This window comes from Scyliorhinus canicula, chromosome 4 (assembly GCF_902713615.1).
Source record: "Scyliorhinus canicula chromosome 4, sScyCan1.1, whole genome shotgun sequence".
NCBI lineage: Eukaryota > Metazoa > Chordata > Chondrichthyes > Carcharhiniformes > Scyliorhinidae > Scyliorhinus > Scyliorhinus canicula.
The window spans coordinates 221,763,198-221,824,145 of NC_052149.1; the positions used below are offsets into that span (position 1 = coordinate 221,763,198).

The following is a 60,948-nucleotide window of genomic DNA, read 5'->3' on the forward strand; positions in this document are numbered from 1 at the left end:
TTTAAATGCTCAGAAGGCCTCTGATCATCTGGGAACCCACCCAGGCCATCCCTCTGGACACCCTCATACTCCAGCTGTATCAAGGGCCAAGATCATTCTGGAGGTCACCAGATGTTGGCACTCCTCACAAGCGCTGCCCCAATTCACAGGAAGCAGTGGATCAGCAGAATTCACCGCAACCAGAACTTTTGCAACCCGCCCTGGTTCTCTCCCCCTCTCAGGGCAGAGGACTCACCAGTGACTCTCACCACCGAATCAGCAGCTGTCTCCTGGTGAGACTTACAATGCTGTCTGTCTCTGCCACCACCTCCCAGGCAGTGTTCAGGAGGGCTGGCTTGAGTCTGTGGCCCATCCTGGGGAAGAGGGTGTCCCTCTGCTCGTCACTGGCATGGAGCTGTGGGTCCACCTTGGGAGACAGGTCTTCTCTGGCTCATCTTGGTCACCATGGCGCTGTTTAGTACTGGTCCACACAAACCTGGACGAGGTGTAATGACACCTGGGGGTCACCCAGGTCAACGGAGACCCCTGGGTGGTCAGACTATGGCCTTACATGGCACTCCCACTGCCACCCGGGAAGCTTGTCGCTGCTAGCTGGACACCCTGGCAGTGACACCTGGGCAATCTGCAGTGCCAAAGTGCCAGGTTGGCACTGCCAGGGATTGTGCCCCGGGGTGCCCTGACCCTATGAGGTGGAGTGAGGGATGGGGGGTACTCGAGGTCACTAACAGATGTGTTGGAGGGGTCCGCAGACCATGGCTCTAAAAACACAGAAGAAGCTCAACACCATATAGAACAAAGCAGTTCACAGGGGCAGCACGGTAGCATGGTGGTTAGCATAAATGCTTCACAGCTCCAGGGTCCCAGGTTCGATTCCCGGCTGGGTCACTGTCTGTGCGGAGTCTGCACGTCCTCCCCGTGTGTGCGTGGGTTTCCTCCGGGTGCTCCGGTTTCCTCCCACTGTCCAAAGATGTGCGGGTTAGGTAGATTGGCCATGCTAAATTGCCCGTAATGTCCTAAAAAAGTAAGTTTAGAGGGGGGGTTGTTGGGTTACGGGTATAGGGTGGACACGTGGGTTTGAGTAGGGTGATCATTGCTCGGCACAACATCGAGGGCCGAAGGGCCTGTTCTGTGCTGTACTGTTCTATGTTCTATGATTGGTACCCCTTCCACAAACATTCAAACCCCCACCACTGAGGAATAGAAGCAGGAGTATCATCTACAAGATGCACTGCAGGAACTCACAAATCCAGCACCTTACAAACCCATGACCACTATCATCTAGAAAGACAAGGGAAGCAGATACCTCGGAACACTAAAGGCTGGAGGCTCCCCTCCAAGCCAGTCACAATCCTTACTTGGAACCCTATCGCCGTTCCTTCACTGTCACTGGCTTAAATTCCTTGAACTCTCTCTGTAACGACATTGTCGGTCTACCTACACCTCAGAGTTTGCAGCGGTTCAAGGTGACAGTTCAACACCACCTTCCCAAGGGCAACTAGCGATGGGCAATAAATGCTGTCCTCACCGATGATGCTCACATCCATTCAATGAATTAAAACAGCACAATCAGGCTGAAACAAACTACAAGTTATGAGCAAAACAAAAAATGGGACGGGATTCCCTGGTCTCCGACATCAAAATCGTGTTCGCCGATCGGCCGGAGAATCCATGTTGGCGCGGAAATCGGGGGCGGCACCGCTTTTGCGCTGCTCTGTCCCCCCCAAAATGGCGTAGTCTAGGAGTCCAGCACACGCCGTGAGGACGGCCTCAGGACATTACCTGAGGTCCTCCTGCTGATGCTCCGACCCTGACGGGCCGGGTTCCCCACGGCGTGGGTCTCTCATGCTATTTTTTGTCGGGAACTCTGCGTGGCAGCTGCGGACTGAGTCCAGCGCCGCCAGAGTCAGGGGAGAGCCGATCTACGGGTGGGGGGGAGCGGCTTTGGCAGGGACTGGTGGGGGGTGGTCAGGGGGTTACAAGCCTGGCCAAAGGGCCCGTGTCCGGCCGGCAACATTTTGCATGGCGCGGCCGTTGCAGGACGCCGCCGTGCACATGCGTAGCCACGAACCCGGCAATTCTCCGGCCGTATCAGCACTTGGAGCCAGGTGCTGTACGCTGCCTGCTTGCTAGTCCCCCACCAGACGGGGGATCGGTGGCCGTTTTGCGACGTTTTTCGGTCGTAAAATACCACCATTCCCATGCTGGCGTCAGCACTTTAGTCTCAGAATCGGAGAATCCAGCCCATGATGTTTTCACCCTAGCCCTCACAAAGCCTTCAGACTAACATCACAATGATATGGCTGAAAACACTTACAATCCCCAAAACGGCTGGTCTGAAACAAGGTTACCAGTCTTGCTTCTTCTTCCGACTGCAGCATTGATACTCATATGTGATCTTCTTTTAGAATCCAACCATCACACTCTATTGCAGCCCAAGCAGCGCTCCAGTGCAGACCCAAAACCTCAACAGTCATCACAATGGGTGGGATTTGAACCTACATCCAGAGCATCAGCCTAGGCTTCCTGATTACTAGTTCAATGCATTACCAATATGCTAGCATCTTCCCAATCATCTTCAGTAAGAAGTCTTTCAACACCAGGTTAAAGTCCAACAGGTGTGTTTCAAATCACTAGCTTTTGGTGCACTGCTCCTTCCTCAGGTGAATGAAGAGGTAGGTGCCAGAAGCATATACATAGACAAAGTCAAAGATGCAAGTCGATCCTTTGAATGCGAGCATTTGCAGATAATGAAGTCTTTACAGATCCAGAGAGAGGGGTAATCGCAGGTTAAAGAGGTGTGAATTGTCTCAAGCCAGGACATTGGTAGGATTTCGCAAGCCCAGGCCAGATGGTGGGAAGTGGATGTAATGCGACATGAATCCAAGATCCCGGATGAGGCCGCACTCATGTGTGCGGAACTTGGCTATAAGTTTCTGTTCGTGATTCCACGTTGTCGCGCGTCCTGAAGGCCGCCTTGGAGAACACTTACCTGGAGATCAGAGGCTGAATGTCCTTGACTGCTGAAGTGTTCCCCGACTGGAAGGGAACATTCCTGCCTGCCGATTATCGCACGATGCCCGTTCATCCGTTATCGCAGCATCTGCATAGTCTCGCCAATGTACCACGCTTCGGGATATCCTTTCCTGCAGTGTATGAGGTAAACAACGTTGGCTGAGTCGCATGAGTATGTACCGCGTACCTGGTGGGTGGTGCTCTCACGTGTGATGATGGTACCCATGTCGCTGATCAGGCACGTCTTGCAGAGATTGCCATGGCATGGTTGTGTGGTGTCGTGGTCGCTGTTTTGAAGGCTGGGTAGTTTGCTGTAAACAATGGTTTGATGGAGGTTGTTCGGTTGTTTGAAAGCAAGTAGTGGGGTTGTGGGGATGACCTTGGCAGGATGTTCGTCTTCATCAATGACGTGTTGAAGGCTGCGAAGAAGATGTCATAGTTTCTCTGCTCCGGGGAAATACTGGACGATGAAGGCTACTCTGTCGGATGTGTCCCGTGTTTGTCTTCTGAGGAGGTTGGTGCGGTTTTTTTCTGTGGCGAGTTGGAACTGTCGATCGATGAATCTGGGCCATATCCCTTTCGTACCGGATATGGTGTTCGATCACTTCAGCAGTCAGGGGCATTCAGCCTTTGATCTCCGGGTAAGCGTTCTCCAAGGCAGCCTTCAGGACGTGCGACAACGCAGAATCGCCGAGCAGAAATGTACAGCCAAGTTGCGCACACATGAGTACAGCCTCAACTGGGACCTTGGATTCAAGTCGCATTACATTCACCCCCACGATCTGGCCTGGGCTTGCGAAATCCTACCAACTGTCCTGGCTTGAGACAATTCATACCTCTTTAACCTGGGGTTACCCCTCTCTCTGGATCTGTAAAGACTTAATTACCTGCAAATGCTCGCATTCAAAGGATTGTCTTGCATCTTTGACCTTATATATGTTTCTGGAACATACCTCTTCATTCACCTGAGGAAGGAGCAGTGCTCTAAAAGCTAGTGATTTGAAACAAACCTGTTGGACTTTAACCTGGTGTTGTAGGACTTCTTACTGTGCTCACCCCAGTCCAACGCCGGCATCTCCACATCATCATCTTCAGTGACCAAGAGAACATAAGGGTTAAATTAAACATTAATTTCTCCCTGAAGGCTAGTCTTTCTTTAATTTAGAAATTAACTAAAAGATTCTCTTTGGGTTGTAAGAAGGTGAGTTTTAGATTTGACTTTAAAACAGGGTTGATACAGGCCCTGCTGTTCCTGCAACAAGTTAATTAGATAACTGGCTTAAATAGGTTTCCAGAGGCTAGTTTCACTTGAGTATAAAAGTAGGCATTCTTAAAGTCCAGCTTGGTCTGCAATGGAGTGTAATAGGTTGGGGTTCACTGGCAGAGGGAGTTTGGTGAGGAGGGAGCCAGGTTATCCTTTCCTTTCCTTTCCTTTTCTACCTTTCCTCAGAAAGAAGAGAAGCAGGGGTTGGTAAGTAGGACCTGGTGAGTATTTCTACTGTCCTGAATATACTTTAAACTGGAAGAAGTAAAAGAGCAATTTAAGGGTAAGACGTGGCAGGGTAGTTCAGCCATGTGGAATGCTCTTTTTTGTGTGGTGTTGGAAGTCAGGGACACTTCCTATGTCCAAGGTGACCACATGTGCAGGAATTATCTCCAGCTGCAGCTACTTGAAGTCCGTGTTTTGGAACTGCGCTGTGACTGGAGTCACTGTGGAGTATCCGCAAGGATGAGATCTTTGTTTTCTTCAAGCGTTACATTGACATAAATGAACTGTTGGCCTGTGATTCATTGTGTTCTTCCAGCGGCATAACATAAACTTATCTTGATTTCAAATGTGCAGGGAGTGGAGAGTTCCTTCTAAGTGATCTAAAAGGATCAAAATTCGGAACTAGACTGGAAAAGACCTGGGGCGGAATTCTCCGACCCCCCACAGGATCGGGGAATCGCCCAGGGCTGGCGTAAATCCCACCCCCGCCGTGGCCGGAATTCTCTGCCAAATGGGAATCGGCGGGAGCGGGAATCACGCCCCGCCAATCGGCATGCCCCCTGTGCCGATCGGCATGTGCCCGTGGCGATTCTCCGGCTTACAATGGGCCGAAGTCCTGCCGCTGACAGGCCAATCCCGTCGACGTGGTTTAAACCACCTCTGGTGCCGGCGGGATTGGCGACATGAGCGGGTCCCTGGGGGGGGGGGGGGGGCGCGGGGCGATCGGACCCCGTGGGGTGCCCCCATGGTGGCCTGGCCCATAATTGGGGCCCATCGATCGGCAGGCGGGCCAGTGTCATGGGGGCACTCTTTTCTTCCGCCGCCACCACAGCCTCCACCATGGCGGAGGCGGAAGAGACCCCCCTTACCGCGCATGCGCCGGTGGTGACGTCAGCAACCGCTGACGTCACCACCGGCACATGCGCGGACAGGCGAAGGCCTTTCGGCCAGCCCCAACGCCGGCCGGTGTAGCGCCAAAGACTGGTGGCGCCAGTTTTGGCGCCAGCCAGCGGAGCGGAAACCACTCCGGCGCGGGCCCAGACCCTAAAGGTGCAAATAATTCCGCACCTTTGGGGAGGCCCGACACCGGAGTGGGTGGCGCCACTCCACTACGCCGGGGGACCCCACCCCGCCGGGCAAGGGAGAATCCCGGCCTGTTGAGGGGAAACGCTGAAAGATTATTTCTACTGCTGAGTGAATAAGTAACAAAGACCTTAGGGGGCAGAGGTTAGAAGAACCTTTTTCAGTTAATGGGAATACAGCGTCTGGCCACAAGTGAACATGGAAATTAAATTAAATATTTGGCAGAAAAATAGATGGAACAAATGATGAATAAAAATACTAATGGACATGCGGAAAGAGCCAACTCCATAGTGGACTTAGCACCTGCACAATGGGCTGAATGGTCTCCTCGGCACTAAAATATCGAGAACTCTATTAAGCATTATTCATTGTGAGGACCACAAGGAGAAGCTGAGATGTAATTTCAATCCATTTTATTTCACAGTACAGAATTGTGAAATTGGCGACCAGGCTAACCTAGCTATGGAAATAGAAATGAGTGCGTGCCGTGTCTGTCTCAGACCACCACAATTGAGAAAAGAGGAAAGAAGTATTATAAAATAAACTCTGCTATTTTTATTTTGTAACTGTTTTAGGCTGAAGTAGCTCTATACAAGAAGGCCCTGTTTTGGTGGAGAATTCCTTGCTTTGATCCATCGTTCTGCACATTCGAAATATGCCAATCGTCGAACTCAGCATGTCGTATCAGCAGCGTAAGTTTGATCTTTCTGATTACGTGGTGCAAGTACCATGCTCTTCATTTATTGAGATCTCCACATTTAAATATCATTCATGCCAGCCTGGGCCAGAGTACAGGCTGCTCGAATGAACTCGTTCTTGGAATATGAAATAAAAACAGAAAATGATGGCAATAATCAGCAGATCTGACAACATTACTGGAGAGAGAAACAGAATTAACGTTTCAGGCCAATGAACAATCAGCAGAATTGTTACTGTTCTATAAAATACATCTGCATAGTTTTTACAACTAAATACATCACAAATGCAAATTTCGGGTTGTTATGGGCCAGGGTTTAGAGAACCCCAAAGTGTATCATGGAGTTCACCTGATCCACAACTTTTAATAGATTGTGGTATGGGGAGCACACAGCCCACTCTACAGGTGAGGTACAGCAGAAATGGAAAAGTATTTTTTAAAGCAAAACAATGTTTATTCTATGAACTCAAGTTAACCTTGTTAAAACATACAGTGAACATCTTTGCAACCATTAATTCAAATACAACCCCCAAAGACTACAACACTAAGTAATCCTTTAAGCTTTCCTGTCAACATCCATACGACTTAAAACCTCTTTTACCAGAAGCACATCAGGTTAAAGTCACTTCTGTTATTAGTTTTAAATCACCAGGATCAATTTACAGTCTTTAGATTGCAGAGAGAGATTCATACACCTTCTGGCTGTGACTGCAGCTAGCCAGCTCTGTCTGGCTTCAGCTCCAACACTGAAAACAAAACTAAAACACACACTGCAGCAAACAGCCTAAAACAAAAGTAAAAAGCTGACAGACAGCCCAGCTCCACCCACTCTCTGACATCACTGCAGTAGTAAACACCCATTTCTTAAAGGTACTCTGACTACAGATATTTATATACACACCCATTTATAAACACCCATTTCTTAAAGGTACTCTGACTACAGATATTTATATACACACCCACTTATAAACATCCATTTCTTAAAGGTACTCTGACTACAGATATTTATATACACACCCATTTATAAACACCCATTTCTTAAAGGTACTCTGACTACAGGTATTTATATACACACCCACTTATAAACACCCATTTCTTAAAGGTACTCTCACTACAGGTATTTATATACACACCCATTTATAAACACCCATTTCTTAAAGGTACTCTCACAAGGTGGATGAAATGAATCCTGTGGTAAACAAAAAAAACTGACTTGCCAGTCCACACGTTCATGAACTTCTAATAATCACATTCTGATGACTAATTCTCCAGTGGCTGTTGGGCTGGTTTATACAGTGTAAACATTGCATCTCATACAGCAGTCCCAGTCTTCATGGTGTAACTGATAGCCCGAACCAACTATTTTCCTCCACTCTTGTGAGCAACGGCAGGTCCAAACCACAACCTCCACCAGAAGGTTGGCACAAATCTGGCCTACATCGGCCTTCTAGTCGACTGAGCCAGCCAGCCCTTCAAGGAACCTGAGCTGCTGTGGCAACGTTCACTTTTACATGCATGCTGTAGTCTGGAACTATGAATAGTGATGGTCAAGGCTCCAATGTTCTTTCTATCAAGTGGCTGTCCGGAAATCTCTTCCACTCTTACTGCTCACCACTGGCATGTGTGTTGGAAGGATTTTCAAGTTGTTACTCAACCAGCTTGACCTTGTTGTGAATGCATCTTCCTTGGTTATCAATTCTGGCTCAGGGGCTCTGCTCTCTAACAGTTGAAATAGCTGCTGAACACATTGAATGTAATCTTTTCAATGTGTTGCTTTCAAATAGGTTCAGAAAAATTGTTCTCGACTAATTTACCAACAGACTGCATCTAGTAAAAATAGAATCCATGCAATTTTTTTTAAAATGACTATGTTTAAGGAATTATATAAATGCGAGTTAAGGTTGTTTTTTATCAACTCTGATTTTTTTTCTCAATACAGTAGCTGTAATTCTAATAAAACATAATTGCAACAGAATTGCAATGCAAAACTCTGTATCTGAATGCACGTAGTATTTTAGACAAAACAGATGAACTGAGGGCGTGCATAGAAATGAATAAGGACAATTTGAGAGCCATTACAGAGACATGGCTGCAGAATGATATGGATTGCGCATTAATATTGTAGGCTACAGGATATTTAGGAAGGTTGGCAAGATGTATCAAGTGGTGTGCCACAGGGCCAGTGTTGGGACCTCAACTGTTTACAATTTACATAAATCACTTGGATGTAGGGACTGAAAGGATGGTTGCCAAATTTGCTGATGACACAAAGATAGGTAGAATAGTAAATTGTGAAGATGACATAAAAAGCTACAAAAAGATAGACAGGTTAAATGAGTGGGCAAAGATCTAGCAAATGGAGTATAATGTGGGAAAATGTGAAATGGTCCGTTTTGGCAGAAAGAATAAAAAGTACCAGCACGGTATCATTGTGGACAGCACAATCGCTTCACAGCCCCAGGGTCCCAGGTTCGATTCCGGCTTGGGTCACTGTCTGTGTGGAGTCTGCACATCCTCCCCGTGTGTGCGTGGGTTTCCTCCGGGTGCTCCGGTTTCCTCCCACAGTCCAAAGATGTGCAGGTTAGGTGGATTGGCCATGATAAATTCCCCTTAGTGTCCAAGATTGCCCTTAGTGTTGGGTAGGGTTATTGGGTTATGGGGATAGGGTGGAGGTGTTAACCTTGGGTAGGGTGCTTTTTCCAGGAGCCGGTGCAGACTCGATGGGCCGAATGGCCTCCTTCTGCACTGCAAATTCTATGTAATAAAATTCTCTAAATCTGAGATGCAGAGAACTCTTGAGTGTCCGAATGCATGAATCACAAAATGGGAAAGCTAATGGAATGTTATTGTTAATTGCGAGGGGAATTGAATACAAAAGTAGGGAGGTTACATTTGGAGCTCTTTGTATAGAATTGGTCACCTTCTTTAAGGAAGGATGTAAACACAGTGAAAGTCGTACAGAGAAGGGTTACCAGAATAATACTTGGAATGGGTGGGTTGCCTGATGAGGAAAGGTTGGCCAGGCTAGACTGGTATACATTGGAGTATAGAAGAGTAAAAGGTGTCTTGATTGAAACATGTAAGATCCTGAGGGGGTCTTGACAGAGTGGATGTGGAGAATCTAGAACTAGGAGTCCCTGTTTAAAAATGAAAATCACCATAGTCCTGAGGACCATGTGCTGGTCTCCCCTTTGAGAGTGAGCTGACTGGTGGTGATTTAACCTGAGGATCCCATCACCTCAGGCAAGGGACAGGGTTGAGAAGGCAGGGCCTTCATGGATAACCTCAGCCGGCACGGGAATTGAACCCACGCTGTTAACGTCTCACTGCATCACAAAACAGCTGTCCAGTCAACTGAGCCAACTGTTTAAAACTAAGGGGTCGCACATTGTGAAATGGAGATGAAGAGAAATGTTTCACTCAGAGGTCCATGGGTCTTTGGAATTCTCTTCCTGAAAAGGTGGTAGAAGCTGAGTTTTTGAACATTTTTAAGGCAAGGCTCGATAGATTCATGGTAAGCAAGGGGATGATAGGTTATTGGCGGAAGGCAGGGTGCAGATTTAAGGTTAATATCAGATTAACCAGGTTCTTATTAAATGGTGGAGCAGATTCAAGGGGCCAAATGGCTCCTGTTCCTTGTTCATAATGTTTGGTGAAAAGGACCACACATATTTAAATGATTAATGAAAAATGAAATGATCTGAGGCAAATTCTACAGCACTAAAAACTGCTATTGCTTAATGTCTTATTCACGTGCGGTAAAGAGGTGAAGGTTACCACCTGAAAGTCACAAAATATGGCAGTCAATTCACCAGCAGCATCACAGACTTCATTCTAATATAGTGTGCAATTAAAACAGTACGAAACAATCCCAAATTAATTGCCAGACTAGGTACAGAATGTCAATTGACAATACAAGGCAAGACTTATTGGGTCTTCCATTCCAGGCCAATAGATGGCATGTGCGTCAATGGAATGACTTAATTCCCAGATATTTCTTTATGTCACTTTAGGTTTGCAATCACTAATGATCATGCAGTAAAAGACACTTTTAAATATTGGCTAGCAATCCACTGTGGTTCTGCGAATACTCACGCCGTGGTTAGCACTGTTGCTTCACAGCAGCAGGGTCCCGGGTACGATTCCCACTTGGGTCACTGTCTGTGCGGAGTCTGCACGCTCTCCCTAAGTCTGCGTGGGTTTCCTCCGGGTGCTTCGGTTTCCTCCCACAAGTCCTGAAAGACGTGCTTTTTGGTGAATTGGACATTCTGAATTCTCCGTCAGTATATTCGAACAGGCGCTGCAGTATGGCGACTAGGGGATTTTCACAGTAACTTCATTGCAGTGTTCACGTAAGCCCAAGATTATTATTAGAGGATGAGTAGAAACCTTAAAAATGGGCCCAAGTACTGCCTGAAAATTCCAGAATCAGTGATTGAGCTGGTGCTGTGCAGTGAAACCTGCACCACCCAACTCTCCACCACCCCACCACCACCAAAGCTGTGGGCTTGAAATGGATTTGGGTAGTGCTAACTCCAGTCTTGCATGCAAATAGCAATTGCTGATTAGCTGTAGCCCACAAAGGATCATAGGCATTTCTCTGCTTTAGAGGAAGGCAATTGGTTATGTAGATTATGTACCGCACCACCATGGGCTGAGGTAAGAATGCTATATCATACCACTAAGTTGGCATCATTGGTATCAATAATAACAATGGACTCTTCAGCTTACACAAATCTGGGAGTATACCCATAACAACAACACAGGATTCCAGTCATTTTTTGATGGAAGCTGAATCGCAGAATTTGTGTGGGAAATATATGCAGTTGGCTGGCACAGTTTAGATGTAATCGCCTGAGCTGAATGTCGTCCCCAGAATCCAAGTGACAAGATAAACACAAAAGAGTAATGGGGGTTCTTCTCATATCAGCGATTGTTCAAATGTCTATTTCTCAGGAAAACTGTAGAATAAAATCAAAAGCATTCCTTTAACGTACCCTGACTGCTACTCTCCACATGATCAACTCACCTGCTAGTTCCCTGCATAATGCTAAACAAAAGGATTAACATGTTGCTTCTGACTTATTGCACGCAACAAGAATCCACACACTCACCAAGCTTTCGTTGTCAGGATTGGCAGCAGCTTCACTGAATCTCGGTGAATATTTGAATATATTATGGTTTCAGATCTCAGTATAAATGTGCTGTGCTGGGCAGCACGGTGGTGCAGTGGTCAGCACTACTGCCTCACGGCGCCGAGGTCCCAGGTTCGATCCCGGCCCCGGGTCACTGTCCGTGTGGAGTTTGCACATTCTCCTCGTGTCTGCGTAGGTCTCACCCCCACAACCCAAATGATGTGCATGGTGGATTGGCCACGCTTAGTTGTCCCTTAATTGGAAAAAGATATAATTGGATACTCGAAAAAAAATTTAAATGCTGTGATGGTGAATCACACACACTACACCATTCCTTGTACATGTCAATGTAAAGGTAAATGTTAATCTTGAGTAGTATGTTACATGTTTCCTATTATAGGATTTAAAGGGTCAAAGGTATAGGAATTTGAATTAAAATGTAACAGTTGTGGTCCTCTCCAACATTGAAATGTGTACCTGCCTGCATTGCTGTACAAAAAAGGACTAACATTCACTCACAATAATGTGACTAAACATTTGCATTTCAGGGGTATAGCAGTTCCTCAAGAAGTATGTACTTTCCACGTCCACCCATCTCGAGCACTTGGTTAAGTGGTTATTACTCCGCAACAATTATCTTGAAGAGCTACGGGAGACAAGTCGGGTGTGCTAATATCTACTTTCACATTGATGCTTAATTTTCACAAGAGATGACAGAAAATCAATGACTTGAACACTACATGCTCTCTTCTTACAGGCAATTGTTCTTGTCACAATCTCAATTTAGATTAGGATGCCTTAAGGTTTTATTATAAAATCATTAATTTACTGATGTATCCTAGATTGATTGATGCTGTGTTTAGATTTTAATGATTGCATGTTACATGCAAAAGGAACTCTTCTGAATTGATAACAATGTTCTTGACCAATCTACCTACAATCTTATTAAAGTTGAAATGCTCTGTGTAAACTGAGTCTCCAGCTCTTTGTATATTGAAGTGCTCTGTATTGGAGCTCAATCCTAGACATGCTGTAACTTGAAGCTATGTACATTGATTCAGTCAAACAGAATCAAAGAACTCACAATACAGGTGAAGCCCAGTCAGCCAATGTGCTCTGATCTGTTGGGTGGTAGGTATTGTGTAAACCAAATTCCAAAGGGAAACTTGGCAAGCTATCACAACTATTTTATTTTTGCATTTTCCCCATCTGTATATTCCCAATTGCTTCCAGACTTCCTCTGCCTCCAGTGGATTCTCCAATCCCCCGGTCCTTGTCCTCCACCTTTGGACACTCCAACCCCTCCAAAAAATCAACCATGTCTAAATCGTCCTCCGGAGGTTAAAGCTGCACGTTTGTAACGGAGAATCCTGCCCGTGGTCTGCAGTCGTTCAAGAGGGCACCTCACTGCCATCATCGAGAGGTAGTTGGGTTTGACCAATAAATGGTGACAATGCCAGTGATGCCCAGATCTCATGACTAATAATTATTATTAATTATTATTATTATTAATTATTGGAAACAAATATGAAAGAATATTCAGTATTCATGCTGCAAGTGATCAGAATGAAAATCTGAGGACATTTTCATGAGATGGCTTTCATTGCCTTATTACAAACAATCACAAAGAAAGATCATGCCGCAAGGAATCATTGGCCCTGACCGCCATTAACACAAATAAGGAATTGTGACAGAAGGACTGAAATCTGAAAACTAGCCGATGGCACTGTTATAGCCTTAAACCGCCCATCTTATGCTTAACATCTGGGACCACTCAAGTCTTGAACATCTCGGTTCCTAAAAAACCTACAAACACAGCATTTACTGGCAGCAATGGGGGCTTTGCTTGTCGGCAAGTGAGCTACCTTATTGACTGTCCTCTGGCAAAACTTCCTCCACCCACTCGCCCAGGGCACCAGGCATTTCCCATTTCACCTCCATTCCCCTGATCACATTACAGCAGCCCCCCCCCCCCCCCCCCCCCACTCCTCAGTCACCTCACTCACCCTGACTCACCCTTGCTGGGTGGCAGTCTCTGTGCAAGCTGCTGTCCTCCTGCTCCCCTCCTTTAAGCTGCAGAGGAAACTTTGTACACATCTGCACAAAACTGACTGGTTGCAAACCACCATTAAAGGAACGTGAGCTGGGTGTCACATATCCCCTTTGTATTAGTGACATAATCTGGAAGATAGGGCACAATTATAAACAGCTTTAATATGATGCTAATGTATTACAAAGTAGGCTCCAGGCATGGGACAGCATGAGGCCACGCTGCTGACTTAATCTCTGCATCTCAACCCATCATCGGGAAACTGAAATTTCAGACACAACCTGCCACATTTTCCGCTCGGTAATATAACGGCCCCAGTGTGGGGTACCCAGCACTCTGTACCAGGACTTAGTAGCTGGAAAATTGTTCTTTCCTTTACTCAAGAAAACCTGGTTTGGTTGACTCCTGATTAAAAACTAAGGGTGAGATCTTCCGGCTGTTCACACCAATGGGATCTTGCGGTCCCACCGAGGGTGCACCCCTGCCACATGTTTCCCAGTGGCGTAGGATGGGTTAAATCCCTTTGGCAGCAGAGGGACCAGAATATCCCGCTGCCAGGCATCGGTGGGCCACCTCCTGCCGCCAAGGATCACACCGTGCGGAGACCAGAGTATCTCGTCCTAAATACACGTGAATTGGAAAAGGCATCTGCAGGTACAAAGGGCCAGATTCTCCAATTCTGAGGCTAAGTGCAGGGTATCCGTGGTGTCTTACGTGGAAAACACCGGCGGCGCCCCCTCACCGATGCTGCGACCGGTGAGAGGCTAGCAGCTGTGCCACGTAAAACTCCCAACCTCCACGAAATAAAGCGCCGGAGAATGGCTGGGTCCGTGGCTGCGCATGCGCACGGCGACGACCTACAACGGTCACGCCGTAAAACATGGCGCCAGCCACGCATGGACCCGACCTCCCCCCCCCCCGGGCCACCCCCCACAGTCCCCCCAGCCCTCGCGGAAGCCCCCCGGCCAGCAGCATGGCTCCCGCCCGACTGCGTCGGTGCTCAACACATTCAGCAGCCGCCACGCCGGGTTCCCAGAAGTGAACCGCGCCATCGTGAACCCGGCCCATCTGGGGCGGAACATCGGAGGAGGGCCATCAGGTGACGTGCTGAGGTGATCCGATTTTGCCGTCAAAAGATATTCTCCGCCCAGTCGCCGTGCCGACGAATGGAGAATCTCGCCCAAGAGCTTTAAAAACCCTGTCGTGACCAACCAGGTGTTCTGAATAAAGGAGATACAGTTATAACTCTGCCCCAACCCCCTATGTTCTATGCACCATATACCCACTCATCCCTCCCTGCTGAGGTATGTCAGAATGACACTGGAGTGAGCTGCGAGTCAATGTGCACGTTGTTGCTCTCCTGTCCTGCCTGCAGTACGGCACCAGGCCGCCACTCCTGCTTGTTGGAGGCTGGCAGCCTATGAGGCATCGCTTCCTCCCGGAGGCGGGGAGAACTCCCACCTCATGTTACTTAAAGGGGGCGGTTGCCATGATTTGAAGTAGGGCGAACTGACAGGACGGAGGGGGTTCACTTGCATATTAATGCTGGAGTGCACGGAACCTGCCCTCAGCATAAAATCCAGTTCAATGTTCATTTTTAGAACTAAGGATGAAACAAGTAAACAAATAACAGGGATACAATATATCTAGATTTATGGGAGAAATTCTGTTATCTCGCTCCTTAAAAATGCAAACAACAGTGATTACAATCTCTGTGCTAAATAACACTTAAATTAATATTTTATATTCAGAGTGATTCTTTCTTTTATATTTTGAACCATTGGATTGATGGAACCCTTGACGGCCACTAACTAATTGTCTCTGGTTGAAACAATTGAGTTCACTTAAATGCCCCTAAACAGTAGCTTGAATTTAAATAAGGGCCAAACCAATGGAGTTCTTAGTCAAATACGTCACTTTATTTTTCTTGTAAATTTGGAGTATCCAATTATTTATTTTTCCAATTTAGGGGCAATTTAGCATGGCCAATCCACCTACCCCCGCACATCATTTTGGATTGGGGGGGTGAGACCCACGCAGACACGAGGAGAATGTGTAAACTCCACACGGACAGTGAACCAGGGCCAGGATCGAACCCGGGTACTCGGCGCCGTGAGGCAACAGTGCTAGCAACTGCACCACAATGGCTGCCCAGTCAAATACATAATTATTGAATTTCACTGTACAAAGCCTTGTTAGACCACTCCTGGAGTAGTTCTGGACACCACTATTTAGGATGAATATATTGGTATTGGAGGGACAGTACTGTTTTTTTTGTAAATAATTTTTATTCAAGTTTTCACAAATTATCAACAACAAAAACACAAAGAAAAAAGAACAAACCCCCCCCGTATACACAAATAATAAATTAACAGAAATAATCAACATATAGGCAAATATACACGCCCAATCAAGAAAAACAAACAAACCCTCACACAAGCCCCCCACCCACCCCGAACTCCCCCCCACTCTCTCCACCCCCCCCCCCCCCCCCGGCTCGGGTTGCTGCTGTTGCTGACCATCACCTAACGCCTCCACCAGGAAGTCTAGAAACGGTTGCCACCGCCTGAAGAACCCTTGCACCGATCCCTTTAAGGCAAATTTGACCCTCTCCAATTTAAAAAACCCAGCCATATCGTTGACCCAGGATTCCACGCCTGGGGGCCTCGCATCCTTCCACTGAAGAAGAATCCTCCGCCGGGCTACCAGGGACGCAAAGGCCAGAATACCGGCCTCTTTCGCCTCCTGCACTCCCGGCTCCTCTGCCACCTCAAATATTGCAAGCCCCCAGCCTGCCTCAACCCTGGAACCAACCACCCTCGACATCGTCTCTGCTACGCCCCTCCAAAAGACCTCCAGCGCTGGGCATGCCCAGAACATGTGGGTGTGGTTTGCTGGGCTCCCTGTGCACCTAACACATCTGTCCTCTCTCCCAAAGAACCGGCTCAGCCTTGCCCCGGTCATGTGCGCCCTATGCAGCACGTTGAATTGTATTAAGCTGAGCCTCGCGCAAGAGGAGGAGGAATTCACCCTCCCCAGGGCATTTGCCCACGTCCCTCGTCAATCCCCTCACCCAACTCCTCCTCCCACTTACCCTTCAGCTCCTCCACCGAGGCCTCCTCCTCCTCCTGCATCACCTGGTATGTTGCCGAGATCCTTCCCTCTCCAACCCACATCCCCGAAAGCACCCTGTCCTGGAGCCTCCGTGGTGGCAACAGTGGGAACTCCACCACCTGCCGCCTAACAAATGCCCTTACCTGCATATATCTGAAGGTGTTCCCCGGGGGGGGGAGGCCGAATTTCCCCTCCAGCTCACCCAGGCTCGCGAACTTCCCGTCCACAAACAGGTCCCCCATTCTTCTAATACCTGCCCTGTGCCAACTCAGGAACCCTCCGTCCATTCTCCCCGGGACAAACCGGTGGTTCTCCCATATCGGGGACAACACCGAGGCCCCCACCTCCCCCCTGTGCTGTCTCCATTGCCCCCAAATTCTGAGGGTAGCCGCCGCCACCGGGCTCGTGGTATACCCCGTTGGAGGAAGCGGCAACGGCGCCGTCACCAGCGCCTCCAGGCCCGTGCCCACACAGGACGCCATCTCCATCCTCTTCCATGCCGCCCCCTCCCCCTCTATCACCCACGTGCATACCAATAATATCCACGGAGGTTATGCAAAGCCAACGCCCCCCCCCCCCCCCCCCCCCCCCCCCCCCAATCCCTGCTCCCCTCCAGGAACACCCTTCTCACCCTCGGGGTCTTCTGCGCCCACACAAACCCCATAACGCTCCTGTTAACCCGCCTGAAGAAGGCCTTAGGGATCAGGATGGGGAGGCGTTGGAACAGGAACAAAATCCTCGGGAGCACCGTCATTTTAACTGCCTGCACCCTACCCGCCAGGGAGAGTGGCAGCACGTCCCACCTCTTAAACTCCTCCTCCATCTGCTCCACCAGCCTCGTGAAGTTAAGCTTATGCATGGCCCCCCGGCTCCTAGCTACCTGGACCCCCATACAAGATGATCAGAGGATTAGATAGGGTGGACATTGAGAGCCTTTTTCCACGGATGGTGATGTCCAGCACGAGGGGACATAGCTTTAAATTGAGGGGAGATAGATATAGGACAGATGTCAGAGGTAGGTTCTTTACTCAGAGAGTAGTAAGGGCGTGGAATGCCCTGCCTGCAACAGTAGTGGACTCGCCAACACTAAACGCATTCAAATGGTCATTGGATAGACATATGGACGATAGGGGAATAGTGTAGATGGGCTTTAGAGGGGTTTCACAGGACGGCGCAACATCGAGGGCCGAAGGGCCTGTATTGCGCTGTAATGTTCTATGTTCTATGTACCTGAAACTCCTCTCCGCCCTTTTTAGCGGGGCTCACCAATCCCCCTCTCCTGGTCCCTTGGGTGCACTACGAACAACTCGCTCTTCCCCATATTGAGCTTGTACCCGGAGAAATCTCCAAACTCCCTAAGGATCCCCATCACCTCTGGCATTCCCCCCACTGGGTCCGCCACATATCGCAGCAGATCATCCGCATAGAGCGACTCCCGATGCTCCTCCCCACCCCGCACTAACCCCCTCCAGTTCCTCGACTCCCTCAACGCCGTGGCCAGGGGTTCGATTGCCAGCGCAAAGAGCAGGGGGCACAGGGGACACCCCTGCCTCGTCCCCCAGTGCAGCCGGAAATACTCTGACCTCCTTCTGTTCGTGGCCACACTCGCCACAGGGGCCTCATATATCAACCTCACCCACCTGACGAACCCCTCCCCAAACCCAAACCTTTTCAGCCCCTCCCACAGGTACCCCCATTCCACCCTATCGAAGGCCTTCTCCGCATCCATCGCTGCCACTATCTCCGCCACCGCCGGCATCATTATAACATTCAAGAGCCTCCGTACATTAGTATTCAACTGCCTCCCTTTCACGAACCCCGTCTGATCCTCGTGTATGACCTGCGGCACACAGTCCTCTATCCTCATGGCCAAAATCTTTGCCAGCAACTTTGCATCTACATTTAGGAGTGAGATCGGCCTATATGACCCACACTGTAGGGGATCCTAGGGACAGCACTGTTGATTTACCAGAATGATCTCTGGACTCATGTGGTTACTTATTAGCAAGAATTACACAAGTTCCATATTTATTTCCATGAATACGTTCAAAGGGTGATTTGTTTGTGGTTTTCAAGATTATAAGGGGATCAGATATGGCCATAGATGGTGAGAGACTCACTGCGTCATTATAACAAATAAGGGGGCCATTCGACTCATCACATCAATCCTGGCCCTCTGCAGAGTAAAAGAATCAATCCCATCCACCTTCCACCATAACCTTACCTACCTTCCAAACCACGGCCACGACAATCTAGAAGGACAATGGCAACAGATACTACATCACACCATCTGGAAGTTTCCTTCAAAGCAAGTCACCATCCTGACATTAATAAATATCGCTGCTCCTTCATTGGCGCTGGGTCAAAATCCTGGAACTTCCTCCCGAACGGCCCCATGGGTGTACTGACACTGCTGAATGGCAAAGGTTCAAGAAGACAGCTCACCACTTACTTCTCAGAGGCAATTAGGAATGGGCAAGGAATGCTGGCCTAGCCAGCAAAGACCATATCCCTTGAATGAATGCACAAGAAGTTAAACACCCAACCTGTATAGTTACTTGCATTGTCATTCCAGCTTTCATTAACAAGGGTATCATATTTGCCACTCTGCAATCCTCTGCTGTCATCCCCCATACCAAGGGAAGATTAGAAGATAATGGCAAGCTCGCCGCTTTCTCCAACCCAATTCCCTCTGGCAATTTGGGATGCAAGTCATTCAGACCAAGCGACTTATCCTCTTGATGAACCATCAATTGCCTGAGAGACGAGTTGCTTTACAAAAGTTAGGCTTTAATAAACTAGAACTTAGCCCTGCGGTTGTCTACAATAAAATGGACGACCGCCGGGCGTTTGACTATTTATACCTCGGCAAGGAGGCGTGGTTAACTCAGCCTCTCGACCAATCGGTCGAGAGGCACATGACCGACCAGGGCCAATGGTAAGCCGGTGTTCTGCCCCAATGGCAGACAGCTATGCAAATCATATCACCACACCTCTCTACAACCTATCCACTCACATCAGGAATGCAGAATGTTAGCATGCAGGTAGAGCAAGCAATTGGGAAGGTAATTGGCATGTTGCCCTTCATTGCAAATGCATTGGAGTACCAGAATGAAGAGGCCTTGCTACCATTGTACGGGCTTTGACAAGACCACTTCTGGAATACTGTGTGTATTTTTACATATCGCTGCATTCCCTCCAAAGGACACTGTAACAAACTCCTTTGGAGGGAGTACAGCGAGGATTCACTAAATTGCTCTCTTGGATGAGGGAGTTGTTCTGTGATGAAAGGCTATAATAAATTGGGCTGATAATCTCTGGGAGTTAGAAGAATGATAGGCAAGCTCATTGAATCAATTAAGATGTGGGAGGTGTTTGATAGGGTTGATGCTGAATGACTGTTTCCGCAGGTTCCAGAATCTAAAACGCCGTGGCACAGTGTGAGGGTGAGGAGTTGATCATTTAGAGCTGAGATGAGAAGAAATTACTTCACTCAAAGAGTTGTGAATCTGTGGAACTCTACCCGAGAGGGTTACGGATGTTCCATGATTGAATATATTTAAGGCTGCAATAAGCAGAGTTTTTGCTAGGGGGCATCAAAGGCAGTGGGGAGAGGGTGGGAAAGTAGAATTGACGCCCAAGATCATTTCTCAACAGCCTCTTCCATAGTAAGCACATCTGCTTCCCCACACCGACTTCAGGTGCAACCCAAAGGTTTGAAACAAGCGCAGGTTTGATGGGCTGAATGCCCTTTTTCTGCATTGTCTGGCTCCGTGGCTTGAATTTTACCTTTGGGTTGCACCTTGATATGATGACAATGTGAAAGGCAGTTAGAGTCCCTTACACAGCCTCACTTTGTTCCCTGGATGAACAGGAATGAGTAACTCAATACCAAGCAATGTATGAAAAGGACAATCTTTAAAGGACAACTGTTAAATAATCACTAATGATTGAAAAAAAATGAAAGAAAGGAACAAAAAAACTACAGGTGGGAAACTCCGTTTTGGAAACTAAGTGTTGACGCCGGGACTGAATCGGTGGACATCTACGACAACTGAATTGGCGCTTGTCCCAGAGCACTTCATGATTCATTATTGGGCAAGTACCTGCATCATGTGAACCTCGATCGATTCCAGTGAAAAGCGATTCACCGGGGTCGGGATTGCCACTCGGGAGGCTGACAAGCTTCACTGCCCACATACACTCATCCCGGCCAACAAGATGGAAAGACGAGCAGCACCAGGTTCACGGATGCGGAGAGCGAGACCTTACTGGACACCGTGGAGGAGAGGGGGCCTCCCTGTTCCCCGGGGTTTGAAGGAAGCTGCCACCCACCACTGTATACTGGACCTGGGCGCAGGTGGCAGAGGCCGTGAGTGCCTTGGGCCCCACCACAAGGACTGGACAGCTGTGCAGAAAGAAGCTGCCTGACCTCCTCAGGGTGAGTAGGCAGCACTGTGCCCCTGATACCAATCCCCAGTCCTAAACACCCATAACCTGCCCTCCCTTCCCGGAGGGTGACCGTTCACCACCCGCCTGTAGTGTGCGGCACACAACCGGAGAAAGAGAAGACCAGAGGGGGACTGCTGGACGTGCAACCCCTCACCACCATGGAGCGGTGGGCACTGGACCTGGTCGTTGGACCCAGCGAGAGGCCGGTCTCCGAGCTGGATGTCAGCGTCAGTCAACCAGGTGAGAGCCCACTACGTTGTCGTTTCCCATGGCATGCATGGCAGGACCCACACCCCATCACCCCTACATCACCCCCTCACCACTCCCTCAGCACCACTACACCACCCCTCACCACCCCCACACCACCTCCACACATCCCCTCACCACTCCTACGCCACCCCCACACCACCTCCACACATCCCCTCACCACTCCTACGCCACCCCCACACCATCTCCACACAGCCCCTCACCACTCCTACGCCACCCCCACACCATCTCCACACAGCCCCTCACCACTCCTACGCCACCCCCACACCATCTCCACACATCCCCTCACCACTCCTACGCCACCCTCACACATCCCCTCACCACCCCTACGCCACCCCCACACCACCTCCACACATCCCCTCACCACTCCTACGCCACCCCCACACCACCTCCACACATCCCCTCACCACCCCTACGCCACCCCCACACCATCTCCACACATCCCCTCACCACTCCTACGCCACCCCCACAACATCTCCACACATCCCCTCACCACCCCTACGCCACCCCCACACCACCTCCACACATCCCCTCACCACCCCTACGCCACCCCCACACATCCCCTCACCACCCCTACGCCACCCCCACACCATCTCCACACATCCCCTCACCACTCCTACGCCACCCCCACACATCCCCTCACCACCCCTACGCCACCCCCACACATCCCCTCACCACCCCTACGCCACCCCCCACACATCCCCTCACCACCCCTCACCACCCCCACACAACCCTCACCACCCCTCACCACCCCTACGCCACCCCCGCACATCCCCTCACCACCCCTCACCACCCCCACACATCCCCTCACCACCCCTACGCCACCCCCACACATCCCCTCACCACCCCTACGCCACCCCCACACATCCCCTCACCACCCCTACGCCACCCCCACACATCCCCTCACCACCCCTACGCCACCCCCACACATCCCCTCACCACCCCTACGCCACCCCCACACATCCCCTCACCACCCCTACGCCACCCCCACACATCCCCTTACCACTCCTACGCCACCCCCACACCACCCCCACACATCCCCTCACCACCCCTCACCACCCCCACACCACCTCCACACATCCCCTCACCACTCCTACACCACCCCCACACATCCCCTCACCACCCCTCACCACCCCCACACATCCCCTCACCACCCCTACGCCACCCCCACACCACCTCCACACATCCCCTCACCACCCCTACGCCACCCCCACACCACCTCCACACATCCCCTCACCACCCCTACGCCACCCCCACACCACCTCCACACATCCCCTCACCACCCCTACGCCACCCCCACACCACCTCCACACATCCCCTCACCACCCCTACGCCACCCCCACACCACCTCCACACATCCCCTCACCACCCCTACGCCACCCCCACACCACCTCCACTTCACCCCAACCCACGATCCAATCATGCGTCATGTCTTGTGTCTTGCAGGATCACCTGGCGCCGAGGTGGGCTCTTTTGCCCCGCCTCCGACCCCAACCTCATCCCCAACACCAAGCCGATTCCAGTGATGGGAAGGTAATGGACAGTGATGCAAGCCCACGAATGCCAGCCCAAGACACCCCGGAGCACCAGTCCAGGACAAACACTGACTTCCCATCACAGCTGTCACCAACACCCTCCACCATCCCAGAGACACTCACCACGGCGGGGCACTTTAGTGAACAGGCTCCTAGGGCACTATCTGGTGCGCACCGCACCCTTTCTGCGGTACAGCAGGTGGAGGTAGGAACCCTCGAGGGGGCGGTGGTCTGAAGGGGGGCTCGACACCAGGGACTAGCTGCTGACCAGACTGGTCTATGACTTCTGGAAAGGGTGGTCTCATCGCAAATGGAGATGCAGACACATGAGGAGCTTTCAGCAACCAGCCAGCACCTTCAGGTACAGCTGGAGGAGGCGTGCCCCCCAGGCCAACACCGCAGGGGTGGCGTCCGCAGTAGAAGCCTTGGGGGCAAGGATATCGGCCATGGGTCAGGTGTCCAAGGCCCGGGGCACATTGTGCCGTGGTAGCTGAGGCACAGGAAGCTATGTACCAGGGCCACCTGGATACTGCAGCGGTGTTCCAGAGCTTAGCCCAGCCACAACGGGTTATGACTGAGTGTATCATGGGCATTGCCCGGGTGCTGGCTGACCTGTGCCAGTCCCGAGATGGAGGTGGTACAGTCACTGAGTGATGTGGCACAGTCCAAGAGGGAGGTGGCCCAGTCCCTGTGCTCCATGGCCATGAGCATGGTGACCCATGTCGAGACGAGAGTGGGCCTCCAGGACTAGCAGCAGCAGGTAGCGTCGGAGCCACAGGAATTCGCTCCAGTCGCACCCCCATTCCACTGAGTAGCCGGGGGGCCATTGGGCACCCCGAAGGAGCAGGTGGTTATGGGGACCCTGCCCGTGAACCCTGCAGGGGAGGTGCCGGAATACCATAGCGCCTTGGATTCCCCCCTCTCTTGTCCCTGACACATCCGATGAGAAGCGGACAGAACAGAGTGGCACCACACCACTTTGGACACCCGAGCAACAGCCGGGCCCATCCAGGTCCAGTCACTCCAGAGGACGGCTGCCGAACATGACCCATGGGTGAGATTAGCAGCAGGCCGCCTCCACCACTGATATACCTACCGCCTGGTGATCCGCCTAGACGTAGCGTTAGGGCCCGTAAGACCAGAAAAGTAGATACCAGTTAGGTTGGCATGGGCGCAGCACATGGGATAACGTTAGAGGCTGGAACACAATGCTCACATGCCCTCTGCAAAATAAACACCTGTGCACAAAAGCTCCAACCTGCCTCGCAGCTCTTTCAGAAGGGTTTGAGGGATGGGCTGGGCTAGGCTGGCTGCAGAGGGGGTGCTGGGGGGGTGGGGGGAGGGGCGGGGAAGATGAGCGGGCAGTGGAGGTGGTCATGGGCCAGGGCCCCCAGATCAGACCCCACACATTGCCTCAGTACCCCATTTCTCCCCCTCCATCTGGCTCTGGCACCTGTCCCGGCCAACAGGGCTGGTCCTACCCATGCCAGCGGTATGCTCTGTGGCCCCTGTCCAGCACCCTCATGTCGGAGCTAGTGTGGGCATCCCCCTTGGGTGGGCCATGTGATGAACTGCCGGCAGGTGCCGCCCACCTGTGGGGGGGTGGGGGGTGGAGTGTGGGGGTGATGGGGTGGTGCACCAATATGGCTGGTGTTACTCTGCACAATGACAGGCCAGGGTGAGCAGTCACTGGGGTGAGCAGCAATGGCTGTGTGTGTCTGGACACCCTGGTTCCAGGGGGTCACCTCAAACCCACGGCCCATCCCCGGTTGCTCCCGACTACTCCCCCCTCACCGGCCCTGGCAGAGCCCCCTCGCGCCCCTCCCCCCTCCTCCCAGCCAGGCCTACCACGGCAGGTCCAGCAGCTCACAGTCGCGCCTGTGGGAACATATCCTACCTCCTCTCTCACCTTCAGCAGCCACGGTGCCTGTTTCCCGATTTTTAAAAGCACAAGTGAAACTCACCGTTGCTATTTCCTCCTGGTGAAGGCGGAGCATTGCGGAGGTCCCGGAGAATACCAGGTCACGCCCGTTAATGATATGCCAACGGCGTTTACTCTGCGTGTGGAGCAGAATGCCTTGATGCCGCATGGAACATGTCATTACATCGGGCTGCCCACGATTTTCACCTCACGTGCGATTCTCCACTCTATCGCATTTCCCGATTCCAACATGGCTGGACGGAGAACCCACCCTTAGTTTGAGAAACGGAAAATCGTGTCCGTGCTTTTTTTCCTGCATCTTTTGATAGTGTCCTTCATCTGCCATCAATCAAGATGTCTAAATCGGACAACTTGCTACTTGACACTCTGCTAAATTTCTGAGCTCCTGTTGTGTCTACTCCAAAACTGTTTACTCCAAGTTCCATAATATTCCCTGCCACAGACACTAAAATCCATCATTTCATACCTTTACCACCTCCTTATTGTCCTCCCATCCATCACCTTCCTTAACTTTCAGCCCATCCGAAACTCTTCTTCCACATATCCTCTACCATGGCAAGTCCCTACTACCCATCCACCCGCATCGACAAACACTGGCTCCCAGTCTCCTGTTGCCCCAAATTTGCAATCCTCATCCTTATTTTTAAATCTCTTTATGGCCTCATTCCTGTCACCAGCCTTAAACACTCTTATCCTTCGTCCCATTTCTGGCTCTTTTGCCACTCTTTCCCCTTAGTCTTCCAACGGAGACCAATCCTTAACCAACCAGGTCCCACTTTCATGAATTCCCTGAAACTTCTCATTCTTTTTTTTCCTTGGTCGCCACTTTGACCAAGCTTAGAATTCCCATCCTGGTCAATTTGTTCCCCCTTTTACACCTCTGTGAAATACCTGGGGATATTGTTTCTATATTAGATGCATAGCAAAGCTGCACAATGTTGGTGTTCAACTTCTGGCCACAATCGTTTTCAAATTTCACATAAAACTGCTCAAAAGAAAATAAATGGTAAAGCTGCAAAAATGTTGGACACAGGTTTGAATTTTTAGCTAGCAGGGAATTTAGTAATATTCAGGAAACATATTCTATTCAATCAATAACAGGCTGGTACCAACTAATCAAACTATGCAAAGCAACTTTGCTGCTATTGGCTAGAAACTAAGAGAAGTGGTTACATCCATTCAGTGTTGCATATAAAACGAACATGTCCAAGTCAAGGCTTTATATTCTTCACTTGCAGATCTGAGCCTAACAGAAGATGGTCCTTCCTCTCAGTATTACTTTGCTGGTTATTCACTTGTTCCACCAAATAAGAACAGTAAGTACGTAATTAAACAAACTGTACTTGTTCAACCAGAAACAATCTTTCGAAGGGATGTACTTGTAACTTTTTGCTGTGACCAAAAGAACAGCCGAGGCTCAGGAAATGCCATTTGCTCACTGAAACCCATTTCTCTGGTAACCGAACGCACTCCATTGTACCACCAGATATGTTTTAAAGAAGATTCGTGTTTTTCTTGCTGTCTGACAGGCAACTTCAAGCATTCATCATTCTTTGGGTTTGGTTTTGAGTGCCGTGCCTGAAGTTAAATGGGGTGATTTTCTGTTTGCGTTATACCGATGTAAAGCCCAAAATAGGATTTGTGGTGGATGCAAATCAGTTTGCAATCTTCCTGGACCCTTCTTGCTGGTGTGACCCGGACCGCGCTCAGAAAGGGCGAGAACGTAATTCGCATGCATTTGAATTCACTGTAATCCCATTAGTGGGATTAAAGAGCAGCACAGTAGCACAGTGATCAGCACAGTTGCTTCACAGCTCCAGGGTTCCAGGTTCGATTCCCGGCTTGGGTCACTGTCTGTGAGGAGTCTGCAAGTTCTCCCCGTGTCTGCGTGGGTTTCCTCCAGGTGCTGCGGTTTCCTCCCACAGTCCAAAGTTGTGCGGGTTAGGTGGACTGGCCGTACTAAATTGCCCTTAATGTCCAAAAAGGTTAAGTGGGGTTACTGGGATAGGGTGGAGGTATGGGCTTATAGGGTGCTCTTTCCAAGGGCCGGTGCAGACCTGATGGGCCGAATGGCCTCCTGCACTGTAACTTCTATGATAAAGTCAGATGTTCCAGCCTCACATGAATCTTCCCGCCCACCAGCGGGATGTTAAGCGGGCACCAATTACTCCTGGTCTTTAAAAACAGGGACAGGGCACCATGAACTCCGAGTCGGGGGGGGGGGGGGGGGGGGGGGAGCGGTAGGTGCCCCTCTCCACTTAGTGCCAGAGTACAGCAGGGCAAAGTAACCAGTGGCCAGATGCCGTGGGGTTGGGGGGGGGGGGGGGGGGGGGGGGGGAGTGTCCTCCAAGGGAGCTGAGGGGGGTGGGGAGCTTGGGTTGGTCAGGTCAGGGGTCTCCCTTGGGAGGGGGGTTGCAGTGGGTCATTCATCCAAAGGGCCCTGGCTGCCGCATGTCAAAGCGCCCTACTAAGAAACGTCCATGCCTCTCCCTCCAATACCAACCCCCCCCCCGGTCGATTTTCGCCGCCATGGCGGCGGCAGCAGCCATCCAGATGGCCAACCGTCGCATGCAAGAAGGGTGGCTCATGGAGGGTGCTGTAGCGCGATATGTAGCCCCGTGCCAGGCGCGGCTGCTGCAGGCCACCATGCCCGGCCAGTCCACGAGGAGGCGGAGGGTGCTGCAGCGGGAGTGCCAGCGGAGGGCCCCGTGCCAGGCGCAGCTGCTGCAGGCCACCATGCCCGACCAGTCCACGAGGAGGAGGAGGGTGCGGACCACCCCGACGTCGACAGCCGGGATCAGGGCGACGACACAGATCCTGATGGGTTACCTGGGGATTAGAACGATCAGGTGGTCGTGCCAAGGCGGCGGAGGCGTGCCATGCAAAACCGAGTGTACCGGGACCGCATCTCGTTCGAGGACATGACGGAGGCGGCATGCAGGAGGAGACTGTGAGCCGTGAGACAGTCGCACATATATGCCACCTGCTGGTGCACCTGGAGCCACGTGGAACTGGGGGAGGACATGCCCTCCCAGTGAGGGTGAAGGTAACTCTTACCCTGAATTTTTTTCCGACCGGTTCCTTCCAGTCGCCGAGCGGGGACCTGTACGGAATCAGTCAGGCTTTGGTGCACCGGTGCATCCGGGCAGTAACCGATGGCCCCTATGCAGTCGCGGGAGAGTTAATCAAGTTCCCGGAGGACCACGCTCACCAGGCTGCCAGGGCATCGCAATTCGTCGCAGTGACCGGCATACCGATGGTACAGGGCATCGTGGATGGTGTTCATGTCAACCTGCGTGCACCATCGCGGGACAGGGACGTCTTCATGAACAGGAAGGGGGCATACACGGTAGCATTGTGGATAGCACAATCGCTTCACAGCTCCAGGGTCCCAGGTTCGATTCCGGCTTGGGTCACTGCCTGTGTGGAGTCTGCACATCCTCCCCGTGTGTGTGTGGGTTTCCTCCGGGTGCTCCGGTTTCCTCCCACAGTCCAAAGATGTGCAGGTTAGGTGGATTGGCCATGATAAAGTGCCCTTAGTGTCCAAAATTGCCCTTAGTGTTGGGTGGGGTTACTGGGTTATGGGGATAGGGTGGAGGTGTTAACCTTGGGTGGGGTGCTCTTTCCAAGAGCCGGTGCAGACTCGATGGGCAGAATGGCCTCCTTCTGCACTGTAAATTCTATGAAATCAACCTACAGGTGGTGTGCGACCAGGGTATGAGGATTATGCACGTGTGCGCCCAGTATCCGGGAAGCACAGTCGTTCATCCCCGCAATTTGTGAGGGTCACCCACCCCGGATGAGGAGCTGGTTGCTGGGCGACAGGGGTTATCCTTTGCGGCCGTGGCTAATGACGCCCATACGGAGGCCACAAACCAACGCGGAGCGCCGGTACAATGAGACCCATGCAGCAACCAGGGGTGTTGTTGAGAGGTGGTTTGGAATCCTCATAGTGAGGTTCAGGTGCCTGGACCGATCAGGGGGGCCCCGATAGGGTCGGACGGATCGTCATCGCCTGCTGTGGGCTGCACAACATCGCCCAACAGAGAGGCGATGTGATGGCGGAGGACGCATGTGAGGCTGAAGAGGCCGGCGGCACTGACCAGGAGGAGGAGGTGGGGAAAGAGGAGGGGGAGGTGGTGGGGAAAGAGGAGGGGGAGGTGGTGGGGAAGAGGAGGGGGAGGAGGAGGGGAGGAGGGTGGGAGGGCGGTGGGGCACAGACACCATTGGGGCGCGGGATACGGCCAAAAGGCCACACGACGGAACCGATTGGGACAGCGGGCACTCGATGCACTGATCGCCGCATGGTTCGTTCACTCTGGGGAGGGCATCGTTGTTCAGGGCACTGGCACCGTTGACCGCGCGTACTGGCACCACCCAGCACCCCCCTCACCCATGTCCCGCACCAACACACAACCCTACCAGACACCCCACCACCATCACGCCGCACTACACCTGCGGCACCTCGTCACTGTCGGTAGACTGCTACCTCCGTAAGTGGCTGTGAACACTGCCATGCTGGATCTTCGATGAGCTGTGAGCTACAGATCGCTACTGACCGTCTGACTCATGTCCATATCTGAACACCACCATCTCGTTGTCCCCTCTATGCGTCAGGGACACTCCATCACATGTCCATGTGGGGCCACGGGCGCTGTCGCACGGAGGACAAGGCGTGTTTGGTGTTGGGGTAGGGTGCAATCTCGGCCTCACCCTTGCGATGATCCTCAGCCAGCACCGTCAGCGGGCACCCTCGCTTCCCCCACCCCACCCCCACCCCCCCAGGCACCGGAAATACGACAGACGTATGGAGGTTTGGAGTAGCAACTTTTATAGTGACATTGCAACACACGTTCCCTAGCCCCTATGACTAATCTGTTCCCTGCATTCATGCCAACTTACTACGTGCCTAATTTTTTGGCCTTACGGGCCCTACCACTATGTCTAGGCGTTCCCCCAGACGGTACATCAGGAGTGGAGGCGGACAGCTGAGAATCCTGCCCTTCGACTTGGCTGCCCATCGGCAGCCCGGCCTGGGGCGGCCCGGCCTGGATGGGCCAGCCTGCTCGGCGGGCGTGCTGAATGGTGTGGTGCCACCCTCCTCTGCCCGCTGCCCACCAGATGCACCAGGGACAGGACGGGGGGAGTGCGAGTGTTCCGGTTCCTCCCTTGCTGTGGCTACAGGGACAGGCACTGGGATCTCCTCCTCCCTTCGGGAGCCAGTTGGCCCCCAGGACTCTCTAAGGGACCGTGGGACTCGAGGAGGCAAGCCCCATTGCACCACCGACACCTGGCGCTGGAGCCCCGCTGTGGAATCGACCAGGGTCTGAACGTTGCCGGCTATGGAGCTGAGGGAGTGCGACATCCCTGTCAGGGACAGCGTAACCTCCCGCTGGGTTTGGGCGACGCCGTCCATCACATGGACAAGGCCGCTGATGCTCTCAGCGATGGCCTGCTGGGACTGGGCCAGAGCCCGGAGCGCGCCGGTAATGTCCATGTGGCTCTGGAGCATGGCTGCCTGTGAGAGGGCAGTCCTGTCATGGGCCATGGATGACGCTTGCGCACTAAGCTCCACGCCCTGAAGAACCTGACCCATGGCCGAAACCGTTTCCCCTATTGCCTCCATCGCGGACGCCACCCATGCAGTATCGGCCTGGGTTGCAGCCATGACCGGCACCACTCCCTGCTCATGGACTGCGTCTGCAGTTGCCGGAAGGCAGCCGTCACCCCGTCTTCTGGTCCCTGGTGTGCCAATTACATCGGTCTGTGGCTGGGCCTGGAGTGGCCAGGAAAGCGGGAGCCGTCTGGGCAGCAGCTGGGTGCTGGGCCTGGCCTGCCCTCCAACCATCCAGGCCCTCGGCTTCTCCAACCTCCATCTGCTGTACCAGTTTGACTGTGTAGTGCGCACCAGTATGTGTACCAGAGGCCTCGCCACTAACTTGCCCAACCGAGGTGAGTGTATCCGCGATGTTGGGGGGTGTGGGTGACAGCAGTGCCGTGGCCGCTAGGTCCTTGGCTGTCCCCAGCTCTGTCTCCTGTGTGGCCCTCCTGCCTGTGGTCCTTCCCATCAGTCCGGATCAACACTGGAAGAGGTTGGTGCTGCACGACGGCGTGGTGAACGGGCGGTCCCACGGCGCTGCTGATGTGGCCCTGGATAAAACATGAAGGCAGGTCTCGTCAGTCTTGCGTGGACGTTTGTTGAGGGTTGAGGGGGTGCGTAGTGAGGGTGCGGACTGTGGGGTGGTGCAGTGTCAGGCGGTGGGTGGTGAGGGTGTGGACTGTGGGTTGGTGCAGTGTCAGGCGGTGGGGCTTTGAGGGTGTGGACTGTGGGGTGGTGCAGTGTCAGGCAGTGGGGTGTGAGGGTGTGGACTGTGGGGTGGTGCAGTGTCAGGCAGTGGGGTGTGAGGCTGTGGACTGTGGGTGGTGCAGTGTCAGGCGGTGGGGTAGTGAGGGTGTGGACTGTGGGGTGGTGCAGTGTCAGGCGGTGGGGTAGTGAGGGTGTGGATTGTGGGGTGGTGCAGTGTCAGGCGGTGGGGTGTGAGGGTGTGGACTGTGGGTGGTGCAGTGTCAGGCGGTGGGGTGTGAGGGTGTGGACTGTGGGTGGTGCAGTGTCAGGCGGTGGGGTAGTGAGGTTGTGGACTGTGGGGTGGTGAGGGTGTGGACTGTGGGGTGGTGCAGTGTCAGGCGGTGGGGTGTGAGGGTGTGGACTGTGGGGTGGTGAGGGTGTGGACTGTGGGGGTGGTACAGTGTCAGGCGGTGGGATGTGAGAGTGTGGACTGTGGGGTGGTGCAGTGTCAGGCGGTGGGGTGTGAGGGGGGTGGAGGTGGTGCAGTGTCAGGCGGTGGGGTGTGAGGGTGTGGACTGTGGGGTGGTGCAGTGTCAGGCAGTGGGGTGTGAGGGTGTGGACTGTGGGGTGTGGTGCAGTGTCAGGCAGTGGGGTGTGAGGCTGTGGACTGTGGGGTGTGGTGCAGTGCCAGGCGGTGGGTAGTGAGGGTGTGGACTGTGGGGTGGTGCAGTGTCAGGCGGTGGGGTGTGCAGGGTGTGGACTGTGGGGTGGTGCAGTGTCAGGCGGTGGGGTGTGATGGGTGTGGACTGTGGGGTGGTGCAGTGTCAGGGCGGTTGGGGTAGTGAGGTTGTGGACTGTGGGGTGGTGAGGGGTGTGGACTGTGGGGTGGTGCAGTGTCAGGCGGTGGGGTGTGAGGCTGTGGACTGTGGGGTGGTGCAGTGTCAGGCGGTGGGGTGTGAGGGTGTGGACTGTGGGGTGGTGCAGTGTCAGGCGGTGGGGTGTGAGGGTGTGGACTGTGGGGTGGTGCAGTGTCAGGCGGTGGGTAGTGAGGTTGTGGACTGTGGGGTGGTGAGGGTGTGGACTGTGGGGTGGTGCAGTGTCAGGCGGTGGGGTAGTGAGGGTGCGGACTGTGGGGTGGTGCAGTATCAGGCAGTGGGGTGTGAGGCTGTGGACTGTGGGGTGGTGCAGTGTCAGGCGGTGGGGTAGTGAGGGTGTGGACTGTGGGGTGGTGCAGTGTCAGGGCGGTGGGGTGTGAGGGTGTGGACTGTGGGGTGGTGCAGTGTCAGGGCGGTGGGGTGTGAGGGTGTGGACTGTGGGGTGGTGCAGTGTCAGGCGGTGGGGTGTGAGGGTGTGGACTGTGGGGTGGTGCAGTGTCAGGCGGTGGGGTAGTGAGGTTGTGGACTGTGGGGTGGTGAGGGTGTGGACTGTGGGGTGGTGCAGTGTCAGGCGGTGGGGTAGTGAGGTTGTGGACTGTGGGGTGGTGAGGGTGTGGACTGTGGGGTGGTACAGTGTCAGGCGGTGGGATGTGAGAGTGTGGACTGTGGGGTGGTGCAGTGTCAGGCGGTGGGGTGTGAGGGGGGTGGGAGGTGGTGCAGTGTCAGGCGGTGGGGTGTGAGGGTGTGGACTGTGGGGTGGTGCAGTGTCAGGCAGTGGGGTATGAGGGTGTGGACTGTGGGGTGGTGCAGTGTCAGGCAGTGGGGTGTGAGGCTGTGGACTGTGGGGTGGTGCAGTGCCAGGCGGTGGGGTAGTGAGGGTGTGGACTGTGGGGTGGTGCAGTGTCAGGCGGTGGGGTGTGAGGGTGTGGACTGTGGGGTGGTGCAGTGTCAGGCGGTGGGGTGTGAGGGTGTGGACTGTGGGGTGGTGCAGTGTCAGGCGGTGGGGTAGTGAGGTTGTGGACTGTGGGGTGGTGAGGGTGTGGACTGTGGGGTGGTGCAGTGTCAGGCGGTGGGGTGTGAGGCTGTGGACTGTGGGGTGGTGCAGTGTCAGGCGGTGGGGCTTTGAGGGTGTGGACTGTGGGGTGGTGCAGTGTCAGGCGGTGGGGTGTGAGGGTGTGGACTGTGGGGTGGTGCAGTGTCAGGCGGTGGGGTAGTGAGGTTGTGGACTGTGGGGTGGTGAGGGTGTGGACTGTGGGGTGGTGCAGTGTCAGGCGGTGGGGTAGTGAGGGTGCGGACTGTGGGGTGGTGCAGTATCAGACGGTGGGGTAGTGAGGGTGTGGACTGTGGGGTGGTGCAGTGTCAGGCGGTGGGTAGTGAGGGTGTGGATTGTGGGGTGGTGCAGTGTCAGGCGGTGGGGTGGTGCAGTGTCAGGCGGTGGGGTAGTGAGGGTGTTGACTGTGGGGTGGTGCAGTGTCAGGCGGTGGGGTAGTGAGGGTGTGGATTGTGGGGTGGTGCAGTGTCAGGCGGTGGGGTGTGAGGGTGTGGACTGTGGGGTGGTGCAGTGTCAGGCGGTGAGGTAGTGAGGTTGTGGACTGTGGGGTGGTGAGGGTGTGGACTGTGGGGTGGTGCAGTGTCAGGCGGTGGGGTAGTGAGGGTGCGGACTGTGGGGTGGTGCAGTATCAGACGGTGGGGTAGTGAGGGTGTGGACTGTGGGGTGGTGCAGTGTCAGGCGGTGGGGTAGTGAGGGTGTGGATTGTGGGGTGGTGTAGTGTCAGGCGGTGGGGTGGTGCAGTGTCAGGCGGTGGGGTAGTGAGGGTGTTGACTGTGGGGTGGTGCAGTGTCAGGCGGTGGGGTAGTGAGGGTGTGGATTGTGGGGTGGTGCAGTGTCAGGCGGTGGGGTGGTGCAGTGTCAGGCGGTGGGGTAGTGAGGGTGTTGACTGTGGGGTGGTGCAGTGTCAGGCGGTGGGGTGTGAGGTTGTGGACTGTGGGGTGGTGCAGTGTCAGGCGGTGGGGTGGTGCAGTGTCAGGCGGTGGGGTAGTGAGGGTGTTGACTGTGGGGTGGTGCAGTGTCAGGCGGTAGGGGTAGTGAGGGTGTGGATTGTGGGGTGGTGCAGTGTCAGGCGGTGGGGTGGTGCAGTGTCAGGCGGTGGGGTAGTGAGGGTGTGGACTGTGGAGTGGTGCATTGTCAGGCGGTGGGGTGTGAGGGTGTGGACTGTGGGGTGGTGCAGTGTCAGGCGGTGGGGTGGTGCAGTGTCAGGCGGTGGGGTAGTGAGGGTGTGGACTGTGGAGTGGTGCAGTGTCAGGCGGTGGGGTGTGAGGGTGTGGACTGTGGGGTGGTGCAGTGTCAGGCAGTGGGGTGTGAGGGTGTGGACTGTGGGGTGGTGCAGTGCCAGGTGGTGGGGTAGTGAAGGTGTGGACTGTGGGGTGGGGCAGTGTCAGGCGGTGGGGTAGTGAGGGTGTGGACTGTGGGGTGGTGCAGTGTCAGGCGGTGGGGTGTGAGGGTGTGGACAGTGGGGTGGTGCAGTGTCAGGCGGTGGGGTAGTGAGGGTGTGGACTGTGGGGTGGTGCAGTGTCAGGCGGTGGGGTAGTGAGGGTGTGGACTGTGGGGTGGTGCAGTGTCAGGCGGTGGGGTGTGAGGTTGTGGACTGTGGGGTGGTGCAGTGTCAGGCGGTGGGGTAGTGAGGTTGTGGACTGTGGGGTGGTGCAGTGTCAGACGGTGGGGTGTGAGGGTGTGGACTGTGGGGTGGTGCAGTGTCAGGCGGTGGGGTAGTGAGGGTGTGGACTGTGGGGTGGTGCAGTGTCAGGCGATGGGATGTGAGGGTGTGGACTGTGGGGTATGAGGGTGTGGACTGTGGGGTGGTGCAGTGTCAGGCGGTGGGGTAGTGAGGGTGTGGACTGTGGGGTGGTGCAGTGTCAGGTGGTGGGATGTGAGGGTGTGGACTGTGGGGTGGTGCAGTGTCAGGCGATGGGGTGTGAGGTTGTGGACTGTGGGGTAGTGAGGGTGTGGACTGTGGGGTGGTGCAGTGTCAGGCGGTGGGGTGTGAGGGTGTGGACTGTGGGTGGTGCAGTGTCAGGCGGTGGGGTTTGGACCGTGGGGTGGTGCAGTGTCAGGCGATGGGGTGTGAGGTGGGTGGAGGTGGTGCGGTGTCAGGCGGTGGGGTGTGAGGGTGTGGACAGTGGGGTGGTGCAGTGTCAGGCGGTGGGGTGTGAGGGTGTGGACAGTGGGGTGGTGCAGTGTCAGGCAGTGGGGTGGTGCAGTGCCAGGCGGTGGGGTGTGAGGGTGTGGACAGTGGGGTGGTGCACTGTCAGGCGGTGGGGTGTGAGGGTGTGGACTGTGGGGTGGTGCAGTGCCAGGCGGTGGGGTAGTGAGGTTGTGGACTGTGGGGTGGTGCAGTGTCAGGCGGTGGGGTGGTGCTGTGTCATGCGGTGGGGTAGTGAGGTTGTGGACTGTGGGGTGGTGCAGTGTCTGGCGGTGGGGTGGTGCTGTGTCATGCGGTGGGGTAGTGAGGGTGTGGACAGTGGGGTAGTGCAGTGTCAGGCGGTGGGGTGTGAGGTTGTGGACTGTGGGGTGGTGCAGTGCCAGGCGGTGGGGTGTGAGGGGGGTGGAGGTGGGGTGGTGCAGTGTCAGGCGGTGGGGTGTGAGGGTGTGGACAGTGGGGTGGTGCAGTGTCAGGCGGTGGGATGTGAGGGTGTGGACTGTGGGGTGGTGCAGTGTCAGGCGGTGGGGTGTGAGGGTGTGGACTGTGGGGTGGTGCAGTGTCAGGTAGTGGGGTGTGAGGCTGTGGACTGTGGGGTGGTGCAGTGTCAGGCAGTGGGGTGTGAGGCTGTGGACTGTGGGGTGGTGCAGTGTCAGGCGGTGGGGTGTGAGGGTGTGGACTGTGGGGTGGTGCAGTGTCAGGCGGTGGGGTGTGAGGGTGTGGACTGTGGGGTGGTGCAGTGTCAGGCAGTGGGGTGTGAGGGTGTGGACTGTGGGGTGGTGCAGTGTCAGGCGGTGCTGTGTGAGGGGGGTTGGGTGTTGGGTCAGAGATGGGATGACGGACTGCCTGCCTACAGTGGATTCTCACTTGGAGCTTCGCCTCCGGACTGGCATGGCGCAGACTCCCAGCTGGCGGCTCCCCCGGCAAGGTCCAATGCCCTTTGCTCGTAGACGGACAGGGGGTGCAGCTGGGGAAATCCACCTCCGGTTCTTACACGCTCCCGGAAATTGTGCGCTGTCTTCCCCTTTGGTGGGGGAGGGGGGGGGGGGGGGGGGGGTGCAGCACAAGGTTAGACACACATTGGCAGGACGCACGTATGAACGCAACATTATCACAAGGAGGGGACACTCCGACCCACGCCATGGCACCTGCCCACTGGGGGAGGATCCACATGTGTCCCGGGTGCAACGTCAGGCCCAAAACCTGCGTGGGTGGGGGAGAGGTCCTTGCCCAGGGCGTTGATGACGGCGTGGGTACTTGGTCCGCGGAGCGGAGAATCGCCCCCCCATATCTTTTGCCACTCTTAATATTGGATTGGATTTGTTTATTGTCACGTGTATCGAGGTACAGTGAAAAGTATTTTTCTGCCAGCAGCTCAAACAGATCATTAAGTACATGAAAAGAAAAGAAAAAGAAAATAAATAATAGGGCAACACAAGGTACACAATGTAAATACTTAGGACACCGGTATTGGGTGAAGCATCCAGGAGTATGGTATTAATCAGGAGTCTGGTAACAGGGGGGATGAAGCTGTTCTTGAATCTGCTCCATTGGTGATCAAATGAACCCATGTACAATTTACTGTCACACAAAGCCAGCAGACCATAAAATGCCAGATTCATTTCCAGTTCAGCGTTATGACCACAGACCTCAGTGAAATCAGCAGTGAGATCACAGCATGGACCTCCTAGCCCTTTGATAGGGAATAGAAAGACTGATTCCCTTTGCTGAGAAGCGATCTGCTGACTCTATGTGTGGGATCTGGAACTGATACCTCGTAAATATGAAGGCTCACGTATGGAAATGTGTCTGATTGGATGAGAAGTCAGTTTGCTACCTATACACTGTCGTTCTTTGAGTGGGGATCAATAGAAAGGCCTAGTGGATAGTGGATTTTTTTGTAATTATATAAGGCCCTATAAGGCCCTGTCTCATTGGCTATGAAAAAGTAACTAGCGGGAGACTGCTTTGCTGTATGGATTTGTAATCTATTTCTTTTTCATTTCAGTCAAACAGCCTTAGCTGGAAAGTTTGCAATGACAATGACTCACCTATTATATTGAATAACATTTCAATACAGCCAGATCCTATTAAAATACCAGGAAAAATCTCTATTGCTGGCTCCTTCTATGTGAATAAGTCAATTTCATTGCCAAAGGTATGTGAAAATTCATTGTAGAAACAATGCCAAGCCCAATTGCTTGCAGACCTGTCATAAAGCGTTTCTGTTCTGGTTATCAGACAAAGAAATAGAGAACTTGAAGTTATATAGTGACTTGCATAGCCTCAGATTGACTCAGAAAGTGCTTTACAATGCAGTACTTTTGACGTGTAGCCTCTGCTATATTGAAACTACTACTCGGCTAAGAGAAGTAATCTCAATTGAGTCCATTGCTTTCATAGCTTTAAATAAGGCAGATATGGATTAACAATACAACCATTTCTTCAAACCAGTTAACCAGTCGGGAACCACCCCAATTGGTTACTTTTGGCTTTTTGTTTTCTCCCAGTTGTCATTTGTTTCCGTGCCTTAAACAGTCAGTCATGTGGAAATGAGTGTTACATTTGAAACAAGCATCAAACAAGCCCAAAATATCAGGGAATAAAACAAAGCCTTGATGTCAAGGGAGTGAGTGCCTGTAATCTATTCTGTTCCAAGAACAGTACACACTGAACTGTGTCATATCTTGGGGCAATTCTGGTACTCCAAGCCAATTTTCAACTCGGTCAATCTTGTCCTATCCTTCATGCTGTTAGCTTTCGCACTCAGAAAACATTGCATTCTTTCACGAAATACCCTAACCATTAGTCTTTGGTCGCACCATAGTTAGACATAACATTTTCTTCAATTTTCTGATGCATAAATACTCTTTAAACGTGGTTATCTTTTTGATGTAAGTAACTTTTTTTGGTGTTTTATGTCATTTGTTAATATATTATTTTCTTCTCTGCTTTGTTTTTTTCTGAATCATACCATTTTCAGCCTGAAAGAAAGCTGGAGTACCCTGAGTGGGATTCTCTGACCCCGGGCTAGGTCGGAGAATCGCCGGGCCGGGCATGATTCACACAACGCCGGTCCTCCGATTCTCCAGTGACCGGAGAATCGGCGCCATTAGCGCCGGCGCGGTCGGCACAGCGCCAGTTGGCCCCGGCAATTCTCCGAGCGGGATGGGCCGAGTGGCCACCGAGATAGGCCGAGTCCCGCCGGCGCCGTTCACATGTGGTCTTACTCAGCGGGACCTCGCCATCCAACCTGCGGGGTTGGCCTGGTGGGGGGAAGGGGGGGTTCGACCACGGGGGGTGCCTCCACCGTGGCCTGGCCCGCGATTGGAGCCTACCGATTGGCGGGCCGGCTTCTTCTGGTGGGGGCCTCTTTTACTCCGCGCCGGGCCTCTGTAGCTCTCCACCATGTTGCGTCAGGGCTGGCGCGGAGAAGGAAACTAGCGCACATGCGTGAGTTTGTTCCAGTCGCAGTGCGAATGGGCAGACCCGCGGCACCCGCTTGATGCTGGTATCGGCAGCTGGAGCTGTGTGAGTCGCTCCAGTGCTGTGCTGGCCCCCTGTCGGGTTCAGGATTGCTGCTCTTGGGGGCCTGTTGACGCCGTCATAAAACGCGACGGCGTTTACAACGGCATCAACACTTAGCCTCAGGATAAGAGAATCCCGCCTGCTACACCATTCTGCTCTAATGCAGCGTGCTGGCAGGTGCAGGGTGATTTGCCGCACACACAGCTAACATACCAACAGTCACTGCATTTAAAATAAGAGTAACCTGTCATGTGATGTGCTTTGAAATGTTTCAATTTAACATGCTGCATGAATTAAAGTCTATTACTATCACTATAGTTTCAGCGGTGGAACAGTTAGTAACAGTCTAATCGGAGTCAAAAGATTGTGGGGTGACGTCAAACCCCAGAGACTTGAGCAGAAATCTCGGCTGACATTCCAGTGCAGCTCTGAGGGAGTGCTGCCTGTTGAAAGTGCTGTTTCTCTGGTGAATCATAGACCAAGGCTCCAGCCGCCCTGTCAACTAGGTATGAAAGATGCCATGATATTATTTAGAAGAAGAGCAGGAAAGTTCTCCTCAGTATCTTGGCCAATATTTATCCATCAGCCAATATGGCTGAAAAGCAAAGCAACATACTGCATTTGCTGGAAATCTGAAATTAAACCTGAACATGCTGGAAATACTCAGCAGCTTAGGTAGCATCTGGAGAGACGGAAACATTTCAGCTTGGCGATGTTGTGTCAGGCCGGGAGAGGGAGAGGGTCAGGAAAAGAAAGGAAGATCTGTGACGATGAAAGGAAGGAGAGATTTGTTAACAGAAGGAAAGATAAGAGAAAAGAAATTGGGAATGCAGTGTCGTCATTCTTGTCATTTAAGAACTCCCACCTTCCACCCTCCTTTGTTCTTCCCAATTTCCATGTCTCTGTTTAAACTCGATTCTATCCCTAACTTTCTCTGGCTGTGGTGAGAGTATCCCTGGCAGCTGCCGAGACTGCAGCTCAACAGAATCTTAGGATCCCCGGAGCAGGTAAGATCGGGGTCTTGGACCGGGACGGTTTGGACGTGTTAGGGATGCGGTCGTGAGGTGGAGAGGATGGGTTTAAGAGGGGGAATGAGTAGGAAGAAAAAGGGGTGGGGCGGTTTCAGCCCAATGGGGCCATTACACAATTGGCAAAGGATAGCCCCAAAGAGAAACCCCACACTTTTCTTCCCACCTATTTAACCATTTGAGATTAAAAATTAGGCTTCCACTCCTGCCCTGCTGCCCACATCAAATGTATTAAGGCATGGGCAGCATAGTAATGGCCTCAATAGGCTTGGTAACAATAGCTTGTTAACAATACGCTTGATCGACCTGCTGCTGTATGTGGCGGACCCAGAGGGGGGAATGCCGGGGGTGATGGCGCTGTTGGCTGGGTTTGGGAGCTTCTCGGGCTATAAGCTGAATCTGGGCAAGAGCGAGGTATTTGTAGTGCACCCGGGTGATCAGGAGGAGGGAATTGGGAGGCTCCCGTTTAAGAGGGCAGTGAAGAGTTTCACTGGGGGTGCAGGTGGCCAGGAGTTAGGGGACTCTCCACAAGCTTAATTTTACCAGGCTTGTGGAGTAGATGGAGGAAGAATTCAAAAGATGGGACATGGTGCCGCTATCGCTGGCGGGTAGAGTGCAGTCCGTCAAAATGACGGTTCTCCCGAGGTTCTTGTTCCTTTTTCAGTGTTTGCCCATCTTTATCCCTAGGTCCTTTTTTAGGAGGGTGACTAGCAGCATCATGAGCTTTTTTTGGCCGCATGGGACCCCGAGGGTAAAGAGGGTCTTTTTGGAGCGGGTCAGAGATGGTGGGGGGCTGGCGCTACCCAATCTCTCGGGGTATTATTGGGCGGCCAATGTGTCGATGGTGCGCAAGTGGGTGGTGGAGGGGGAGGGGGCAGCATGGAAACGGTTGAAGATGGCGTCCTGTGGAGGCACAAGCCTGGGGGCCCTGGTAACGGCGCTGTGGCCGCTCCCTCCTACGAGGTATACCACGAGTCCAGTGGTGGCGGCTATCCTCAAGATTTGGGGGCAGTGGAGGTGACATAGGGGGGAAGTGGGGGGCTCGATGGAGGCTCCGCTAAGGGGGAACCATCGGTTCGTCCCGGGGAACATTGATGGGGGGTTCCAGGGTTGGCATAGAGCGGGCATCAGACAGCTGAGGGACCTGTTCATTGATGGGAGGTTTGCGAGCCTGGGGGAGTTGGAGGAGAAATTTGGGCTCCCCTCGGGGAACATGTTCAGGTACCTGCAGGTAAAGGCGTTTGCTAGGCGGCAGGTGGAGGGATTCCCTTTGCTTCCCGCGAGGGGGGTGAGTGACAGGGTGCTTTCGGGGGTCTGAGTCGGGGATGGGAAGATATCTGATATCTACAGGGTAATGCAGGAGGTGGAGGAGGCGTCAGTAGAGGAGCTAAAGGCTAAGTGGGAGGGGGAACTGGGGGAACAGATCGAAGATGGGACATGGGCTGATGCCCTGGAGAGGGTTAACTCTCCCTCCTCATGTGCGCGGCTTAGCCTCATCCAATTCAAGGTGCTGCACCGGGCCCACATGTCCGGGTCTAGGATAAGTAAGTTCTTTGGGGGCGAAGACAGGTGTGTCAGGTGTTCGGTGAGTCCAGCGAACCATGCCCATATGTTCTGGGCATGCCCGGCACTGGAGGAGTTCTGGAAGGGGGTGGCGAGGACGGTGTCGAGGGTGGTAGGATCCAGGGTCAAGTCAGGCTGGGGACTCGCGACTTCTGGGGTTGGGGTGCAGCCGGGAGTGCAGGAGGCGAAAGAGGCCGGTGTTCTGGTCTTTGCGTCCCTAGTAGCCCAGCGGAGGATTTTGCTTCAATGGAAGGATGCGAGGCCCCCAAGCGTGGAGACCTGGATCAATGACATGGCGGGATGTATTAAGCTGGAGAAGGTCAAATTTGCCCTGAGAGGATCGGTACAAGGGTTCTTTAGGCGGTGGCAACCTTTCCTCGACTTTCTGGCTCAGCGATAGGGTACTGGGTCAGCAGTAGCAGCAACCCGGGGGGGAGGGGGGGAAAAAGGGTGGGGGGTGGGGTGTTGACTATGTTTATTTAATTTTAATTTATTTTTAATTTCTCTTGTTGTTTACTGGGTTTTGGGGTGGGGGGGGTGGGGGGGGGTGAGATACATGCGTTGCTACGGTCTTGGGGATGTTACATTTATTATGGTGTTTTATTGTTGCTTGTTATTGTTTGTTGTTATATTTTCTGTAAAAAATTTCAATAAAAATTATTTTTTAAAAAACCAATAGGCTTGATAACAATAGGCTTGATAACAATAGACTTGATAACAATAGACTTGATAACAGGCCCAAAAGGCCCTTTTAATATTGCCGGCAGGCTACCAATTTTGGTGCCCGTCTGCAACCCTTCATATTATGGGGGTGAGTTTGGGGGTGGGCAGGAAGGTGGTGGGATGAATGCGCATGCCATTTTACATGCCCCTCCACCACCTACCAGTGGGAGACACATCCTCCAAGGCATATAACATGCAGCTCAAGGTTGTGATAAACACTGTACAGGGAAACGAGAGCTGGAGGGAGGACACGGGATGCCAAAACGTGCATGACATCTCCAGGATGGGCGAGATATTCATGCTGTTCATGCCAGCAGGATCACCCAGTCTTGCCGATGGCAGCATGGGGTAGATTCAATGGGAAATCCCATTGACAGCAGCAGGACCACAAGATCCCACCAATGGCCATCGGTGGTCAGCCTCTGAGAAACCGGTGCCAAAGAATCTCAGCCAATGTTATAAATGTAACTTTTTTCTTGTTGCACAGTGAAATAACTACTAATGTTTTATCTTTTGATTGGTTTAGATTGAAGTAGAGGTTCTAAAGAAGCTTTTATTTTGGTGGAAACTTCCCTGCATCAACGCGAAATGTACTTATGACTTATGTGAGCTGCTTCATCTTGAATCATCTTGTGTCCTCAACACTGTAAGTCACATCTGTCCAATTACATGAATACACATATCACCCGCTTAGATTGGCCTGCTGCATAATAAGCTGGTGTATCTCTTTCGAACAAATATCCATTGTAATGGCAGGATAACCATTAACCATCAAAACCAACTTACACAGCGTTACATTGCAAGTGGCTTAAGATACACATCAAGGGCCTGTTGTCTGAGCATCAAACAAGCGCAAAATATTCGGGAATAATGACTGAATCCTTAATAACTGCAGTGAAAAGAACCCAGAAATTTCAGTCTATCGTTATTCAATTATTAGCTTTGAAATAGAGAGAAACTTTAAGCCATTTTGAGTTCTAGCTCCTGCTCATGCTCATTGGGTGTCCCGAACTCACTGGCTTCTATTGATGCTGTATTGAGTGATTCCAATGCTGACCCACCTGAAGGAAAGGACTTACAATTAGTTAGAGCTTTTTGAAATCTCAACAGGTCTTAAAGTGCTTTAGAGCAATGTAGTTTTGAAATGTAGTCACTTCTGTAACGTAGAAAATGGCGTGGAGAAATCCCTCATTCCGAGAAGAGACAACCAATCAGTACAGATAGTTGAAGTCTTCGGATAACATATGGCTTCAACTCCAGGTTTGCCTCCGTGATCCTGAGGTAAAGTACCATGTCCATAACTTCTGAGCCGTGGATTATTTCTGGTTTACTTCTTAACTTGTCCTGTGGTTACAGGACTATTATCGACTTCTTCAAAATAGATAATTTTACCACTTGAATTGTTCATTGACGATTCTTTTGGTCAAGGTGACTAGAGAGTCCATCAGCATTACCATGGAGATTTAATTGACAATATTTTATCATGTATATATGTGCTGACAACAGCAATGCCCACCTCTGCATCCGGCTCACTGCTTGACATGGAATACCGGAGTGTGGCCCAAGTATCATTGTCAGTGGTTGATGAGCCGTTCATAAAGTAAATTTCCTTCCTTGCAGGTATTGGTAAAGATGTTCAATTCCAAAAATGTGCCTAGAGCTTCTTTCTCTCTATGTGCCTAGTTAATTTGCGCCACACTTCCCCCTCACCCGGCCGGACCCACCGGCAGCGGCACACCGGGGGCAGCACCCACAGTAGCGACTATGGGGGCCGCAGTGCATACCCCTGGCGAGGGCAATGAGAGCCAATAGTACCCATGGCATCAGGGATGGGTGCCAGAAGCCCCCACGGTACCAGCCACCAAAGGAGTTAGGGGTGCAGGGATGGAGGAAGGAGGGACATTCGAGGTCAGAGCCCACAGTGCCAACCGGGGCCATCATGTAGCCCAGTGGACCTTGTTGGGCACGGGGGTTTGCACCATTCTAACATGTTGGCCTTTCACCACCTGCAGACAATGGGTATTGGAATTTAACCAGCAATGGTGGCCTTCCTGTTGGTCGCTGCAGCCCTGGGGATGCCCTCCAGCTGTACCGGGTGCTGCTCAAGGTGGAGGAAGCTGCAGCAGCAACGTGTGCCACAGAGGGATAGGTGGCAGCCATCTTCCTGAGCTGGGGTACAGGGGCACCCTCCTCTCCTCCACAGTGTCCAGGAAGGTCTCCAGCTCTGTGTCGATGAATCAGGGTGCCACTATCCTTGCTGCCATCTTGTTGGCTGGGCTGGAGTGTATGGGAACTGAAGTATATATATGCGGCTGCAGCTTGTCAGCCTCCTGCGTGTAAATCGCGAAAACGGTGAATCCGGCACCATTTCTCATTGGAATTGATTGTGTTCCACGCGGCGCTGCTGCTTATTGGTAGCGGATTCGTCCAGGTGTGACGCCAGTTTTTCTGTATTGAAAGTCCACAGATTCTGCGTCGGCATAAACACTTAGGGTGGAATGTAATGTAACACCGCTGTTTAAGAAGGGAGGCAGAAGACGGGGAATTATAGGCCGGTTAGCCTGACTTCGGTCATTTGTAAGATTTTAGAGTCCATTATTAAAAATGAGATTGTGGAGTACTTGGAACTGCAAGGACTGAGTCAGCATGGCTTTGATAAGGGGAGGTCATGTCGGACAAATTAGTTAGAATTCTTTGAGGAAATAACAATAATTTAGGCAAAGGAGAACCAGTGGATGTGGTTTACTTAGATTTCCAGAAGGCCTTTGTCAAGGTGTCATATTGGAGACTGTTAAATAAGTTAAGAGCCCATGGTGTTAAGGGTAAGACCCTGGCATGGATGGAGGATTGGCTGACTAGCAGAAGGCCGAGAGTGGACTAAAGGGGTCTTTTTCAGGATGGCAGCCGGTGACTAGTGATGTCTTCAGGGGTCAGTGCTGGGACCACAATTTTTCACAATATACACTAATGATCTGGAGAAAGGAACTGAAGGCACTGTTGCTAAGTTTGCAGATGATACAAAGATCTGTAGAGGGACGGATAATATTGAGAAAGCAGGCGGGCTGCAGAAGGACTTGGATAAGCTAGGAGAGTGGGCAAATCGGTGGCAGGTGGAAAACAATGTGGAAAAGTGTGAGGTTATGCACTTTGGAAGGCAAAATGGAGCCATAGTCTATTTTCTAAATGGGGAGATGCCTAGGAAATCAGAAGCACAAAGGGACTTGGTAGTCCTTGTTCACGATTCCCTTAAGGTTAACATGCAGGTTCAGTCGGCAGTTAGGAAGGCAAATGCAATGTTAGTACTCATGTCAAGAGGGCTAGTGTAAAAGAGCAGGGATATACTTCTGAGGCTGTATAAGGCTCTGGTCAGACCCCATTTGGAGTATTGTGAGCGGTTTTGGGCCCTGTATCTAAGGAAGGATGTGTTGGCCTTGGAAAGGGTCCAGAGGAAGTTCACAAGAATGATCCCTGGAATGAACAGCTTGTCCTTTGAGGAATGGTTTAGGACTTTGGATCTATACTTGTTGAAGTTTGGAAGGATGAAGGGGGATCTTATTGAAACTTACAGGATACTGCGAGGCCTGGTGTTGCACGTTTTACTTGAGTGTTATGTGTTTTATTGGAGTGTATTAACACGCCTCCGTTTAAAGGCCGTGTGCTTAACACTACTACAGCTCTGTGTATGTAATTCAGCTCAGGAGTCGCCAGGTGCCGTATTTAGACACCTCACAAGTATATCAAGGTCAGGTTCAAAGTAATAAATCTGTACACCGATTAGTAAGTTCAAACGATTGATATTTATTATAACAAATATAATAAATACACATGCATACGCTAAAGAGACTAAGTTACTTCTAAACTAAACGACTAAAATACTTATCTAAACAGGAACAGGCAAGGTCAGGGAGCGAGGCCTTCGTCCCGTTCTTGGTCTGCAACTCTCAGGTATTAAAGGTCGTCAGGGTCTAGCAAGTCTGGATCACGTAGCGATCGTCGTGGTGACACTTACAGTTCGATGGCTGGTGGCTCAACGGCTGGTGATGGAACTGGAGTCAGGATGCGATGTAGCAGCAAAGCGATGAAGACAGCAGAGAGCCGGAGCCAAAACAACAGCAAGCCGGAGCCAAACAACAGACCGGACCATGTGCGGGGTCTACTTTTATAGGTCCCCCCAAAGTCCGTGCCTCTTCGGGGCGGTCTCTACCTGCTGTATATCGATTGGGTCTTCTCCCAATCGATATTTTCCAAACCCCCCAATCTGAGGGTCGCTTCTCGATGGGTGGGGCGGTCTCTATGGTGCTTTGTGATGGATACTTATGGTGCCGTTTCGTCTGGGCGTCTACTCAAAGTATCCATTCAAACCTAAATGTTTCTATTGTGTGGGCCTGGATCTAGATCACCTCATTACTATGCAAATCGTTGTTGCCATTTACACCTTTAGCTGAGATTCTGCACCTGGCCATAAACTGGTTTCTGTACGTGCAGAATGCTAATTAGCCTTCTGCAAACTGCTTGTCCTTGCTAAGACTGTTTTCTCCCTGCAGCCTTAGCAGTTCTCCATTTTTGTAGCCCAGTGTCCATCTTAGGTGGCTACACTGGATAGAGTGGACGTGGAGAGGATGTTTCCACTTGTCGGAAAAACTAGCAGAGGACACAATCTCAGACTAACGGGACGATCCTTTAAAACAGAGGTGAGGAGGAATTTCTTCAGCCAGAGGGTGGTGAATCTGTGGAACACTTTACCGCAGAAGGCTGTGGAGGCCAAATCACTGAGTGTCTTTCAGACAGAGATAGATAGGTTCTTGATTAATAACAGGATCAGGGGTTATGGGGAGAAGGCAGGAGAAAGCGGATGAGAAAAGTATCAGCCATAATTGAATGGCGGAGCAGACTCAATGGGCCAAATGGCCTAATTCTGCTCCTATGTCTTATGGTCTTATGGGATTCTCCGCTTGCCAACGCAGAAATCCTATTCGGTGATCAGGCGGAGCAGAAATCGGGGACGGCGCCTGTTTTCGGATGCTCCGTCCCCTCCAAAACGGCATTGTTGCCATTAGGATGGCCTCAGTACATCACCCAAAGGCCCTCCCCCAATGCTCCGCCCCCGATGGGCCGACTTCCCGACAGCGTGAAACACGTGTGCTCTGAGTTTTCGTCAACCTCGCGTGACAGCTGTGGGCTGTGTCCTGTGCCGCCACAGTTGGGGGGGGGGCATTCCGTTGGCTGGGGGGGCATCGGTGGGGGCTGGGGACTGGTGGGGGTGATCCGGGGGTGGAGTGGGGGGTTACAGGGGGTGACCATTTGGCAGGTCGGGTCCGCGCGCGGCTGGCGCCATGTTGTACGGCGGGAGCGCTGCAGGTTATCGCCGTGCGTATGCGCGGCCACGGACCCAGCAATTCTCCATCTGTTTCTGTCAGGAATGTCGGGGGTTTTATGTGGCGCGGATGTTAGCCCCCCCCCTCACCGGGCGGAGCATCACTGCGGGGGCAGCGCCGACACTTCCTCCGGACACAGCCTCAAAATCGGAGAATCCAGTCCTTAGTCTCTGGCGTCTTCTTCTTTCTTTCCAGAAGCATTTAGCAGGAAATAAACTTCACTAAGGTAATCTTCTACTGAAATGCTACTGAAAACCAAGCCAGCAAATAAATAATCGAATAAAGTAGCTCTGCACACAGGACCGGATTTATGGTGACTTGAAAATCACCACTAATGCATACGGAACCATTTTTCTTCTTCACAGACCCAATCAGTTACATTAACAGATTTGAGGACCCCTATCTTGACCAGCCTTTCTAATTCTGCCTCGCCCTTAGGGCTAATGGTGATTGGCACTGACCTTTTTATGTCTTTATTTGTTTATGGGAGTGAGCATCGCTGGCTGGGCCAGCATTTTTATTGCCCAGCCCACATTTCTGTGGGTATGGAGTCACATGTAGACCAGACCAGGTACGGATGACAGATTTTCCTGCCTAAAGGACATGAGTGAACCAGATCTGTTTTTACGATAATTGATAATGGTTTCATTAGAATTTTGATTCCAGATTTTTTTTATTGAATTCAAATTCCACAATCTGCGGTGGTGAGATTGGAACTGGGGTCCCCAGAGCATTACCCTGGGTTTCTGGATTACTAGTCCAGCGACAATGCCACAACGCCACCATTTCCCCCAGCATACAAGCACCTTGCTTTGCGTTCGTCCTTAATCTTTAGCTTGACTGAGATCTCTTTCATGCTTCCCAGCTCTCCATTAAAGACAATGGCATGTTTCTTTAACGTTTTCAGTAGACCTGCTTCAGATTCTGAGATGAGATTCACCTCAACTCAGTTAGCTTGATTCTCGCCTACCAGGCTCTCCCCATTAGGGCTAGCTTGTTACCTCTAATGATGTGCAGGGGCAAGTCTGCAGTCTGTTCATTTAGCTGCACATTGTTACACTCTTCAATAGAATCATTCCCCAGCATAGGTTTTTAGTACTATCTTTGAAGATTTTAAGGTGATATGTAGCAGTTTCTCTTCCTGATCTGTTTCTGGTACCAATGAAACTGCTGCTCCAGTTTTCACAACCATCTTTACTGCTTGTCCATCTGGTAAAGGAGTGACCCAGTAACGGTTTGTTGTGTCTCCAATGGCCAGTGCATTCAATGGCAGTTCATCACCTGACTGTGACTTTGGTCCTTCTCTACGCCCTTTTTGTATCGCATGGATTTTTTTTCCCCTCTGTTCATTTTTCTGTTCTTTTTGTAGTTCCTGGTTGGAACTTATTGTCCCTTTCCCCAACACACAGGTTCGATGTGCCTCTTTTTAGCACAACTCCTGCATCTTTGCACCAGCACTCTGCTGCTTTGTGCCCAGTTCTTGCGTATCAGTGGCAATTTCGAACCTATGTCTGTGTTCGGGTCTCAGCTGACATTGTGCTTGAGCTTCATTGTTGGATTTCCTTTGCTGCAGATTCCCTGGAGATCGTGACTTCTAAAGCATTCTTTAGGTTGAAGTTGCTTTCTATTAACAGCCTTTTTTTTGGATAGCTTTGCTTCTTAACCCACACACTAGTCTCTCTCTAATGGTGTCATTCAAGGCACTTCCAAATTCACAAGATTCAGCTAGTTTCTTCAAAGTAGCCATGAACTGTATGATTGACTCTCCTTCTTGTTGGATATGTTGATGGAAGGTCAACCTCTCGGCGATGGTGAAATGTTTATGTGAGAAGTAACCCTGCAATATCGCCACAATCTCAGTATAGGTTAGTGAGCCTGTTATTTCTGCTGCAACAGACTTCACAGGCGGTTGAATGTTTGTCCCCCCCCCTCACCCCCCCCCCCCCCCCCCCCACCCCTCCTTCAACCTCTTAGTGCTCAGGAAAGTTGGGTCTACAATATCTGCCACAATTTTACTCGCTTGGACAAAATAAGCAAATCTTTCAATATTTGAGCTCCGCCACTCCGTGTTCTCATCATACCGTGCCACAGTGAGAGAAATTCCTGCCATTTTCACTATGGAAAGGGCTTACATAAACACGGTGTGCCACAGAATATTTAGCACTACCTTTCTTCTTTGTTTCAAACAAGGTATTCCTGAGCTCAGCCTTTTTCCTTCTGAGTTTTGGAACCCCCCCACCCCCTAACTACTGTTGCAGGGTACTTGCTCCCTGTATTGTTCCAGGATTTTCCAGGCAGTGCATGTGGCGAGTTCCTTTTCCATGTCGTTTCCTTTGAAATCTACTTTAACATTTTGGTTCCTTCGATGGCTACTATTGATTCTTGACACCCTTCCGTTACCAACTTTGGTGTAGCAAAGGTTTTAGCTTCATAATCCTTTCCTTACGTCTTTGCAGAAATCGATGATTCTTTTCCTTTTTTTTTCTTCTTAGGGACTATGTCAGCTTGGATCCTCATCGCCAGTTTTCTTTGTGGTATGGTGGCATAGTGGTTAGCACGGCTGCCTCACAGCGCCAGGGACACAGGTTCAATTCCGGCCTTGGGTGACTGTGTGGAGTTTCCGCTTTCTCCCCCTGTCTGCCTGGGTTTCCTCCGGGTGCTCCAGTTTCCTCCCACAGTCCAAAGATGTGTAGGTGAGGTGGATTGGCCATGCTAAATTGCCCCTCAGTTTCTAAAAGGTTAGGTTTAAGGATGGTCGGTGCAGACTCGATGGGCTGAATGGCCTCCTTCTGCACTGTGGTGATTCTATTCTAAGTGATAACAGGGGGGTTGATCCAATGCGCAAAGATAAACGCCAAATAGATTGGCCATGTTAAATTGCCCCTTAGTGTCCAATGGGGATGGGCGGGAGAGTGAGCCTGGGTAGGGCGCTCTTTCAGAGGGTCGGTACAAACGTGATGGGTCAAACAGTCTCCTTCTACACTGTAGGGATTCTATGATTCTTCTATTTAAGACCCTAATTAAAACCTTCCTATTTGACTCAGCTTTTGGTTATCAGTTCTAATGATCCCTTATGTGACTCCATGTCAGTTTGTTTGATAATGAACCTGTGAAGCGCTTTAGGATGTTTACCTCTGTTAAAGGTGCTACATCAATGCAGGTTCTTGTTGTTACTGTTGTTGGAATTAGGAGATCCTTCTCCCGCTCACACTGTTCTCAAAGTGTAGAGTGGAAAGGTTTGGAAACAGCCCATGCAGCAGGTTCCCCATCATTAAAGCAAGTCTTATACTTCCAAACTGCAACACACATATAATACATAACCACTTGAAATACGCCTAAATAGCTGTAATTACGTATAACTGTGCCTATTTCAGGTCACCAGTTGTCTCAGCAGCAACCTATGTTGAAAAAGCCTATACTCCTAAAATTACTCATCGGCAATCTTTAATGATGAAGCCAAGACTAACAACAAACCTAATAACAAAGTTTCCAATGACATCCCAGTAATTGTTCAGTAATAACACACACAGAGAGTGTTGCGCTGAATTCTCTACTACTGGTTATTGGAGTTTTAATCACTGTCATATCTCATTTACACACAGTTTTTTTTTAAATTTAGAGTACCCAATCCTTTTTTTTCTCCAATTAAAGGGCAATTTAGGGTGTCCAATCCACCTACCCTGCACATCTTTGGGTTGTGGGGGTGAGACCCACACAATCACGGGGAGAATGTGCAAACTCCACACGGACAGTAACCCAGGGTCGATCTCGGCCCCGGGTCCTCAGCGTCGCGAGGCAGCATTGCTAACCGCTGCGTCACCACGCCGCCCTCATTCACACACAGTTAACAGGGGAAGACCTAATGGCAAAAGTAAGAAATCCATCTACATGTAACAGACAATAATGAGGATAAAACATCTTTGACTAAAATAATTTTAATCTTTGTACAGTATTGGGCTTTAGTATTCGTGTATTCATGAGAGTTGAACTGGAGTTAATTGTCCGATTAATGGCTTGCTGTCTGCTCAGTTTCAATCAGTTCCAGTAGGTGGCATCTGTGTAACAGAATTTTAAAACAATTTCAAAGTTGCTCTTCCACAACTTAAACTCCGATTAAACTGAAGTAAAAGACTTTTAAATACCCGTCCTGGGGAGGTGGTGGCAGAGTGATATTGTCACTGGGCTAGTAAACCAGAGACCCAGAGTAATGCTCTGGTAATAATCTCTGGATTACTACCTGAGCCACAGGCTAATTGGCACAGGGTCAATAAGATTTAGGAGGTAAATGCGTGGCTCAAAGATTGGTGTGGGAGGAATGGGTGTGAATGCATGGGGCATTGGCACCAGTACTGGGGAAGAGGGGATCTGTTCCGATGGGACGGTCTTCATCTGAATCATGCTGGGACCAGAATCCTGGCGAATCACATAACTGGGGCTGTAGATAGGGCTTTAAACTAAATAGTGGGGAGGGAGTGTTCAGTTTCATGGAGAATTGGAAAATCAAAGTTAAAAGAGAAGGTAGAAGTCCAGGTTAATGACGAGGATTTTAAACTAGTTAAAGGAGCCAAAGACTCAGGAGAGGTCAGTAAAGTTTCCAGACCACGTAATAGAACAGAGAGCGGCAGGAATCTAACTTCAGGCACAGCAAATAGGTGACAAGTATGAGAAGGGAGCTGGTCAATGCAGTACTGAGGGTGTTGCACTTAACTGCACGCAGTATACAGAGCAAGGTAAATGGGCTTGGTGCGCACATTGAAATTGTCTGGTACGATGTTGTGGGCATCACAGAGACTGCAAGAGGATCAGGGCTGGGATCTAAATATTTAAGGATGTGTCATATCGAAAACATAGGCAGATGGACAAAGGGGGCGGGGTTGCATTGTTAGTAAGGAATGAAGTTAAATCGATAGCAAGATGCGATATAGGATCAGAAGGCATTGAATATGTGTTGGTAAAGTTGAGGAATTGCAAAGGTAAAAAGACCCTGCTGGGAGTTATGTACAGGCCCCCTAGCAGTAGTCAGGATGTGGGGCAGAAAATAAATTAGGAGATAGAAAAGGGTTATATGTAAGGCAATATTACAACAATCATGGGGACTTCAATTTGCAGGTGGACTGGGAAAATCAGGTTGGTAGTGGTTCTGGTGCCACTCGCTTTATAATCCGTCTTTCATCCTTTTTGTCCGGCATGTGCTCACCTAATCAGAAAGCTCATATTTGGTAGTATGTCCCTGGAAGACTTTTGCATAAGTATTGGAGAATAAATGCTGAGAAACGCGAAGAAATCAGGTTATAAAAGGGCACAGTTGTATTCGAGGGGGGTGGAGCCACCTTTTCATTTGGGCGACGTGCTCCTCAAGCGGTCTCTTGGCCTGGCGCTCTCTGACGTGCTAAAAATGGCACTTGCGAACATTATCTGAGTTATAGACCAGAGACTCGGCTTGCTGACGGAATGTTTGAGTGCTCACGAGGCCGAGCTGCAGAACAGTAATAAGAGGCTGGATGAAACGGAGGAAAGAATCCTGAATGTTGAAAATATTGCATCCCTAAGCTGGAGTTCATATTTAATTCTTGGAAAAACAGCTAAGTGGCATGTCAGAAATCCTGGAAGATTTAGAGAAGCGAGGCTGGAATAACCAGGTCGTCAGTCTTCTAGAAAGGAGTGGAGAGTAAGGCTCCTGTTTTGTTCTTTGAGAACAGACTGTCACAGACTGGATGTGAAGGCTGGGAATTTCAAATTAGAAAGGGGGCACCATATCCTGCCTTTGATTCCGAGGGACTATCAACGCTTCAGGCCTATAATCGCTTCCACAATTTTAAAGATCGCCGGAGGGTCCTGGAAATGGTGCGGTGGGATCTGACTATATGAGTGGGCGAGGATTTCCTTTTTCCACGACTTTTGAAGCTGAAGCACTGAGGCTTCAACAAAGTTCGAAGACAACTCAAGGCTGCTGGAATGAATTATGTCATGCCTTATCCTGTGACCCTGAAAGTGATGCCTGATGGCTCTGTTCAGTCTTTTGATGATCTGACTAGTACCTTGGCCTTCATTAAGTCCATAGAGGGCAAAGTGTTTGATTGATAACATGCAGCTCTGGAAATTTGAAATTTCTCCCTCTCACGTTGTTGAAGAGGACGGACTCTAGGGCTATCCACTCTGTGAGGAACTCAGAGGTTAATGAAAACTGAAGATATTAATGTGGCATTTAGGGATTTATATATTAAATTATATAAATCTGTTCAATCTGGTGTGGTGGTGCGCATGGAGCTCTTGTTCGCTTCCCACAAGCTTCCTGTGGTTTCAGAGGATCAGCGCTTGGCTCTTAGTAAATGAAAATGAAAATGAAAATTGCTTATTGTCACGAGTAGGCTTCAATGAAGTTACTGTGAAAAGCCCCTAGTCGCCACATTCCGGCGCCTGTCCGGGGAGGCTGGTACGGGAATTGAACCGTGCTGCTGGCCTGCTTTGGTCTACTTTAAAAGCCAACGGTTTAGCCCAGTGTGCTAAACCAGCCCCAGCCCCTAGTGCTCCTATCTCTAAAAAGGAAGTGGTTGTGGCCATGAAGGAACTTCAGCTGGGCAAGGGCCCAGGTCCAGATGGTTCAACGTGTGAGTTTTACAGGGATTTTAGGGATCTGTTGATAGAGTCATTGGTTGATATGTACTGTCACCCCTTTGAGGCAGGTCTGCTGTCACCAATGCTTTCGGAGGTAAATATCTCTCTGCTTTTGAAGAGAGACAAGGATTTGGAGGAATGTGTCTGCTACAGGCCCATCTCGCTTCTGAATCTTGATTTGAAGTTATTGTCTAAGGTATTGATGGGGCAGTTGTTATATTACTCTTTGGTGATATATCTCGTTACTCTTTGCTTCATAATCCAGAATGATTCTGAAGAAACCAGCAATCTTTAACTTAACGCAAAACTTATTTATTGAGTAATGATTGATTAAGATTGATTAATATTAAGTTTGCACATTCCACAGAACTAGAAATCAAGTAATCTATATTAACGTATGAACTAATTTAAACTACACCTGCTAAACTATGCTGTGATCGATCTCTCTTACTCTCTACTGTCGAATCATTCCTGGTTGGAAGAGGCCAGGATCCTCTGAGTTCTCATATTTATAGCGGGATCTCTCTAGTGATGCCCTCTAATGGTTGTGTTACACTGAGATGTAATAATCAACACTTTACTTGTCTACATATATACATATCATTACAGCAGTGAGAGGAAATTTTACCTATGATTGTTGATAAGATCAGACGGGGTTCATAAAGGGTGGGTTTTCTACTGACAATGTTAGAAGGTTATTGTATGTGATCCAGGCTTTCCAGATCAGGTACTAGACGAGCTGGTGATCTCCCTGGATGAGAATTGAATTATCTGGTGTACACACTGTGGAGATTTGGGTTGGCGGAGGAATATATTAAATGGGTTCAGGTGCTGTACCATAGACCCTTGGCGGCGGTACTCACGAATAGTTTTAGGCCCGAGAACGTTGGCTTGCAGGGAGGGGCTCGACAGGGTTGCTCCCTGTCCCCTTTGTTGTTTGCATTGACCATGGAGCCGAGGGCAAACACTATCAGGTGGGACCCCTTGATAGTGAGGCTGGGTTGTGGGGAGATGCAGTTTTGACCCAGTGACAGTGAGGAATGCACTATTGTTCCAAGTCAGGATGGTGACTCATTTTCTATAGAACCAATGGTTACTTTGTTAAGTCTTTTCTTATTTAAATATCTTTAGAAATTCTTACTATCTGTCTTTATATTTCTAGCTAGCTTTTTCTCATCCTCTAATTTTTCCTGTCTTTTAATCTTTTTGTCATTCTTTGCTGCTGTTTGTATCATGTCCCATCTTCTGACCTGCCATCCATTCTTTTACAATTTCACCAATGGTAGCACAGTGATTAGCACAATTGCTTCACAGCTCCAGGGTCCCAGGTTCGATTCTGGCTTGTGTCACTGTCTGTGCGGAGTCTGCACATCCTCACCGTGTGTGCGTGGGTTTCCTCCAGGTGCTCCGGTTTCCTCCCACAGTCCAAAGATGTGCAGGTTAGGTGGATTGGCCATGATAAATTGCCGTTAGTGTCCAAAATTGCCCTTAGTGTTTGGTGGGGTTACTGGGTTATGGGGATAGGGTGGAGGTGTTGACCTTGGGTAGGGTGCTCTTTCCAAGAGCCGGTGCAGACTCGATGGGCCAAATGGCCTCCTTCTGCACTGTAAATTCTATGATATGATATGAAATGTGATTTCAATAATAACAATTTAAATTTCTGTATTAGCAATTTTACCAAACTTCACCAATAAGAGCTCATGGTGTTGGGGGTAATACGTTAGCATTAATAACTAGCTAATGGGAAAGAGAATCAGGTTGAATTGGCCATTTAAAAATCGGCAAATTATGGGGTGCCACAGGGATCAATGGTGGTTCAAAGCTGGTCATGAGGAGGAAGTTCTTCTCTCTGAAGGTTGTGAATCTTTGGATTTCTCTACCCCAGAGCTGAAAATACTGACTCAAGACTGAAATCGCCATATTATTGAACAATATAGAAGTTAAACATTATGGGAAATGGGTAGGAAAGCAGAGTTGAAGGCCAAGATCAAGATCTTACTGAATAATGGAGAAAGCTAGAGGGCCTGTATGGTCTAAACCCTGCTCCTATTTCTTATGCTCTTAGTCCCACATAGTGATATCAGCAGAATTGACCAACTTCCTCGCGAAATACAAACATATTGAGTGGGATTCTCCAGTTCACCAGCTGGGTATTTTATTGGCGGTGCGCCGATCACTGCTCGACTCCCACCGCTTGTCAATGGTGTTATGACCCCCTGGGCTAGTGCATGGTCAATTCCAGCCCCATTTGATCCGGAGTTGTAGCACAATTAAAATTAATAAATAATTCTTTAAAAAACACCCCAGGTCTTTGGCCCTTGGCTGCCCAATAACTACAGTCACCGGCTTTGTAAATGGAAACACAATTTGTTCCTTTTAATAACAATAATTATAATTAAATATGCAGCAAATGTAACAGGTTAACTATTATCTAATCCCTAACCCCCCACTTTAACCCACCTCACCCACTACACACACACAAGACAGACAAACACAGAGGAAAAAAGAAGGGTGTAAAATAATGGCAATAGTAAAAAGGATAAGAGCGTTTGTTTCAGATGATTGTCTTCTAGTACACCTTCCTTCAATTTAGGCTTTCAGTTTGAAGTTTCTGCTTTCAATCAGTAATGATATTCACTGGAGTTTCACTCAGGACTCTGTACAGCTATGCAGCTTTTCTGGATAAAAAGAGAAAGAGAGAGAGGTCCTCTCCTCTGAACATTCAGGAACCAACTGTGCTTTCCTCAGTTCTCTGAAAAATCATCTTACTTGGGTCGGATCCAGTCACCAGGCAGAATGCGGCCTTTTGGCCAACTTATTGGCCACCAGCCAACCAATCGAACCGTGTCCCACCAATCTCTTGGAAGCCGAAAAGTCTGAGTTCTGCTGTCCGAAGACTAGCACAATGTTCTCTTTTGTAACCTTTGAGTTCCTCACTTCCCCTAATCGACCATATACCCATTAGCCATTATTGGATCAAAATGATAACTGCAAAATAAAGAAATGGGAAATACGAGAATCAACAGGAAGGTCCCTTACAATGGGATTTTCCATTGATGCGACCCCACGCTGCCGGGAAATCCATGGGCTGGGGTGCATTGCCACCAGGAATGTGGATCGCAACTGCTGGAGAATTCCACCCAATGTAGGATTCAAAGAAGGTAGAATCGTTTATAAACACGATTCCATCTAGTCCGAGTCGGTAGATGGATCCAAGCAGAATCATAATTCAGATCAGTGTGCACACAGCCACCTCCAAAACAAATTTGCTGGGAAACCTTCCAGGTATATTTGTGAAACCTTCTGACTCCCCCTTAACAAAAGGCAGAAAAAGGTCATATTTACTGAAATCCTGATCCTGAGGATTGGAGAATCATTCATTTGTTGTATATTGTGTAATGTTAGCAAAGTTACTTATAGTCAGCCGCCTGAGATATGAAATGTTAAAATTAGCACTTTTTTGCATTAGCTCACAGTCTGGAATTATAAATCAGGCATTTTGCTCACAGTCTGGAATTATAAATCAGCCATTTTGCTCACAGTCTGGAATTATAAATCAGGCATTTTGCTCACAGTCTGGAATTGTAAATCAGGCATTTTGCTTACAGTCTGGAATTATAAATCAGGCATTTTGCTCACTGTCTGGAATTATAAATCAGGCATTTTGCTCACTGTCTGGAATTATAAATCACGCATTTTGCTCACAGTCTGGAATTATAAATCAGGCATTTTGCTTACAGTCTGGAATTATAAATCAGGCATTTTGCTCACTGTCTGGAATTATAAATCATGGCATTTTGCTCACTGTGTGGAATTATAAATCAGGCATTTTGCTCACAGTCTGGAATTATAAATCAGGCATTTTGCTCACAGTCTGGAATTATAAATCAGGCATTTTGCTCACAGTCTGGAATTATAAATCAGGCATTTTGCTCACTGTGTGGAATTATAAATCAGGCATTTTGCTCACAATCTGGAATTATAAATCAGGCATTTTTCTCACAGTCTGGAATTATAAATCAGGCATTTTGCTTACAGTCTGGAATTATAAATCAGCCATTTTGCTCACTGTCTGGAATTATAAATCAGGCATTTTGCTCACAGTCTGGAATTATAAATCAGGCATTTTGCTCACTGTCTGGAATTATAAATCAGGCATTTTGCTCACAGTCTGGAATTATAAATCAGGCATTTTGCTCACAGTCTGGAATTATAAATCAGGCATTTTGCTCACAGTCTGGAATTATAAATCAGGCATTTTGCTCACAGTCTGGAATTATAAATCAGGCATTTTGCTCACAGTCTGGAATTATAAATCAGGCATTTTGCTCACTGTCGGGAATTATAAATCAGGCATTTTGCTCACAGTCTGGAGTTATAAATCAGGCATTTTGCTCACAATCTGGAATTATAAATCAGGCATTTTGCTCACAGTCTCGAATTATAAATCAGGCATTTTGCTCACAATCTGGAATTATAAATCAGGCATTTTGCTCACTGTGTGGAATTATAAATCAGGCATTTTCCTCACTGTGTGGAATTATAAATCAGGCATTTTGCTCACAGTCTGGAATTATAAATCAGGCATTTTGCTCACAGTCTGGAATTATAAATCAGGCATTTTGCTCACAATCTGGAATTATAAATCAGGCATTTTGCTCACTGTGTGGAATTATAAATCAGGCATTTTGCTCACAGTCTGGAATTATAAATCAGGCATTTTGCTCACAATCTGGAATTATAAATCAGGCATTTTGCTCACAGTCTCGAATTATAAATCAGGCATTTTGCTCACTGTGTGGAATTATAAATCAGGCATTTTGCTCACTGTGTGGAATTATAAATCAGGCATTTTGCTCACAGTCTGGAATTATAAATCAGGCATTTTGCTCACAGTCTGGAATTATAAATCAGGCATTTTGCTCACTGTCTGGAATTATAAATCAGGCATTTTGCTCACAGTCTGGAATTATAAATCAGGCATTTTGCTCACTGTGTGGAACTATAAATCAGGCATTTTGCTCACAGTGTGGAATTATAAATCAGGCATTTTGCTCACAGTCTGGAATTATAAATCAGCCATTTTGCTCACACGCTCTCTTGCATTTCAGGGTTATTTGAATTTCCCACAAACTACTTTCGATATTCCACAAAGTCCTCTCTTGTCATTTTGGACAGCTGGCGAATACAATGCCAAAGTTCATCTGAAGAGTAATGAAGTGAATGTCGGCTGCTTTGATCTCTACTTCGATGTTGAAACATAATCAGTATTAGCAATTAGCCGTTGACCATTGTGTCTTCTGTTGTTTAAACCTGAAGATCTGCAATTCCCTTCCGAAATCCCTTTGTCTTGCTACCTCACTTTAATCATTCAAAATTCTCTGTAAAGACTTACCACTCCGACAAAGCATTTGTCCGCCTGTCCTAAGGACTCCTTTGGCTTGGTGCTAATCCATGTCTGGTTTTGCTCCTGCAAAGTGCCTCGGGATGTACTTTAAAGGTGCTACATAAATGTAAGTTACTGTTGCAGTACAAGTGATGGAAAGATGCTGACCTGGAACTCCTGCATGGCTTTAGAATAACCCATTTAGTGTGACTCAGTTGTTCCGGAGCTGGCCGATCCGCATTCTTCCATTGCACACCAGCTCATTCAAAATGTGGCCATCCATGAGCAATCCCAATCCACGGCCTGGTTGCCCATCATTCCCAACCTTATTCCTCAGTGTTAACTTCTGACTCCCCAGTATCTAACATTTAAGATTCTCATTCAATTCCCTTCATGTTTTCGCTCTGACCTGTCCCCAATCTCCTCCAGCTCTACAATTCCACCTCTCCTTGAACTTTCCACCCTTCTGACTTTGGCCCCTTAAGTTTCAACGATATTAAGATTTTATATAATACCTTTATTGCAATAAAAGCTATAAAAGTGCTTCCTAGGAATGTTAGCAAAGAAGCTGTTGTGCGGAGCCACGCAGAGATATTGCGACAAATGACCGAAATCTTGGTGAACCTCTCACAGGTGGGCAGAAACTTTCAAACTTTAAGCCTGAGATGGTTGATGGTGTGGCTGTTGATGGAGGAGTGAAGAAAATTAGGGAAGAGCAAGCAGGCTAGAGTTAGAGGAGTACAGAGTTCTTGGAAGCATGTAAGCAATTGTCCCTTATTCCCTTCATCCCACCATCAGCAACTGTGCCTAGTGCTGTGTGGATCCCACTGTCTGGAATAACCTGACCCCAACTATTTGGGTGGGCGGGCTCACTCGACTGACACCTAGGATGGTGAGAGGAGGGGGTATTGCTTACGATGAAAGGTTGGTTAGGCTGGACGTGCATCCACTGGCTTAGAAGAATGTGAGGTGATCTTATTGAATCATATAAGATCCTGAGGGGACTTGGCAGAGTGAATGCTGAAAGGTTGTTTCCACTTGTGGGAAAAACTAGTACTAGGGGACACAGTTTAAAAATAAGGGGGTCTCCTATTCATAATGGAGGCAAGAAGAATTTTGTTTTCCTCAGAGGGACATGAGTGTTTTGAACTATCTTCCCCAGAGAGTGGTGAAGGCAGGGTCAATGAATATTTTTAAGTTAGAGGTGGATAGATTCTTGAAGAGTGGAGCCAAATGCTATTGACCGAGGTGTGTGTGTGTGTGTGTGTGTGTGTGTGGTGTGGGGGGGGGGGGGGGGGGATGCCGAGTTGAGGCCACAATCCGATCAGCCATGATCTTATTGACTTGCAGAATAGACTTGAGGGACCGAATGGCCTACACATGCTCCTAACTTGCATATTTTTGGGTTATCATACGTCCAATCTTTGAAGATCCATCTTAAAACTCACCTCTGACCAATTTTGACCATCTCTCCCAATATCTCTTTCGTGGCTCAACATCCGTTTCGGCACCCTAATGTTCTGCATAAATTCACGTGATTGTTGGCGAAGATCCTGTAAAATGTTGTTGTAAAATTATTAGAATTTGCTCCAACTT

At 50.3% G+C, this 60,948-nt stretch overlaps 1 protein-coding gene across 1 annotated transcript; it reads left to right on the forward strand.

Annotated features, from left to right (window-relative positions):
- Nucleotides 1-26,003: 26,003 nt before the first annotated feature.
- On the forward strand, nt 26,004-60,611 carry LOC119965394 (ganglioside GM2 activator-like). The gene is made up of 4 exons (XM_038796114.1): nt 26,004-26,092; nt 37,143-37,292; nt 42,503-42,622; nt 59,078-60,611. The coding sequence occupies exons 1-4, from the start codon at nt 26,033-26,035 to the stop codon at nt 59,228-59,230; spliced, it is 483 nt and encodes a 160-aa protein (XP_038652042.1). The 5' UTR covers nt 26,004-26,032; the 3' UTR covers nt 59,231-60,611.
- The last annotated feature ends 337 nt before the right edge of the window (nt 60,612-60,948 follow it).

Excerpts from the sequence above, each read along its gene's own strand:
- LOC119965394 (XM_038796114.1), top strand. The coding sequence starts at position 26,033 with ATGGTCCTTCCTCTCAGTATTACTTTGCTGGTTATTCACTTGTTCCAC. Across the intron at positions 26,093-37,142 it reads TGTTCCACCAAATAAGAACA|TCAAACAGCCTTAGCTGGAA; the intron begins GTAAGTACGTAA and ends TTTTCATTTCAG. Across the intron at positions 37,293-42,502 it reads AGTCAATTTCATTGCCAAAG|ATTGAAGTAGAGGTTCTAAA; the intron begins GTATGTGAAAAT and ends TGATTGGTTTAG.